Below are 72,089 nucleotides of genomic sequence, written 5' to 3' on the forward strand. Positions count from 1 at the left end.
ATGAGTACTCCTGAAAATACTAAGTTGTGTGACTTTACTAGCACAAACAACAATGATTTTATGTGTACACCTATTGCTCCACCTGCTCCCGAAGCAGCCTTCTATGAAATTAAACCTGCTTTGTTAAATCTTGTTATAAGAGAGCAATTTTCTGGTGTTAGTACTGATGATGCTGCTTCTCACCTTAATAATTTTGTTGAACTTTGTGAGATGCAAAAATATAAGGATGTAGATGGTGACATTATAAAACTGAAATTGTTTACTTTCTCTTTCAGAGGGAGAGCTAAAGATTGGTTGCTATCTTTGCCTAGAAATAGTATTGGTTCTTCGGTTAAATGCAAAGATGTTTTTATTGGAAAATATTATCCTCATGCTAAGATTATATCCTTGAGAAGGGACATAATGAAATTTAGAAAATTTGATAATGAACATGTTGCTCAAGCTTGGAAAAGAATGAATTTTTTTGGTAAAGAATTGTCTCACTCATGGACTAACTACTTGGATGATCATCCAAAAAAAATATGCATGACTGAATTTTTCTTCAAGAAACCTTCTGGATTCAGCTGCTGGAGGAGCCTTTATGTCCATTACTTTGGGGGCTGCAACAAAACTCCTTGATGATATGATGATAAATTATTTTGAATGGCACATCGAGAGGGCTCCACAAGGTAAGAAGGTAAATTTTGTTGAAGAAACCTCCTCATTGAGTGATAATATTGATACCATTATGTCTATGCTTGTTAATGGTAAAGCTCATGTTGATCCAAATAATGTTCCTTTAGCTTGTTTGGTTTTCTCAAGAAGAGCATGTTGATGTGAACTTCATTAGAAGCAATAATTTCAACAACAATGCTTATAGGAATAATATTGGTATCAACAATTATAGGTCATATCCTTCTAATAATGGTAATGCTTATGGCAATTATTATGGTAATTCCTACAACAACAATAAAAATGCACGCTCTGATCTTGAAGTCATGCTTAAAGACTTTATTAGTAAACAAACTGCTTTTAATAAACCTATTGAGGAAAAGTTTGGCAAAATTGATGTTCTTGCTTCTAAAGTTGATAGCCTTGCTCTTTCTCTTGATGTTGAACTTCTTAATTTAAAGGTTATGCCTCATGATGTTAAATAAAGCAAAACTTTGAATGACATTCAAGTTAGAATTGATAACAATGTTAGGATGTTGGCGGAATTGCATGCTAGGTGGAAAAGAGAAGATTAAATTGCTAGAAATAATAATTTGACTAAAGTTTGTATCATTATCACCAGTAGTAATACTGAAGTCTCAATTGCTAGCAAAATAATTGGTGTAGAAAAAGTTCCCACTCCTTCTACAAAATTGCCTAGAACCACTGAAACTGTTTCTGATAAAAGTGCTGAATTTTTTTGGAGTATGGGAGACAATAGTCCTTTTACCTTTGATAATAATGACTTTGATTTTGATGATTGCAATGTCTCTGAAGTAATTAAGTTCTTACAAAATCTTGCTAGAAGTCCTAATGCTAGTGCTATAAATATGGCTTTTACTAAACACTAGATGGACCTAGCGCGCTTTGCCGCGCCGTTCATTGTTGTTGTCATTTAAATAGAAGGAAAAAAAAATACATGATGTCACGCCCACTCCTTTAAAAGCTACTATAGATGAACAAATAATAGGAATGGAGAGATTTCATACTTAGAACTATTGATTTCATGTGACACATATATTAAGTTAAAATTTTGGACGTTTCCTCAAAAGAAAAAGATTGAATTCATAAATTGACCAAATTATGGCGTGCAATGCAACAGTTGATGCATCTGACACATCAGTGGTTCAAAATAGAAAATCATAGAAGTAAAGCACAAATATGTCACATCCAGCAATTTGAGGAATACCGAACACAAAACAGAGTGAAAATGAACCCTAAAAAAAATCTTAAGCTATAATCTCAACAGCTCAAAAGAACATATAATAGCCTCTAGAAAGTTTTAGAGGAAAGACACATATAGAATTCTAAAAACGGTGAAGGCGGCATTTTAATTAGGAAGACAAAATTACACTCATATATTAAGACCGGATAAGCCAGAAAGAACCAATAACCAAACACTATCCTCCTAATGACATCACAATGTGATTAATAGGTATCCATGAAAGATAAATCCAACGGTAAAGACAACAGTGTAGAGTTATCTAAATTCATCATCTGAAATCTCATTCTCATTCTCATTGAAAAACTATGATATACCAAGAGAAACAGAATATAATTAAGATGGTCAAGGATTACATGAAGGAGCAATTTAAGGTTTGGTTGGTTTAATAAGACAACAAATCCCATACAGAAGTATGATTTCACCGTCCTTGATTACATTCTAGGCCAACAGTTCATAGCGCTGTATAGATGGTGTGCTGCCTTAATAAAAAACTAAGTATTTTTCAACTTGAGCTCCCCAAGATCAGAAAACAACATAATGGAAGTAAGTATTTCGAAATGTATCTTACATACATTTTAATTTTTTTAAAAAATTGAAACTAAAAGTTCGTACATCTTCACGTGCTACATGCTCACAAAGTCGTTTCATAAAAAATAGACTTATCATGTGACGTGTGTAAAAAAGACAAAATTCAGTGCTAAAAATAATGTTTTTCACAAGATAAAATTTCTCTTTTTTATATAGACCACACAAAATATTGGTTTTTCGTGAAACTTGACGAACGCATGTATATTATGGAGATGTACATGTAGAATTTTTTTTCCAAATTTTTCGACATTTCGAAATATTTTTTTTTGGTAGAGGGAGCATACGCACCTGGGAGCCGAATTGAATTTCCGAATTGAATTTCCGAAGTAAGGGTCTGTAACCTGCGATGAACATTGTAGTGGCATTAACTGAAGAATCACGATATATATGATGCATACGAATAAACTTCTACGGCAAACTGTTTCTGTTATGGTGCTGCTAGAGGGATGGCACGAGAGGGGCGGCCGGGGGCCTTGCCCACGGCCGGTGGTAAGAGGGAAAGGATTTCCTTCTTAATTCTTACTTGATTAGATTGATACGTCTCCTCTTCTTATATAGAGAGTTAATCCTAAGACTAATGGGCTATAGCCAAGCCCATAACGTACTCTAACACTAAGCCCATTACGTACTCTAACACTACATCCCACCCGGACATGCAGCTCGTCCTCGAGCTGCAACCTAAACAAACCATGACTCGACGCAACACAAACCTAACACCTAAAAATGAGTCTTTTAGGTCTCGGCTTGTTTTATTACTCTCAACCTGAAATGGACTGGAACACTTTATTGTTGACCCGTGAACATAAAGTGGACACCATCCGCCCGTCGGACGTGCACCTGTACAGCCACCTGGATCCCATGGAAACCAGCGGGACAAAAGGAGCCCGCGCGGCGGCCGGCGGCGGAATGCAGTGGTGCTACACGGTGCGCTCCTGTCGGTGACACCATGCCTTCTCCCCGCCGGATGACTGTCGATGGCGCAAACTTTGAGATCGCTGCCTAGGGGAAAAACAGCATGTCCGCCGCCCGTGGGGGAAACCGCACGCCCAAGATCCCCGACGCAGCGGACGAGATCGAGGTCCGTTGCGCAACGAAGCGCAACTTGGAGGAGCTGCAGCTGCAGATCACGCATCTCCCACACACGCCGACGCACTAGGAGGCCGCGCGCAACAGCCTGCAGCCTCACCGCCGCTGACACGTGGCGGATAGCGATCCAAGCCGGAAGCGGTGACGGTGACGGCGACGGAGGGAAACAGGCCCGGTGGAAGGGCATCCCGGGCGGTGTCGATGTAGAGCCCGGGGCCAAGGTCGCTCCCACACCGCCGAAAGGCAGGGACGGCGTCGGTGGCGGCGGCCGTCGCGGTGTTGGTGGCGACGGTAGCAGGCCGCCGTTGCGGCAGCCCACCGAACAGCGAGGACAACGTCGGTGAGGACAACAGCAACGGCGGCGTTTGTGGCGGCGACACCGTTCTTCTTCGCGTCCGGCTGGGAAGAAGGAGGCCGATCGCTAGAGAAGAGGGACCCCGACGCGAGGTAGGGCCCGGCCGGAGATAGTGGGCGGCGCGGGCCGGGATCGCAGCGGCCGGGTCGGGTGGCGGCGACGACAAGAAGCAGCGTGGCTAGCTGCCCGACGATCGCGCCGGAGGCCGCCTGGTGTGTCGGCTGCCACGGCAGCAGCGCCGCCGGCGGCGGCGGCCCGTAGGGACCGGTCAGGAAGAGGCGGATCTCCTGGACAGCAGTGGTGAGATCGCGGAGGGCTGCGGTGACCTCCGCCGGGGAGAGAACATCGGAGTGCGGCGGCGGCGGGTGGGAAGAACTCGGTGGAGGGCTGGACATGATCGAACCCGGGAAAGCTGATACAAGTGGTATGGTGCTGCTAGAGGGATGGCGCGAGAGGGACGGCCGGGGGCCTTGCCCACGGCCGGTGGCAAGAGGGAAGGGATTTCCTTCTTAATTTTTGCTTGATTAGATTGATACGTCTCCTCTCCTTATATAGAGGCTATAGCGAAGCCCATAACGTACTCTAACACTAAGCCCATTACGTACTCTAACAGTTTCATAGTTAATATGAGCTACTTTGTAGTATTCAAGATAATGAGTTAGAATAATATAGGGAGTTGTGTTTTGGTACATGGGAGCATATTCTCCCTTTATTTTAAAATGCATTTACATTTTAAAATGTTAAAAAAATTGAAACAAAAAATTCACTGGCACATCTTCATGTGCTACGTGCCCGCAAAGTCGTTTCATGAAAAATCTACTTGCCACGTAGCGTGTGTAAAAAAGACAAAATTCAGTGCTAAATATATGGTTACACAAGATACATTTTATCTTTTATAAATAGACCACAAAAAATCGGGTTTTCACCAAACTTGACGAACGCACATATATTGTGTAGATGTACATGTAGATTTTTTTGTCAAAAATTTTCAACACATCAAAAAAGATAATTGTAGACCCGTAGCCGAATTGAATTTCTGAATAATATAAAATGACCCTATACAACAAATATATCTGAAAACACTAAAATTGCCCCACACATGCATGCGCGCACACACACACAATTAGAACACTGTGAGATACACATGTATCGGCCTTTAAAAATTTATATGAACAAGTGAGATTGTTTTTATATTTCTAGACTAATCAGACAATCTTGACATTTTAAGAACGAAGACTAAGAAACCAGACACTCTAGACATTTTAAGGATCAAGAGTAAGTTGTACCTAGATGTTGCATACCTGGAAGCACTCCACACTAATGCAATGAAATTGCATTAAAAAGAGGCATTCGTATATTATCATAGCAATCATTATAAAGAGGTTTCCTTCCTCCCGCTACTATGTCTTCTTCATCTAATCACAAATTGCTTGGAATCAACTTAATATGAGGTTGAGAAGGGAGGAAACAGATCTACTGTCGATGCTTCCTCAATACATAAGCTCTGCAACTATATGGCTGATCTCATTGAGTTGCCAAGGAATAACCTGCCATTGAACTGTGAAGATGTAACATGTATGAATCATTTGAAAGATTCAATCATCAGTTAGGGGCCAAATAGATTTTATAGCAGCAACCTAATGAAGTTCAGAATTAAGAGAAGTGATATTCTATTGACTTCTGATGTATACCAACTGAAATCCACACATGAGAACTAAGTTATTTTTGGTAAAATATATTACCAATGAGATTCAGCTTAGATAGAAAGTGAAGAGCACATTCCATGACTCCATGCATACTTCCTGGTATATCAGAAAATAAGCTGCAAAATATCAGATAATCAAGCATAGATTCAGCAGTTTGCAGCTACCTTACATAAGTTTGGAACCACCATTTAAATGAACTAATCAGTATGCTTGCATGCTGCACAAAAACAATCACTTGCCAAGTGAAAAATAACAAGTTTGCTAGACAAAAAAGACTGCTACTTCATGATGCACAAAACGTCAGCGGAGGAAAGAAGGCCAAATTAGGGACCAAGGTCATAATAGACTGGCTATCTTTCACGTATTATCTGAGTATATCAAGTTTAGGCTAAATATTTGTCGATGAATCCACGCGAACATCAACTGCATGAGAACTGGCATGTTTAATTCACTTTAACCATTGAGCAGTACATACAATTCAGATACCTAAATTTTCTTGTCATGCATGTCTTTTTGTTACTTTAATTGTTCAATAGATTATTCACTGGACAAACACAAATCAATCATGCAACTAACAGGTAAACATGAGAAACAATTTGGCGTATGTAGTTAAAGAACAAGCAATTCAAAGAATAGACTACCAAATATATTGAGATACGTTACCTGAAGAGGATTTACAACGCATGTGAGGGGAACCACTTAGCAGAGGCTGAAATTTTAAATTGGTGATGTTCTTAGAATGCACGAAGTGCCACCGACTCTGTCAATCCACCTATACGACGAACTTTCGCATGAATTATGGAGATCACAGAGGACATGCGAGCCGCTGATAAGAAAAAGGCAGGACATGCATCTCATGGAGGCATAAGCACCCTGCCGTCTCTCATGGAAAATCTCTGTCTCTCATGGTAGACCTTATTCTCTCATGGCAGATCCCAGGCAAGTTCGTGCAGAGAAGGGCGACACCGTGTACAGAAGCGCACCTGGGGTTCGCTCGTCGATGACAAACGATTGGGACCTCCGACTCGAGGCGCCCGTCCCGAACCTTCAAGGAACGCCGTCGCCGTCTCCGTCTCTTCCCCATTAGTCGCAACGCCCCTCGTCCCCGTCTGATGATTCCGGCCGCTACGGCAGGGAGGTAGCAGCGGCGGAGACGTGCCGGAGAAGGCGGCCTTGATCTGCCGGGAGGAGTGAGCCAATACGAATTTGTGTGGATAAGGAATAGATTCTGTGGAGTGGCTGGCTGAGGGAAGGGGACGAAGACGAACTGACGAATTGACTTTTTTTCATCTTTTCTTTCGCTCGCAGCATGAGTTGGCAAACCGTCTTCACACTCACACCAGAACAAACCGACCCCGCGTACGGTGTACTAGACCATTACAGCGCGCGTTGCTGCGCCCGTCTAACTTTTGATATAATTATAACAACTAGATGACCTGTTGCGCTATCGCGCAAATGGCAGAATCAAATCAAAATTCAAACCATAAGTTCAGCTTATTTAGTATAAACAACTTCTCCCTCCATCACCCCCCAAATTTGACGCCTCCTTCCACTCCTCCTATATCCTCCTCTTCCTCTTCCAACCCCTTATGAAGCTATTCTAAGTCAGATTTTGGTTAGTTTTGCAACAATTGCAATTAACCCGAGCCAATTAATTGTACCGCAATTCAGCAGAACAACTTAAGCCCCCATGTTTCTGTAGGTAAGCACGCGCCAAAAGAAACACAGGGGAAAATCAAGGGCTAGTGCCTACAAGTCTTATCCATGGTGTTATATATGCCTTTAGTTCTAAGGAAGCATTTGTGTTTCCATAGACCACTCTCTTCAATTCATATGAAGTGTCAAACAGTTTGTACAAAGCTGGAGTGAATCAGCGATATCTACTATGCATCATAGTAAGTATTTTGTAGTAAGTATTTTGAAGGTACATTGTTTACATGAATGGAAAGGAAATACCCAGAAATAATTAACCAAGCAATAGAGATATCTTAGATTATTAGTAAGCTACACGATAAAACAATTTCAGATAATCGGACACTTCATCTTCTGCTAGGCTGTCCAGAGAGCGACATCATCACCACCCTTCCAATAGAAATTCAGAACATATCATGATTGCAAAGCAACATCAGAAGTGGTCATCCGGTTCAACTACAAATAAGGATGCTTTCAGTGCCCCGGATCTTTATTTTCTTGTACTCAAAACAGCAACCAATATCATAGATAACATGGTTACACCAATCGGCAAAATTATGCATGGCGAGACATGATTTCAAGATTCATTAACTACTATCCTAGTGATACCAGCAATCATTAATCCATGAAGTAATAGAGCCTATCAGCTCCATCAACATCTCAACCTATCTGGGCATTTAGCTGCCACTGGCTAGCTTATTTAAGCTCTAATTTTACAAAAAAAAATTGCTCAGAGTAAATGCAGCATTGCTCAACATGGTGGATCACACGCTGCACACTTGGAGGGTAACTTGGAGGGGAACTGCACCTTGCTCAGGGTTCCACAGCTATGAAATAAAACATGCTTGGGTCATCATTATCTTTGTCAAATCCATTAACATAACAAAGCATAGGACATTAGATAAATTATAATCCTCAGAGCACTGCTACTATGAATTTTTCTACAGGGAACAGAATCAACTACGGATGTGAGTGTGAAGATCACCAGAAATCACATGGTAAAGTAAACAAGTGTACTGTGTTGTGAATGAGTGTAAATCAAACAAAGAAGTAGACAAATAAAGGTGCTTTATCTACGGAAAATACAACAAGTTGTGTATCATAAATGCTAGTGCTGCAAAGGCAAATATACATGCATCTATTTCTGTAGTATTTCAAACAGTGCCAGATAATTTAAGCATCACCTCAATTAAATGACAGAATGAAACAAGTACACTAATTGATCATTTTCCTTTGTAGCACTACACAACATGAAGAAACAAGCAAGCCAAGGTGTTATACTGCACACTACCCAACATGAAGAAAATAGAAATTTTTGTAATGCCAACATACCACATCCATGGCAGCTGGCCTAATGCATTCCAAACAACATGCATACTGGTTCCCCTTGCTCTCGCAGGCTCTTATGTGTTTTCTGGACTGAAAAATCTTTCATAACAACATTCGTTTTGTCTACTAAAATCTGTACGCTGGAAAAATTAGCTAATGCCGCGGAGGTACCGGTCATCGGTGAACACAAAGTTGGCCGACGGGTATAACACATGCAGAGATCAAGTATCCTAGGAAACCTCTATCGAGTGAACAAAAGGTAGATTAAAGACCTTAGCATAATCAGTCATACACAATCAAGAACTGACACCACCTACCTGAATAAAGGTGGTTTGTGGAGCTAGATGCAACAAAGAATCATGTTGAAAGCCCCACTCACTAATTCCGGCTCTGATTATTGCAGTGCAAGCACACCTATAAACATAATTAAATTGTGATATACTGACAGAGCAAATACCATGTGCTCTTGTTGTTGTCGAACTGGGTTGCAGGCACACTGAAAAACTGGGTACTTGCTGTTCATGAGTAAAAAAGAACATATTATTTGTATCTGTATTAAGCAACCTACAGCACATGTTACATCCTAAAAGCAACAAATTAGCTGGCATGCCAAGTGGTGTGCACTTGGTGTACATTGCTGGACCTGTTTTTCAATAAGAGTTTTGTAATAGTAGCTGATGCATACATAGTGGAGTGTAAATATTCTTTTCTTAATGAGAATGGATGTGCAGGGACTCATATACAGCTTCTGGCATAAATTAAACTTCTTGCACATCACCGAGAAAGTAGATTAAACACTTGTTACCCAAATCATCAAGCCCAGAGAGTAATAGATTTTTCTGAAGAAATGCAGAATAGAAAAGAAGAGCCCGAGACATACCAGGCTTGGCTTTCAAATAAGCGTAACATCAATTGGCCACTTGCACAAAAATATCTTTCAGGACCAATATATGAGAACCAAACTTCAAAAGTTGCCCAAATCAATTCCCCAGAACCGGGATCAACACTACCTGTACAAAATTCAGATTGCAAAGACATTAACACAATGAAATAACAGTGCTGAAGAAGTATTTTAGGTAGAAAAAACTGCGGTAAAATCACTGCACCTCCTCCAAACACAATGAAACCTAATGCAGCCAGGACAACTTGAACCATTGGAACCCATCCAACGGCCTCCTGTATGCCTCATTTGATGTAAATTTCAATCGTTTGAGGCAACCTATCATCATAATGGGCAGAGGCCTATCAAACTATTAGATTTGTAGATAAACCATTATCCATCGTAAAAATCCAAGATTATTTAAGCATCACCTCAATTAAAATGACAGCAAGAAACAAGTAAACTAATTGATCATTTTTTAATCTTATAGCGTGCAGGGAAGAAACTTCCCGTGAACACTTCTAAATAGGTAGTACCAAGTTAAAGGGCATCATCTACAATCAGACCAAACAAATCTATGGCATAACTAAACAAGAACATGATTTCAGTGAGCAAATTCATATCCTATCATCTTGAGCACATGGACATAGTTCTCACAAAAAGCATATCGATAGCTAATTCACCTCAAAATTGTGGAACTTTTTATATGTTCCGATTATATGAATCAAAATCTTAATACAAACAAAGGGGACTGCTAAGATAAGCATTTTTTTTTATAAAATTCAGTTTTTACACAAAATTTAGGTTCCAATTATATGCCCCGCAAAAAAGGTTCAAATTAGATGAATCACTTCAAGACAGCTAGTTAACTTCAAATCTTGAAATCAAGACTGCAGAATTTCTAAATTTTTATATTTTTTCTAAGAGAAGTGACAAAATAGAAGAAGTGCTCAACTTTTTGTAGATAGAGATGTATCTATAACTAAAACATGCCTATATACCTCCGTATCTACACAAAGTTGAGCAACTTTTTTTAGAGACAGAGAGAGTACAATAGTTAGTCATGTCACCCACAAAGGGTACAAAAAAACACAGAACTTGCCTTTTCTCTTATATCAATAGTCTGTACTAAAGCACCTGATAAAGGGGAGTGCTATATTCAACATACGAGTGCTAGTCATCATTCTAACTCATCTATACGCCCGTGAAGACAATCACTTCTTAAATGCAGAGTTATGGCTTTTCAGAATAGTAAGAGGAAAGCACCCTGTTCCATTGCAAAGAAAGAAACCAAGTTTGGAGGATACATATTGTCTAGCTGCTTGGTATAGCTGACGACACCTGGAATATAAACCAAATGCATTCTCCCTTCAACATCGTGAAATAGGGCATCCAAGAAGAAACTCGGAGATCTGAACTAAAATGCAGAGACATGTAGTTATCAGGAGAAGCCATGTTCTGGAAATATCAAAACAATACTGGAGGGAAGGAAAGCTCAGTTTAAACACTAATTAGATAATTCAGAAAAGGCACAGTTAGACGAAAAAATGATGGAAGCCATGATCACTTATTGTACTATTTTTAGTTAGAAGTTATATGAGGACACTTTAAACAAGAGGATACTGGCAGAATGTTTCTACTTTTCTTGTTTCCCAATAATTCGAGGTCATCCATGCTTCACTATAAGCTGGCATGAGTTGAATGCGAAGAATCAACAAATAGAGGAAAGAAACCTTTGAAGTTCTATTGCCATTGCAAGATAATTATCAGGAGCAAGGTTATCACATAAAGGAAAGGAACATTTTAACTTCTATTGTAAATCTATAAATTTATTGGTATTATTAAGACTGCATGACTATGGTACCACCATGCATGATTATCACAGAAGGGATAAGAACTACCTGACCATCTGGCTTATTTAGCACATAGGTACCACCACAAACAACACTTGGACGTGCAGAAGCCTGACCAATAATGTACCACGTTAGCATATATATTACAATAGAAGCACAACTATGTAGAAGAAAGCTGCAAGGTAATACAAATAATTGAGGTGCACCTTTAACTTTTAAGCATCCTTCCATTAAACAGAAGAAAAAAAATGTAGAATGGAAAAAGCTAGAAGAAGGAAATCAAACCATGCTCTCTAAGAATAAGTAGCTAGCATGCAAGGAGAAAAGAGAAGAATGGCCTTTAACTAAACAAGATGGATGTACATATGAGATACATGAATAAACATGATTTGCAAAGGAAATCAACAATGGTTAAACTCACAATTATTTTGACCCGGAGGGAGTATTATATTCATCACAAATAAATCACCGAACTGCAGAAACCTCCAAAGTTGTGCTGGAGATTCATGATACTTAAGATAAGCATGTCAAAGCCCTAAAACTAATCTTCATATATTTACAATAGCCGGTAAAATGGTCATGCATGTGCAACCATAGTTGTTAAATATGAGTATCTGAGAACCATGCTACTGAAGTCTAAGGGACCACTTGGAATTTGTTTTTAGGATGATCCGCATCTAAAATCTACATATAAGGCATCGGGAGCTAATCATTTACCTTCATATTTATGTAGAAATGCCTCAACTAAGGTTGTTCCTGGCAAATACCATCAGAATAAAATTAATAATGTGCTCACCCAACACATCAGTTAGTAACCAATCGCAGGAACACAAAACCGTAAATAAATGGTCATACATAGTTTACCTTCTAGCCTCGTGAACATCTCTGCTACAAAAATCAGTCACTTGACTTGCATGTTCTTTTCTAGCTCCTGCAATGAAACAAAAAACTAAATAGTTTACAATCAAAGTCTATTTCCTTCAATTTGGTTGCTCGCTCCTGAAGCTCCAAAAGAACCTTGTCATGCATTCCAAAATTTGCATTCAGGCATTCCACTGACCCAAAATATTTTAGTATTACTTGGTTCAATGTATATCTGAATACAAAGAAACACATATAAGTAATATATCTAAATGGTTGGGAAGCCCGCAAGAACATGACTAAGCTCACTAATTTGAAACATTTCAGCATTGTAAACAAACAATGGTTAGAAGAGGAAGGGAGACCAGACTAATGCCCTAATTTTGTTCTTTCGCATAAACAACAAGAAGCATAGCACGTAGCTAATAATCTTACTTTTGTACCTCTATTTTAAAAAAATTGATGTCTCATTGAGCTCACTTTTGAAATAAATCCCCCAACCTGATGCTACATGAGCTAAACATATATATCAAGCAAAGGAAATGGAGAATCAGGCTGGCATAACTGACTATGCAAGTGCTGGAGGGCGGGGTTGTCAAGCACACTGATTAAAAAATTATGTACAAAGATTTAAATATTGTACAATAGCTCGCATTGGGTTAAGACCATTATCAGATTGTTACAAAAAAAAACATTATCACAAGACCTAATGAGTCGGATACTACTGAGAAGATAGATCAAACATTACCCAAGGCAATCAAATTTATCTAGGTGAACAAGACATGAGCACGTGCAAGAGATACAGATCTGGAAGATTGGAAGGAATAACAGCTCGATGTGCCCTCTTTTGTGGGTGAGGTGAGGATGTATGTGATCATGAACTACTATAGTTACACATTTTTAGAAGAACAACATATCGCATCCTTCAGTTAATTCTACTACAAGCTCATAAAGTAAATTACTTGCCGAAGCATATCTAAGTTGGGAGTGATGATATCAATACGAGAAATACCATCAAACACTCCAGCACCATCTTCCGATGGCAGGTGGATAGCAATACCCCAAAGCAAACAGAGCTGCATGCTTCATCCATTGACAGACATGACCAAGACCAACTATTCACAGAATCATCATCTTCTTCAAGAAATGAATGCGGGACTGACACTGTAAGAAACGTGCATGACCAGGCAAGGCTAAAGGCTCCAAACACGTGAAAGCTGCATCACACACAAACCTGCAATGTGACATAATGTTGCTGATCTACATAAAATAGTCATATTGAAGGGATAACTGATTAGAAAACCATGCTATCCTCCTGTAATCACTATCACTACTGCTTCAGGTCAAAGCAAAAGAATTACCTCCTGAGAAGGGATAAATTGGTGAATTGCAGCTTCATAATCATAACATCAAACAGCAAGCCACCCTCTAAGTTTTTGAAATGAAATGTATATCCACATTAGCTCCTGTATATTAAAATAACAAATTAAATTTTGAGTTATCCGCACCGTGAAGTAAATAAAATAAGAGAGACAAACAATTAATAGCATTGCATCAGAAATTGTATAACCTGACTTCGGAATAAGCAGATTTTTTTAAATGTCCTCTGTAAATATGATTGTACCCAATTGCTTGTGGCAGACTAAAAAATGGCAGGATAAAAGGAGAAGAATATCCTTTAACTGAACATGTGATGGATGCACAAATGATAGAAAGAAGGAAATCAACAATGGTGAGTTTTGAAGAAAAAGTAAGGAAAACATAATAAGCGGATTCTTCACAGGCTAAGCAAGAAACCAGCCGGTAGGAGTTCACTTGGGGGTGCTAAATCAAGTAGAAACATGCAATTAGAGCTAAAAAGGAATTTCAATTGTAAAATCGAGTAGCACCATCTGTGACAAATTAAAAAGCAGATGAACGCACTAAGGAGGTGTGGCTAAAAGGAGGAAGAGTAAACTGGGTGATCTTGTATTATAATTATACCCGCAATTCTTTGATCATTTGAGTAAAAGTTCATGAAGCATGTGAAACCTCAGGTTAGGTCCTTCAGGTGACGGCAAGCGAGTGATCACCTGGAAAATTATTTTTTCATTAGTAAACACAAGGTGAGATTCCCATATATCTACAAATATATGTTGTTTTAGTTAACATACCAGGCAGCAGAATTGGCCAATGATCATACACACCAATCAGTTTCTGCTATTTATGCTTGAAATCCATACAACAAATGATGCTGACACAAAGTTGGATCCAGAATAAAATGGAGGAACTAAAACCTGTAGATAACATTTCCGGTCATATCTTTGCATGCATATGCATCAATGCACAAAGAAAACTAACTTTCTGATGCGATACTAAATAAAAGTTGGAGGATGCTGCAAGATCTCCATTGAATGAGTAAACCTCACTTCAAAAAGTAATGGCCAAAAGCATATCAACCAAGTAATACATGGAAAAAGATGGCCAAAGCAAGCAGGTCAATACTATTATTTACACTTCAATTCAATGAGAATTATAATCACATAAAAGAGGAAAGTCTACAAGAGAAAGAATCCTAATCGAAGTAAATTACCGGCAAACATGGGACTGCGACTATGGGTGAGGGTCTCCAAGATGCAGCGGCTATTCTCTTTTCCGGCGTTTCTGGCGAAGTTCCACAGGTGAAGCAACGGCAGTAAACTGCAGGGGAAGAGAGGCGGCGAATGCCTCTGGTGAGGTTGATATCAGCGCTGCAGAACCTCATCGGGAGTTTGAACCTGAACACGGTGATGAGTTATAATTGGTGGGTAATCGCAAAACAAGCAAGCACAGGGTTGCAGCCAAACTAAAAAAAAATGAGTACTTGTTCATGAGTAAAAATACTATATTATTTGTATCTGTACTAATTCACCTAGAGCACATGTTACATCATAAAAGCAACAAATAAGATGGCATGCCGAGTAGTATGCATTTGGCATACATTGCTGAACCTGTTTGGCAATAAAAGCATTGTAAATAGTATCTCATACATAGTAGATAATAAAACATTGTAAAAGCATTGCAAAATCAAAGAAGAGGGGAGCGGGGCGAGAGCTGGTATACCTAGGGAAAGAGATGGCGAGTTTGCTGGCAAGGTCGCCCTACTACAGCCGAGAACACCGCACTGACAGGAGAGCTGCTGTCGTAAGCACACCACAAGGCCCAACCATCTCCTCATTGTGCATCATTGGCATCCTTCACGAATGAAACATCACAGAAATAAACGCTATTTTCAACACCAAACTTGTTACCTACAACAACTCAATGGGTACAAAAACCTGAGATTTGATAGTGCCATAATGTAAGCATTCAAGATTCAGAGCTAGTAGGAACTTACACCATTGCACAAATCCTTCTGTTGGTGCCTAGGAATTCATTCCATAAAATTCAACGCACCTCAGCCACTAAAAAGGACAAACATGTCACAAAATCAAATCTCATAAACAAAGGTATGGGAATAGGGCTGCATCTCGTATGAGAACACATACTTTTTGAAGTACCTCACAAGGAAGATCTGAAATCACCTTCTTGAGCTGCATAAGATACGGTAGGTTTCAGAAAAAACAAAATAGTGCCTTATAAAGTAAAATATACAACTGAAATGAAATTTCAATTATATACATCCCTCTCTAGTAAGCACTCCTTGAACAAAGATACATCATAAACTGGAAGATGTAGCAATTGACAGCGGATTTACACGATAATCTAATTTTACTCTATTAGGTTTCCAATGAACATCATCTTAAGTTAGGGCCACAAGCAAATGTGGGAAGCAAACATATCAATCATACCTACTGAACAATCTGGTATACACAACACGATATCAGGTTTCTAGTGAAAATCATCTCAAATAAGGGCCACTTGCAAATGAGGGAAGCAAATATATCAATTATGTACCTACTGCAACAATCTAGTATACGCCACTCATCTAGCTGTTGTATTACTAATTTGCCTCAGCCACCTCATTGACCATGATAAGCACAACCACATGGTCCAACATTGGTCGATATATTCCTTTTCGGCTAACTGAAGCCTAAAATGGTACTGAAAACAAAACAAAAATCTGTACCTATTATTTTTCATTGGAGAAACGACTTCTCTCCGCATTATTGTTTTAGCACATCAAATATTTTACTAAAATAGTAGCTGCAAATAGGAAAAACAAACTATTAGGAGCTCTTAGCTAATACGTAACAATAACTAAATGCTACTGTATTGAGATTGGGATTTGGGAAAAGCTCTCCTGAAGCCCACCTTGGAGTCTTAAAACCAGCAGTGCTTGCCGTTGATGTCCCTGTATTGTCGAAATCCGCCGCCCGCCACGATTTGGCCGGCCCTGCCCCGGATCCTGGCCGTCCTTGACTCACACCTACTCCACCACCGTTCCCTGCAGCTGAAAAGTGAGAAACAAGAGTGAGATCTGAGAGAGATAGGTAAAGAGGAAGAGCGAGAGAGACGAGGGAGAATCCCGTACTGCGCCTGACCGCGTATCCTTGCCGCAGTTCTGCCGCGTCCAGCATCCGCCGTCGGCTCCCGCTTCCAGCGCAGGTGGCGGGCGAATCGGAGCCGGGGATGCGCCATCGCCGTTGCCGTTACACCCGCCGTGTCCATCCATCGCCGCGTCCAGCCAGCGCCGCGCGTCCGGCCGTCCGGTGAGCCTCCACCGCTGCATCCAGCCGTCGCTGCCGCGTCCAGCCGCCCTCGCTCGGGCGCGCGTTCTCTGCCGCAGCCGCTGCCGGTACAGCCCCCCCGTCCAGCCGTCGCTGCGTACAGCCGCCACGTCCGGCCAGTGCCGCGCGACCGGCCGTACGGCGAGACTCCATCGCCGCATCCAGCCGCCCTCGCTCGGGCGCGCGTTCTCTGCCGCTGTTGCGGCCGCGTCCAGGCGGAAGGTGGAGGTCGGCCAAGGAGAGGCGGCGGAGGGAAGTGGAGATGAGGGCAGAGGGGAGTGGAGATGAGGATTGGGCAGCTAGGGTTTTTACGGCACCAATCGAGACAAGGCGTTGTCCACCCACTCCCATGAGAAAACCGCCAAAGGACGCGACGCGGATGAGCAGCATCGCTCCCTCTGCTCGGTGGATCCCGCATATACTCGGCCCCATGCGTCATGGACTTGCTTGGAGGATGAACAAGTGAGGAAAAATTAACCACATCCAACGGCTGAAGTAGAAAGCGGGAGCCAACTTTTACTGTACCGGTGAAAACGTGTGGACCAGATTGATTTGCCCCTCTCAGACCCCCTGGATGGCTGGGTAGTCTAGGGACATTTATAGGAGAAATTATCGTCATATAGTGGTACAATATATATGCCTTAGAATTTCCTAACAATATACTACTACTTATTATTATGATTGGCTTATTATTATGGTTATTTTTGTCATTGTCATCCGAGACATGATAGTAGCAAGAAAAAAAAAGACCAAGTAAGCGAACATTTGATCAAGCCGACAAATCATTCAGAGCTTGTACAAGGGTAGAGAAGAACATATTTTTTTAGCCCTTCACATCATCTACAAAAGGCAATTGATAAAAGTCATATAATAGCCCTAAAAAAAAGATAAAAGTCATATAATGCTCTATCTCTTATTCTCATCTCTAACAATTAGTGATAATTGTTTTAATTTTAGTAGGATATTGTGTTGCTAAGGGAAGAAATATGACATTGCGGAGAAAATACATTCTCCTTTCTCTAACAGATCATTCCTTAATAACTAAGGAAAAAAACAAACTTCTCTTTTACATTCTCTCTAGTGTATAATAACTAAGTAAAAAATCTAACTTGGCAACTTTCGGAGAAGACTGCCGTCACCTGATTGTACATGCGCAGAGTCCATACAGCCGAAGAGGACTTTGCTTTCTTCAAGATCACGAACATTTCCTGGAAAAGGGATACTGCAATCTTATAATTAGAGTTAGAAATAAGATGGTCTACAGATAACAGGAAACCAGATGGCAATCAATTAGCTTAATTAAGGAAATTATCGCAGCATTTAGAAGCCAAATGTCGACATAACTATGTAAGGTAGAGGGTGTGATGACGATACAAGAATGGCCAGATTGCTATACTAAGAGTTCTCTATTTCTAAGACAAATATATAGAGTTCAGATTCAATTGATCCCCAAAAGAAAATTAACAAGTCTCTAATTCTCAACATAGCCTACTTCCGCTAAGTAGGAAGAGTTTCAGCCTTAAAATTTTACACTAACTAAATACATAGCTAGGAATTAACTTGACGCTTTAACATAAATAGAAAACTTATATGTACCTTAAGTCTATTTCATATGCACATGCGGAGCAGAGCAGCAAAGCTAGAAAGATGCAGCCTATAGATTTTTGTTAACTCTGGCCAACTGGATCTATAATGTTAATATGAGCTAAAATAGTGGACGGGCTTGGAATAGTTGCTTCACTGAAGTGTGAGAGCACATGAGTAGAATAAGTGTCCTTATTTGGCCAACTCTTTGATTTGAGATGCAAATTTGAGTGAAGAATAGTTGAACCGCAACTCAATATATAGATATCTAGGGCAGGCCACTGTTTGTGCAAGCATCCAAATGAAAGGAATTATCCGCACAGAGTGGACCAACAGTCAGCATTTTTATGGATATGTATATATTAAACAATTTTCTTTAATAACACACACACATTCAGCAAGTGAGCTTACGATAAACCTTATATATAGTAATCAAGTGACGAACTGGTTCCTGATGAAGGCTTTGTGGAATATTTCTGCACATGAAAATAATAAGTAGAGCCAGTGATAGAAGGTAAACAGATCCTCCCTGCCCCTGAAGGAGATAACAATATAAGAAATGCAAGAACACATCAGTAGGAATTGAAAAGAACCTTTTGTAGTGAACACAAAACAATAGTTCTTAATATCTCCATCTAAATCACAATTCAAGAGTTCGCTAGCATCAGAACAACCACCTCCATGTAAGAATTCAGGGCAGTAACAACTCAAATAAATGCAAGTGGTAATCAAAATTTTCTACAAGTAACCATATCATACAGGTTGCATCCATATTGATTCTGCAAAAAGTGTACAAACTTTACAGTAAATTGCTTGACAATGGAGGGAGGACTGCCGTTATAACAAGACATACAACCTTGAGATAAGATTCATTCAAGAGGGTACTGGAGTGTCCTAAAATATTTTTGAAGCCTCTTTCCTTTGGTACAATTTCACACTGAAGAAGAAAACCATCCATTGCTCAAGACAGATCCCAGGAGCCTAATAAGCTTATATGACAGTCGAATTATTGACAGTATCCATACAAAACATAATGTAGAATTGTCCAATAAACTTTTAGAACCAGCAATATTTACAGGAAAACCTGATTTGCATAAGAAGAATAAAATCAAAATCTTGCCTTCCTTGGAATATTCTTATAGCTGGCATCCTGAGAGGTGACAAAAGGAACAAATCATGAATGATAACTCGATGGTCTCAGTCTATTGTACTCATGGCAAAGAACAAACTTCACAATTTGTTTGCAGACAAAAAAAACATGCAGGAGAAAATTTTGTAACCATAAGTGAGGTGAATTATGGAGAACACCAGAGCAGACAGATAAAGATAGGGAGCAGCCAGGGCCAGTGAAGCAGCGTCATGTCCTGGTATTCACTTCGCCTAACCAAATTCTTCGCCACGGGTGAATCTCCCATTCTTGTGAGTAGCTGCTGGTCTGTCTGCTTATATTATGTTAACATTTACCAAATAATCAGTGGATACAATTGAAACTTTTTTTTTTTTGCGAATAGATACAATTGAAACTTATGCATACCAGATTGATTACCTGCGACTTGGACCTCAAGATCAAACGATTGGAAGAGAGCATGAGGCAATGGGGAGATAGTCCTCAGTCAGATGGTCTCCACATGGCCACATACATGGCGGTCTCCACATGGCCACATACATGGCGGATCCGCAGCAACCCCATGAGACCGGCTAAATAGGAAAAACCAATGGATGTCAGAGAGGGAAAAGGGGGAGATCCAACCTCAAAATCAAATCCATGGAAGATCTGTGGTACATAACATACCTCCTTACCGAGATGGCGAGATTGAAGTTATGGTCGTACTGTAGTCTCCAAGCGCACCTCCCCACCGGGAGCGCCTCATCCCTTCGAGCACGGGACGAGCCGGGCACACCCTCTAGCCTCTACGGCTGTCGGGATCTTCCCTCACATCCAGCTTCTCGGCCGCCTCGCCATCGGCGGTGAGTGGGAGCTAGAGTGTCGGGCGTACCGTCGGCATCACTCCTTGAGATAGAGAATTCGAGGGAAGCAGGGAGAGACAAAGATGATGAGGAGACGAAGCATGAAGCCATGAAGTATGCCGCCGGCGATATAGTAACGTACATCCATTAATTGTTGCCTGCGATTGGCGCACCGAACTTTCATGATTGCTTGAATGTTGTGTTTGTTTCAAGGGAACCACTAGGGATCGGCTCCCGATTTTTTGTTTCCCATCGGACCAGTTTCTTGCCGTAGGATTGGAAGTGGTTTGTCCGTTGGATTTCTACCAGGCCTGACGCGTGGGAATAACAAATATACGAGGATCCCTTAAATAGCGGTCTGTTCCCGTTAATCGCTCCCATAAAAATAGATTCCGTTAACCATGTTTCCTGCCCCGCTTCATCAATGGTTTCCAAAAGAAGACCCTTCCATATATGCTTCCGAAATTGACTCCAGATCCAAATAATCATGCATTATTCCATCTACGGCAGATGGTGCTTCCTTTCCATTTCAAACTTGTTTCCATCACACAATGAACATGCGTTCAAAGCTAAAAGTTATGCTTCACTAGTTAAATGCCCGTGCGTTGCTACGGAATAATAAAAATAAAAACTATAAAAATAATTATTAGATGGATTTATAATGGTGACATCATATAGATTGGAGAAAAAGCTCCAGCACTCTATCTAATCTCCATATGCACAAGCGAATCCTAAACAAAGAATTAAAACTCCACCCTAAGAATTGGAATTTAGAGTAATGAATATGTATTTAACTTGTATTGATTGATGTTTACAGGGTATAACATATAGACTGCAGTGCATCAACTAAATACAGGGCACGATCACATGCCTAATCTGCTACTAAAAACACCAAAATCTCTGGAGGCTCATGCAGCTTTACACCCAAGTATGCATGTTTTTTGTAGGCACAACAAAAGGGATTCGATCCGAGCACCACATTAGTTGCAAAGATTGAACAGTTGCAGAGAGAGAGAGGGGGGAGAGAGAGAGAGAGAGAGAGAGAGCGCTGAGCATGAGGTACAGGTCCAGATTCCGGAGCTCGTGCCTAAAACAGAAAGACAGAGAGTCCCCATGATAAATTCAGAGGTAATCACCCATAATTCACACAAAGACAGGGAATTCTGTGCACCTGCCGAAGCTGCGCCTGACGGTGACGCTCAGCAATTCGGACTGGGCCTCTAAAAGAAGCTTCTTCAGCGCCGCCAGGAGCTTGCACCCAAGGCTAAGGGAGCTAGTCCCCTGGTCTCTGATGGATGGGAGAATGGAGACGTCCTGAGTTTGTCGGGCTCTCGTTATAGGTCTTGCAATCCATGACGAGCAACGGTGGCCTCTTATCATCGTTGAAGGAGTCCAGGAACACCTCGCCCACGACCAACCGCCCATGTGCGACCTAGAAGCAGTTATCAACCTAGAAGTGGTTTTCGAGGCTTGATTTGCTCTGACCCGACAAGGAAGGCCGGGAACAAGCTAACTATACTAAATGACACAAGCACTAACTATGCTGAATGAATAAAGTTCTAGATAAGAAGTTAATATACCAAGAGATTGCAAAAGGTAATGCTGAATAAATTCCAGTAGCTCTCTCTATGATACAAATCTTTCGATGGAAATCACAGGGTTTGAACAGAGTGGCATCAATATACCTTTTAGAGCAATTTTTTTTTAGAAAATCATCCCAAACATCCAGGAAATGATGACAGTCAAGAAGAATCGAACTCCAACATACTGACAGTTGCTCTAGTATCATCAATTTTGTTTCCACGAGCAAGCGAGAAACTGAGCGATGGCGGAGCATACTTCCTAGAGACAGTAAACTGGATTCATTGTTCAGTTTGCTCAAGGTCTTGACGATTTCTTTGGTCTGCCTGAAATGCATCACAAACATGTGAGTGGCAGAAAGGTGAATATAAAGTGAGTGTGGAATTAAAACTTACTTATATTTACAGAAGTAACTTCGACTGTCGATAGTATATAGCAAAACCAACTACATGGATTTGCTCCATTTGAGTATTTGTGGCGTCCATCATCCATGTAAAAGCATTATAGTCATCCCTGATTTTAGGTACTTCGGGAATTTTATGCTTGTGAACTTAAGTAACTACAATGGTCTTGTGTAATTGTGTAAGTTCCTCGAGGAAGGAAACAAGAATATATGTGCTTATACTACTTACAAGAGACACCAGGGCCGTGAAACAAAATAGACAATTTTGTATTTAAGTGCTTGGAGTACCACATATCATCAAATTGACATCATGTGATACTAAATCAAGATTTTCATGGCTTTATCTTGTGTTCTGAAGAGGCAGCAAAGAAGATATGAAAGTTGATCTTCTTGATTTGCAGCCTATACAGTAACACAACAGCAACAAAGTAAATCCTTTAAATTTCTCTAATAATAAAAAAGTACTGCATCTAACAATGAACAACCAAAAATAAACTTATATGAGCAGTCTGTATAGAAGAATTAACCAAGATACATAGAATAGCTAAGTAGTCACCTTCAGTAAGTTGTCAAGTAAATGTCCAAGCATGTCGATCAAACAGAGTAATTTTTTAGCAACAAAACTATCCAAGCATTGCCAAATTAATGCTTTTTATGAGATAATCATCCAACATGTGATGGGCATTCCAAGTATCTGTGCGGCTAGTTAAATCTCAACGACTACAGCAAGCATGCTGTCAGTTTCTATCAACCAAAGAATAGAGAACTAAATGGACTATCGACCACTAGAAGAGCATGCATAGTCCTAAGCATAAAATGATGGGGCTGGATAGATGTTGCCACTAAACATTTAAATACAGACAATTGTATAATTTTACCGCAAGTGTTTTGCCCCATCCAAATCCATGTCAGTCTCCTCTAGTATCAAACCTCTGCACAGTTCATCTGAAGAAAGAAACAAACTATTTACATAGAATACATCAAAAGAACAAAAAAGGAGATGTTGTACACAATTATCATGAACAAAAATATTAGATGGGGTCATTTTCTGAAATGTACGCACCATTTAACTTCCCAGCATCTGGTTGTTCCATATAAGAATAGAGGCGCCCACGAGAAACTGACAAAAGAATTGATCTTGAGAATTCATAAGCAACAATTACATTTTGGATATGAAAGTTAATGGAAGAAAAGATATCAATATTTTGAGCTCCATGCCAATGTCCTACTATCCAAATGCTCTAGCCACCACTTAGGTTGACTGGACATAGATTACAACCAATTAGGATGAAAACAAGGCCGACCGGCCATGGGAGTTGAGAAAGACGGCAAGATGATTACACCCTACGCGTCCTCAGGCCCGTTCATCCTTATGCCGCCTCACGCGCCTATGAATACAAATAACACTTGGTAAGAAATCATAATGAACCATGCAGATATATCAGCCACATGTAAAATGTAGAAAAGTTTATTAAACTAAAAGGCATAAACTTTATGTGAGGAATGAAAAAATCTTATAATTGAGTTATTATTATTATATCAGAAACAGAGAGATAAAGGAAAAAAGGCACCCTACGCGTCCTCAGGCCTGTTCATCCTTATACCACCTCACGCGCCCGTGAATACAAATAAAACTTGTTAAGAAATCATAATGAACCATGCAGATATATCAGCCACATGTAAAATGTAGAAAAGTTGATTAAAAACTAAAAGGCATAAACATTATGTGAGGAATGAAAAAAATCTTGTCATTAAGATATTATTATTATATCAGGTAAACAGAGAGATAGAGGAAAAAAGGCTTTTTATACACAGGTTGAGGTACCTCTTGTTGTGCTCAACAGAATCAATCACTTCACTACCATCATAGACGTGTTTATGCTCGTGAGTAACCTAAAATAAATAATACATATCATAAAGTAAAATATATATTCATTACCATAGAGTTATTCTCTCTCTGAACATAGATTCAGAATTCAAACATATAAATTCACCATGAATGCAGCTACCCAGTCCCGTTAGAGTTAAGATGTTTGCTTCAAATTCATAGGTACCTTTAAGAACAATGTCTCCACCTCTGGCGCAATTACAGCCTCAATGCAACTCCATATCATCAGAATTCAGAATCGCCAAACTTATATCACTCTTAATTCAGGTCAGAATCAGAGAAGGCAAGACATGATTCACCTAAAATAATAACTATTAAGTCATTAAGTCATGATAATATATGTACATCTCTCTTGTATAAGTTCTGCCATTACCTCAGCTTGATACAGTCCAAAGAACAATATAAGTTGCCACCAAGCATGAAACAAACAATTGGTGAACAAGCAGCAAAGAACAAGAGTAACATGTAGAGGACAGATTCATCTATGTTTCTCAATTTAATAACATCCTAATGTACCAATACAATAAGAAGCTCAGTCTAACTCTTAACAGCAGAAGCTTGATTGAACAAAGACATTAGAAGATCATTTTGCAAGTACCATATCACTGGGGCATCGCATCAATCAAAACAACCAAACCTGCATAGTTGTACATGCAAATCGCCCGGAGCAGAGGCTATGGTTGTGCGCAGGAGGCCAAATTCGAGTGGACAGGGACCGGCTACCTGACTTCAGCCCTCCCTTCCTGATTCTCGCCGCCACACCCGCCTCGGGTTTGCACGGCCGCCTCGCCTGCGAGCCATCGCCGCCGCGCCTGCGAGCCGCCACACCAGCCACACCCGCCCCTTCCCTCGCGAGCCGCTGCACCCGCCGGGCCGCCCTGGCCTTGCTTGTTCGCCTGCGAGCCGCCGCTACTGGACCTAGTTCCCGTTGACGAGGCCTCTAAGCCTGGTACTCGTCGCTGTCGCGCCGACGATTGGAGAAACGAGGAAGATGAGAGGAGAGGAACAGAGAAATGAATGAAGCCCGAGCAGCGAGGATGACATCATTGCCATGTCTCCCGTGGAGAGTAGTTTGGAAAGATAATTAATTTGACATTAATTAATTGTGTATCAAATCCTCAACATTCCGTTCGCTTTCCCGTGATTCCAGCCATTCTTTCGTTTTTCCAAACAGTGATTGTACTAACAAAGGAAGGAGGGACCTCACGGTGAAAGTGGATCTGATGGACGGACCGATGTTGAGCGGAGGGGTTGATGTTATATTGGACGGCCCGGATGATTTTAATGATGACCGCAAAGTGCGTTGAGTGTCAAACGACCAACTCCCATTTAATAGTAAAGATAATTCTTTCACGTTTTTCTCCAAATGAAGTCATGAGTTGGTTCTACTATGAAGCCATATATTTGCATTTGGAAGCCCAGTTTTATGATTGTTGAAGAATGAAAATTGTTGTACCGAACATTGTTATGTACTGTAAGTGTAAGGAAGGAAGCATGCATATCTTGTTTGTGGTTGAAGCATGTCACATGTAATATTGTTGTTGTGGCATTGAGCCATTGGAAACACAATTTGATAGCTGTGGAAGCAGGAACGAACTATTATGGAAGCATTGCGATTGTCGTGTAAAGAACAAGCCCATAAAATAGGTACTTGGAAACATTTTGTACAAAAGTGTGAAACATGTCCAAAATAACACAGAAGCACATGGTATGTGGTACTAAACCGTAGGAAGCACATAGTACATATGAACTAGAAAACTTAAGTATTGCATATATGTAACAACGAAGCACAACACATCTTTGCTCCCAAGGAATCGATGGCATGAAGCATCAGGCACCCGCCATTCTTCTCGTTTTCAAGTCTTGGACTCCACCAACACATCTACGACAGTTAACGGTATTGCAATCGTCATTATGCTAGCTCATGCAATCGTCGCCATGTTCACCGTGGAGAGGACAACGGTCTGGTTGTTCCAGGCGGCGTTCTTGAAGTAGAGATCGATGATGTTGACAGCTGCATTTCTTGTGTTGGACACATCGCCGGCGAGCCTGCAGTGCTTCTTCACTGAAGTGTCTACATTTGCAACTTGAACTTTGAGATGTTCACCTCCTGTAGGCTGTAGCATCTTGCTCTGCATAGGGCAAGCACAACCAGGAAAGAAATAAGTAACCCGTTGAACCCCACCAAAACAAAATTTGGAGGCGATATGTGTTACTTTCTAAATCTCGGCCTTGGAGACGAAGGACTCGGAGATGTTGTCGAAGGTACTGTTGAGGACCTCGGTGGTGGATGCTTCGTCTAGACACCTTACACGTCTAGCTTCCTAGCACGCAAATCTCAGCAGTTCCTTTTGTCGAGCACCTCTCGGGCGCAAGCTCCCTGCAGGGGAGAGCCCTACAAGTCCAGCTTCATCACCTGCGATGAATGGCGCACGCATATATCACAGTTCATTTCATCGAGCACCTCTCGGGCGTAAGCTCCCAGGAGAGAGAGAGAGAGAGAGAGAGAGAGAGAGAGAGAGAGAGAGAGAGAGAGAGAGAGAGAGAGAGAGAGAGAGAGAGAGAGAGAGAGAGAGAGAGAGAGAGAGAGAGAGAGAGAGAGGTACCAGAATCAGGTATCATGAGTAGATTGATTACCAAGGCGAGCGTACGGACGAGGAAGGACGACGACCATTGGTACGAGCTACTTCGGGCAGGGCCGGGCACACCACATTTGCCACTTCTGCCGGTGGTAGTGCTGCAGCAGCAGGCCACACCTGCACGATCCAGCGGCCACTGCAGCCATCTCCTGCTCCCCACCTGAGGCGGCGACCGGCTGGAGAAGGGCGTGCTGGGCGGCGGAGGAAGGGGCCTGGGAGCAGGGCGGGGTCGGTGGAGACAAACGAGGAGGCGACCATAATTGGAGTCACCGGGCGTAGTTGACAGGTTTCTTTTATTAGCGAGAATAATAACGAGCTGCTGCGGGACACACGATGCAGATAGGAATCGACGGCTTCAGATCGGTCCGATCAGTTGTTTCCCATCGGGCTACGATACATAGTATTTACCTTGTTTCAATCGCCTGCACCGCATCACTCGGCGCCCTAGCGATTCTTCGTCTTTCCTTGCCGAGGTGCCTTCATGCTATGCATCGGCCGTGACGGGGAGGCTTCTCTAGTCTTTTTTTTAGCCTTATGTCCGGGCAATATTTTTAAGAGCGTCAAGTACGTACGGCCCGCTTGAAGGAATTTTTGGCCCGGTTAATCAGAGAATGGTCAGGTCAACCAGCGGAGTAGCGGCCCAAGTAACGTTGGGCTGCTTTTTGACGCGAGTTTATGGGAACGGGTTTCTGCAATGTTTCGGCTGGGTAGGGGACATCTGGACCGTTCAAGTGTGTGATCGGACGGTTCAGGACCCAAAAGCGCTGAGGTAGCTCCTAGGTGGTTCCATTATACTGTTAACTAATGACCAGCAGAAGCAATGACCCATTCCACGTAGGCCCGAACGAAAGCGACGTCTCGAGCAACCACAGATGTGCTAGAGCTCTTCTAAGATATTACAAATGCTCTCATGCAAATTGGAGAAGAGAAATTAAAACGTGAAGCTTTTATTCCTAGAAAGTAAGAAGATGGTTGGGATCTCATCATTAAGATGAAAGTAGATGACTTTGATTGCAATGTTTTATGTGATCTTGGTGCAAACATTTCTGTTATGCCTAGAAAAATCTATGATATGCTTGATTTGCCACCATTAGAACAATGTTATTTGGATGTTCATCTTGTTGATATTGCCAAGAAGAAACCTTTGGGGAGACTTAATAATGTTCTTATTATGGTTAATAATAGGGATTTCTATTTTCGTGCCCTCGGGTCCTTAGTTGTACTCAGTTTTCCCCAGCTCCTTAGTTTTTCCTCAGTTTTCCCCAAGCCCTTGTCTGTAACCCGCAGAAAGAGCTCGGACGGAAGGAATCCCGTTTAGTTGACGTTGGTTGGTGCTGGCAAGTGGGGCCGCTGTTGGTGCCCCGCAGTGGACACGTCTCCACTTATCCAGATCATCGTGGGACCCACAACTTGTCCACGTTAGCGCGCCGGACCCACAGCTTACCCAGGTGACCGTTGCAAAATGGGAGCCCGAGCCAGCCCCGCGCCCGTGCCAGTGCCATTGCTTCCCCTTTCTTTCTCCGCTCCCCATTGTTCTTCTTCTCCGCCAACGGCAGCCCTTCTCCGGTAGGCGGGTGATGTCTAGTTTCTCTTCGACCTCCCGTTCTTCATGGGCGCAGTATGGACCCGTGCCTTTGACAAGATGCCCTGACTGCCCACGCCAGGAGCCTCTGAAGCGGTCGATCTGTAAGACGGACGAGAACGGCAACCGTGGACGTGAGTTCGTTGCATGCGAGAGCTTGCCATATAGAGAGGGGGATAAGGTTAGATCTCGCTCCAATTTCTCTGTTTTCTCTCGATTTTCTTGTTATTCCCTCGAATTTGGGATTTAGGGTTCACGTTGTTGTTTTCAGATCTTGAAGAAATGCAGGCATTTCGAGTGGATCGATGTGTACGTTCAGAGGCTTCGATTGCGAGGAATCAATTGGCGCTATTGGGGGCGCAATTTGGGAGGGGACTTCTTTGTAGAGAATGCGGCGGAGAGAGGAGCCGTTCCGATTATGCCTAATGCTCCCAATGCGAAGCTGGTGGAAGTGAAGGGAGAACTGAAGAAAATGAACAAGCGATTAAGCAGCTGATCGAGTTGAAGAAGCAAGCTAACCTGATGGCTGGTTTTTTTTTGTTGTATAATTACGATCGGATTCTTATCATTGCTCACCCGGCGCTAGAAGTTGTTACAAGGGATACCTTACAAATCCATTATTCAGTTACATGTACTTGTAGTTGTTTTCAAAGTTAGTGTGTGCATTCACCGAAATTACCAACTATATTCCCTAAAAGAAAAGGAAAGCTAAAGATAGTTGATAATTGTTAGAGGGGTGACAAATAATGCAATCACCGAAATCCGCAAATATGTATGCCTCGTGTTTATACCAAAATTATACCACTTTTAGGCCGTTTCAAAATACCAATACCATATCCCAAACTATATTCCCTAAAAGAAAAGGACAGCTAAAGATAGTTGATAATTGTTAGAGGGGTGACAAATAATGCAATCACCGAAATCCGCAAATATGTATGCCTCATGTTTATAACAAAATTATACCACTTTTAGGCCGTTTCAAAATGGGATCCCTTTCAAAATAGGGTCCCTTCAAAATACCAATACAATATCCCAAACTATATTCCCTAAAAGAAAAGGACAGCTAAAGATAGTTGATAATTGTTAGAGGGGTGACAAATAATGCAATCACCGAAATCCGCAAATATGTATGCCTCATGTTTATAACAAAATTATACCACTTTTAGGCCGTTTCAAAATACCAATACTATATCCCAAACTATATTCCCTAAAAGAAAAGGACAGCTAAAGATAGTTGATAGCAATCACCGAAATCCGCAAATATGTATGCCTCATGTTTATAACAAAATTATACCACTTTTAGGCCGTTTCAAAATACCAATACTATATCCCAAACTATATTCCCTAAAAGAAAAGGACAGCTGAAGATAGTTGATAATTGTTAGAGGGGTGATAAATAATGCAATCACCGAAATCCGCAAATATGTATGCCTCATGTTTATACCAATACTATATCCCAAACTATATTAAGTGGCAAACTCGTTATTGCACATAAATAGAGGGGTGGGCATTTTGCTCCGACAGAGAGAGAGAGGGGTGGCCACGAAGAGAGAGAGAGAGAGAGAGAGGCTGCCACGAAGAGACGGATAGGGGTATACTGCCCGTTAGATCAGTGGATCAACGGTTCGTGGATTCGATCCGTGTGACAACGGCTCAACCAATCAGGATAAGTTTGGGCTTCTCAGAGCATTTGTGACAGTACTTGAGGGCAAAACTGAGTAGTACTAAGAATCCAAGGGCACATAAATAGTAAATAGACTAAGGGATTCAAACAAAAGAATTACAAAATGAAAAATGTGTGTTTTGTACAATATAATTCATATTGGGCTACATCAAATTATTTGCAATTCAAATATACATGAGTGTGACAATTATGGCATCATTTAGACAAACTATGTTTTGGGAAAGATGTTTTGCAAAGGGGTTTGGGTGGAAAACCAATCATCTTCATAGCTACACTAGTGATTCTGAGAAGTGGCAATTTGTGGTAAAACTTGATTTATATATGTTTGTTAAGGTTTTCTAGGTGGCAGGTTGCGTAGGAAGACTCCATGAGTAGTTGCCACTATGTTTTTATTTTTTTGGATTTTTTTTGCGCATGAAATGACTCAATTAGCTATGTTAATCTCATTTGTTGACTCTCTGTTGACCAGCTACTTGAGGGTAAAACTGAGTATATTGCACTTGCCGGTCTAAGTCCTCGAGGGGAAAACTGAGTACAAATAAAATTTCTGTATAAGGCCTGAGGTTATAACTGAGTACACCAAACGTCCCAGGGTTAGACTCGTGTAGCGGTGCACGCTGCAGCCGTGCATAGCGGACGCGTGTTGCGGTACACGCCACCTTCGTCTTTATAGAGCCCCTCTTTCTCTCCCTCGACGCACGTTCTCCTTTGGCTCACTGCAACCGCCTCTCCTGTCCCATCATCTTCTCCACAACCGAAGAAAAAACCCCGAAGAAAACCGCCGGCGATGGAGAAGAATGAGATGCCCATTGTCGGCACATCAGCCGCCGCCCCCGTCCAGGCCCCTGTCGCTGCTTCCAACGTAGCAGCCGGCGCATCGGCCGCCGCCCCGTCCAGGCCCCCGTCGCTGCTTCCAACGTAGCAGCGGCGGATCGGCCGCCGCCCCGTCCAGGCCATCGTCCCTGCTTCCAACGTAGCAGCCGGCGGATCGGCCGCCGCCCCGTCCGAGCCCCTGTCGCTGCTTCCAACGTAGCAGCCGGCGCATCGGCCGCCGCCACCGTCCAGTCCCCCGTCGCTTGGGACCCGTACGAACCAGTGCAATACGACGCGCCGGAGAACCCCTACGACACCAGCATCATCGACAACGAGCCGGAGGTAACCCTTTGTTCCCTTGTTCTTATCTCATTTCAATCATTTTGTGTTAGATCTAGCGTTATTACGGTTCGTCTGTTCCTAGTTCAATCCTTTTGTGTTAGATCTTGCGTTATTACTGTTCATCTGTTACTCGTTCGATCCTTTTGTGTTAGATCTTGCGTTATTAGTGTTTGTGATTTGCTTTTGTTTAAGATTTGTGCCGATGATGATGAATATTTGGGCATAAATTGATTCAGGGTTTGGTCAGTAAACAATTGGTGTGTACAAATTTGTTGTGCATGATCTTTGGTTTGCTGACTCAAATCCTGGATATAAGTGTGTCCAATGTAACTGAGGCTACCTCTTTTTTTCGAGCCCATATTATCATGCATGATTTTTTGTTCACTCTCTGTTCCATCATCGTTGCAATTGACTCTGTTTTTTTGCACAATCTTTGGTGCTACGTGACAGGTGCAGAGCAGCGACGTCGACAGCGACGACGAGTCCTTCCACACCAAGACTCGTCACGTCCTCAGGAGGCTGCAGTCCGGCCATTACGATGGCCCCTTTGCTCGAGGCATTTACAAGTGCCCCTTCTACAACAGGAAGCTCCGCGCCACCGACTTCAACTCCCTGGTGAACCATGCTGAATCCATTGGCAGATGTGGCGCTAGAGTTGGAAGGACCGTGAACGTGCATGCGTACATGGCCAAACACAAAGCACTTGGGATTCACCTGCGCAACCTCCAAGCGAGTCACACGCGCTACCTGGAGGCGTTGAACGTGCCTACTGCACTCTACGTATGTATTGCTCTATACGTAGAGCAGCTTAAATTCATGTAAAATGTAGCTTATGTTGGATCTATCGGTACTACTTTTGGATCTGTCCTGAATATATCTATGCTATGTTGGTTGCTGTATGCAGCTTATCCTATATTTTCTCTCTGGATTTGTGCCCTAGATTTCCTACCTGATTGGGTAAAAACGAAGGCATAAAGAAATGAATGGCGTTAAAAAACAGAAGGACAAGCTGCTCTAGATTTGCTACCAATTTGGGCTATCAAATATGAATGAGATCGAGCGAGAGAGAGGAAAAAAGTACATTGAATACTGCTAATCTGGGCGAAAGAGACAGAAACCACTCGTGCTCCCGTCCCGGACCCACACGGCTCCACACGCTACGGCCCCACAAACATGGTCTCGTCCTGTCCCACGCGGTCCCTTCCTACCAGCCCCACACGACGCGGTCCCACACGACGTGACCCCACAAACGACACGACCCCACTCGTCAGCACGGAACGGTCAACTTAACGGATTCCTTCCGTCTGAGCTCCTTCTGCGGGTTCAGACAAGGGCTTGGTGAAAACTGAGGAAAAACTAAGGAGCTGGGGAAAACTGAGTACAACTAAGGACCCGAGGGCACGAAAATAGAAATCCCTTAATAATAACTTTGTCCCCATTGATTTTTTTTGTTTTGGATATTGAATGCAATGCTTCTTGTCCAATTATTTTGGGAAAATCGTTTCTTAGAACTGTTGGTGTTGCTATTGGTATGAGAGATGGATTATTAAATATCAATTCCCACTCAAGAAAGGTATGGAACATGTCGAGGGTATTCCTCGGCAATGCCCTCCGCTTGGAGCTTAGGGTTGATGGAATCCTGTAGGCTGACACGAGACATCGGTTAACAGACAAGCGGGGAGAGCGATTTACCCAGGTTCGGGGCCCTCGATGAGGTAAAACCCTTACGTCCTGCCTGTCTGGTCTTGATTATGAAAATATCGGGTTACAATGGGGTGCCGAAGGTTTCGCCTGTGATCTTGTCGAGAGGCTAAGTGCTATGATGACCTAGCTCTGGACTTATGGTGGCTAAAGTTGCTAAGATTGGTTGTGTCCCTCGGCAGCCCCTCTCCTGGCCCTTATATAGGAGGCCACGTCTCAAGAGATCTGTCCGAGTACGGCTAGGTTTACAAAAGACCTAGCTCTAAACTTTCCTTGTTTGGCTCCTCTACGTCTTGTCCTCCAAGGAATCTTCTCCGGCACCGCCCTGGTGGCCCAGCTTGCCATCGGGTGTCTTCATGGGCCTCCAGTTAGGCCGTACAGGATAGGGCAATGACAGTTACCCGAAGGGTAATGCCCACGTCAGTAGTCCCCGAGTGTCTAGCCGAAGATATTTCGGGTAGAGACTAAAGCATGCCTCCACTGAATGTTCTTCTCCCTTGATTGTTCTTGTCCATCTTGTAACAATATTATCTTCTTCTATTGGGTGCGCATCCAGTGCTCCCGATGGGAGTAGCCCCCGAGTCTAGGTACGGATGCTTGCGATCCGTGCGTAGACTCAAGTTGTGGTACTCGAACATTTTCTTCTGCCCAAGTTTCCTACAGGTCTTCATAGGTCATCTGACATATTTGCATCGGGGTTTGTATTTTCTCAGTGAGGTTTTAACGCGTAAAGGATACTGAGTAACATGCCCAGCTTTGCTGGTAAACTGCCGATGGCAAAACAACGTTACCTTACATAGAATCAAGTCCCCGGGCATGATCCTGGAGTGCAAAATAGTTTTATCGGGTGCACGTCCAGTGCTCCCGATGGGAGTAGCCCCCGAGTCTGGGCACGGGCGCTTGTGACCGGGTGCAGACTCGAGCTGATCATTCCGTCTTTTTCTTCAAATATTTCTTCACACTTTTCTTCGTAATCAAATCTTCGAGTCCATGTTTATCGGGTGCGCGTCCTGCACTCCCGATGGGAGTAGCCCCCGAGTCTAAGTGCGGATGCTCGCAATCCGTGCGTAGACTCAAATTTGACCACCCAATGATTCTTGTTTTTCTTCGGATGCTTCCGGCGGGCTTCACGACGTCACTGATGACGTAATTACTGTTGCAATTCTGACTTGACAGGACACGACCTGTTGGGCCCATCCCACTACTGCATGGTTCTGTTTTAAGAAGTGACCGCTACTTGCGTGCGGTTACCAAGGTGTCTCCTCGATTCCCGCAATCAATGATGAAAAGAGGTTCTCTTTAATAAATTGGACACAGCGACACGTGCCCACTGAATCCTCAGGTTTCCTTGTGCTTTATAATCTTTCGAGGCGAACTCTCTCTTTTCCATACTCCATCCCTGCGTCCTTTCCTCCCTCATTCATCTTCTTCTCCTAGAACCGCTGCGCCGCCGCCGTTTCCAGATCTTCCCCAGATCCGAAAATGGTGAAGAAGAAGAACTCCACCGTCGCCACCAGTGCCGCGAGCAGCGGCGCCGCCGCCAAGACTTCCCCAAATCCTCCAAAAAGAGGCGCTCCAAATGCTCCTCTTCCAGCTCCGGCGCCGCCAGCGCCATCAAGCTCCACTGCTGGGCCCAATCCCGGTGATTGGCCGGCATCTACCACCACAAAATGCGATTAAAAGAAGGCTCGAAGCCTTGGATTGATTTCTTCCGACGAGGGGAATGTCATTCTCCCAGGTGCGATTTCACGGCCCAATCCCCCCGCTGGTTTTACCGTGATGTTCTTGTCTTTCTTGTATCGGGGTCTCTCACTCCCTGCTCACAAATTCCTTCACCACCTCCTTCGAGTTTACGAGATCCAACTATGGCAGCTGACTCCCAATTCAGTCCTTCACCTTGCTATTTTTATTACCCTTTGCGAAGCGTTTTTGGGCATTGAGCCACACTTTGGTTTGTGGAAGAAAATTTTCTTCGTCAAGAGGTACAACAGCAGTGGCGGATCTTTTGTCATTGGCGGAGTTGGGTTTGTTGCCCGCAAAGAAGTCAACTGTTTCAACTTTCCGATGAGGGAGTCTGTGCAAGGGTGGAGGCTAAAATGGTTCTATATTAGGGACTCTTCAACAATTGAATCCCAGCTCCCTCGCTTCTCCGATTTTCTTGAAGCCAAGCCTAAACAGTCTTGGAAAAATATACTCTCTCCCGACGAAAAGCCAGCAGTCGACGAATTATTTGATAGATTTCTTCGGATCAAAGAAACCGACGGTCAGACCATGATAGGCACGGAGGTAGCCGCCGTGTTCTTGAAGCGTCGAGTTCAGCCGATCATGGTTAGGGCTCATCCGATGTGGCTATATTTGGGTCCCAAGGACGAGACTCGGATAAACATCGCCGAATTATCCAGAAAGGAATTGCTTGATGAAGTTCGGCGTCTCACTCTCTTCAGCCAGGAAGATTAAATCCTCTGACATCTTCCCATCCACCATTCGATGTTGATCATCCGCCAATGGAGGTAAATTTTCCCCTCCATACTCCTATTGCGTTGTTTCCCTTTTTCAATGTAGCTGTCGTTGTCCTTACTTTTTTACTTCGACAGATCCCCATAGCTCTCAAAAACTTGCGAGACCTACCAAACGATACTTCTAAAGGAAGAGATTCCTCGGCCCCTGTAGGATTTCATGCTGAAGAAGACGCAAGCCCAAAGAATGAACGCGATGACCCAATGAATTCCGGGGCTGACTTTATCAATCCCCCACCTCCAGCCAATGACATTAGCGACACAGCGGGGTCAATGCATGATGACGATGCTGATCGTGCTGCCTTTATTGATGCAGCTGCGGAGGAGGCCGAAGCATCGCCTTTGAAGAGACCGTCCGGCGGCTTTGCCGACGAAGATGATCTCTTCGACCTGTAAATTCTTGCTTCCTTTCCCAGAATTTGTGTTCTGTCCTTGCCATTCACATTCTCTTGTTGACTTTGCCAATTTTCTTTTTCGCAGTGACGAAGATTTCATCGAGCCTCCGTCCAAGAAGGCCAAATCTGGCGCTGTTCTGCCGAATCCTGCAGCTTCCGAGGCTTCGACCCCTACTGCAGCCCCCGCGGCCCAGATACCGACTGCTTCCTCCCTTTCCGAGGGGAAGGATACTCCTTCGACTGTCGTTGCCGCAACTCCTTCTTCAGGGAAACCTGTAAGTCTTTTTCTGTCGCAACGCAAGCTTTCCTGAATGGACCCTTCATCAAATATCTGTTTTTCCTTTTTTCTTAAGGATTTGCGAGCTGTAATATCTTCTTTAGAGACTTTTGCCTCCCAATACACTTCCCTGGAAGCTGACAAGGCCCAACTGCCAAAGGAGGTCAAGTCTTCTTCCTCGAAGTTGGAGGGCGCAATAAAAATAGCTGCCGAAGCTCGCCAGGAAGTCGGCTCCCTGAAGGAGGAGTGATACGTCTCCGACGTATCGATAATTTCTTATGTTCCATGCCACATTATTGATGTTATCTACATGTTTTATGCACACTTTATGTCATATTCGTGCATTTTCTGGAACTAACCTATTAACAAGATGCCGAAGTGCCGATTCTTTGTTTCTGCTGTTTTTGGTTTCAGAAATCCTAGTAAGGAAATATTCTCGGAATTGGACGAAATCAAAGCCCAGGGGCCTATTTTTCCACGAAGCTTCCAGAAGTCCGAAGACGAAACGAAGAGGGGCCACGGGGTGGCCAAACCCTAGGGCGGCGCGGCCCCACCCCTGGCCGCGCCGGCCTATGGTCTGGGCCCCCCGTGCCGCCTCTTGACTTGCCCTTCCGCCTACTTAAAGCCTCCGTGACGAAACCCCCAGTACCGAGAGCCACGATACAGAAAACCTTCCAGAGACACCGCCAACGCCGATCCCATCTCGGGGGATCCAGGAGATCGCCTCCGGCACCCTGCCGGAGAGGGGAATCATCTCCCGGAGGACTCTACGCCGCCATGGTCGCCTCCGGAGTGATGTGTGAGTAGTCTACCCCTGGACTATGGGTCCATAGCAGTAGCTAGATGGTTGTCTTCTCCCCATTGCGCTATCATTGTCGGATCTTGTGAGCTGCCTAACATGATCAAGATCATCTATCTGTAATTCTATATGTTGCGTTTGTTGGGATCCGATGAATAGAGAATACTTGTTATGTTGATTATCAAAGCTATGTCTATGTGTTGTTTATGATCTTGCATGCTCTCCGTTATTAGTAGATGCTCTGGCCAAGTTGATGCTAGTAACTCCAAGAGGGAGTATTTATGCTCGATAATGGGTTCATGTCTCCGTGAATCTGGAGGGGTGACAAGAACCTCTAAGGTTATGGATGTGCTGTTGCCACTAGGGATAAAACATTGGTGCTATTTTCAAGGATGTAGTCACTAGTTACATTACGCGCAATACTTAATGCAATTGTCTGTTGTTAGCAACTTAATACTGGAGGGGGTTCGGATGATAACCTGAAGGTGGACTTTTTAGGCATAGATGCATGCTGGATGGCGGTCTATGTACTTTGTCGTAATGCCCAATTAAATCTCACTATACTCATCATGATATGTATGTGCATGGTCATGCTCTCTTTATTTGTCAATTGCCCAACTGTAATTTGTTCACCCAACATGCTGTTTATCTTATGGGAGAGACACCTCTAGTGAACTGTGGACCCCGGTCCAATTCTCTTTACTGAAATACAATCTACTGCAATACTTGTTCTACTGTTTTCTGCAAACAATCATCTTCCACACAATACGGTTAATCCTTTGTTACAGCAAGCCGGTGAGATTGACAACCTCACTGTTTCGTTGGGGCAAAGTACTTTGGTTGTGTTGTGCAGGTTCAACGTTGGCGCCGGAATCCCTGGTGTTGCGCCGCACTACATCCCGCCGCCATCAACCTTCAACGTGCTTCTTGGCTCCTCCTGGTTCGATAAACCTTGGTTTCTTTCTGAGGGAAAACTTGCTGCTGTGCGCATCATACCTTCCTCTTGGGGTTCCCAACGAACGTGGGCGTTGCACGCCATGAAGGTCTTTTTAAGCGCCGTTGCCGGGGAGATCAAGACACGCTGCAAGGGAAGTCTCCACTTCTCAATCTCTTTACTTTGTTTTTGTCTTGCTTAGTTTTATTTACTACTTTGTTTGCTGCACTAAATCAAAATACAAAAAAATTAGTTGCTAGTTTTACTTTACTTGCTATCTTGTTTGCTATATCAAAAACACAAAAAAATTAGTTTACTTGCATTTACCTTACTTGATTCATCATGTTTCCTCCTAAGTTTGTTCTTAAAGATGTACCGGTAGGTCGAGGGTCTATCCTTGGGAAAGACAATATAGAAGATTTTTTCACTCATATTAGTACGGTCGAAGATTTTGAAGATAGACACTTGGCAGAACTCGCCCCCACTTATGAAATTGCTGTTGCTTCTTTAGTACACGCATTAGAAGCTAGATTTGTTAATCTTAATCCTGTGATTCAACATATGTTTCTTACACTCAGTGATATGGAAGAAGGAGAAAAGAAAGATTTTGTATTAGAAACTCTTCTTAAAGAATTTGGGGGAATAGCGAGAGAAGCTAGAAAAGTTTTCACTAAATATAATATGCTAGGCTCTTATACCAACTTTGCTAGTACCCTTGAGAAGATGGAAAAGGATAGACAAAAGTACACTAATGAAGTTAATTATGAGGGGGATATTAAAACATCAATACCTTGCAAGCTCTTGGGAATGTGTGAGGCACTAGAAAAGAATTTTAATTGGATTGTTCCTGAAGATTTGTTTGATGAGAGTAGCAAGCCCAAGACTAATGAAAAGGGAGCCTCAGAAACTCATATAGAAAATATAGTATGCATAGTTGAGAAAACTCCACACCCCGCTGAGAATGCACCACCCTTCGATAATACTTGATACACACTTTCTGCGCCTAGCTGAAAGGCGTTAAAGAAAAGCGCTTATGGGAGACAACCCATGTTTTTACCTACAGTACTTTGTTTTTATTTTGTGTCTTGGAAGTTGTTTACTACTGTAGCAACCTCTCCTTATCTTAGTTTTGTGTTTTGTTGTGCCAAGTTAAGCCGTTGATAGAAAAGTAAGTACTAGATTTGGATTACTGCGCAGTTCCAGATTTCTTTGCTGTCACGAATATGGGTCCACCTCCCTGTAGGTAGCTCAGAAAATTAAGCCAATTTACGTGCATGATCCTCAGATATGTACGCAACTTTCATTCAATTTGAGCATTTTCATTTGAGCAAGTCTGGTGCCATTTTAAAATTCGTCAATACGAACTGTTCTGTTTTGACAGATTCTGCCTTTTATTTCGCATTGCCTCTTTTGCTATGTTGGATGAATTTCTTTGATCCACTAATGTCCAGTAGCATTATGCAATGTCCAGAAGTGTTAAGAATGATTGTGTCACCTCTGAATATGTTAATTTTTATTGTGCACTAACCCTCTAATGAGTTGTTTCGAGTTTGGTGTGGAGGAAGTTTTCAAGGATCAAGAGAGGGGTATGATGCAACATGATCAAGGAGAGTGAAAGCTCTAAGCTTGGGGATGCCCCGGTGGTTCACCCCTGCATATATTAAGAAGACTCAAGCGTCTAAGCTTGGGGATGCCCAAGGCATCCCCTTCTTCATCGACAACATTATCAGGTTCCTCCCCTGAAACTATATTTTTATTCCATCACATCTTATGTGCTTTTTCTTGGAGCGTCGGTTTGTTTTTGTTTTTTGTTTTGTTTGAATAAAATGGATCCTAGCATTCACTTTATGGGAGAGAGACACGCTCCGCTGTAGCATATGGACAAGTATGTCCTTGGTTTCTACTCATAGTATTCATGGCGAAGTTTCTCCTTCGTTAAATTGTTATATGGTTGGAATTGGAAAATGATACATGTAGTAATTGCTATTAATGTCTTGGGTAATGTGATACTTGGCAATTGTTGTGCTCATGTTTAAGCTCTTGCATCATATGCTTTGCACCCATTAATGAAGAAATACATAGAGCATGCTAAATTTGGGTTGCATATTTGGTTTCTCTAAGGTCTAGATAATTTCTAGTATTAAGTTTGAACAACAAGGAAGACGGTGTAGAGTCTTATAATGTTTTCAATATGTCTTTTATGTGAGTTTTGCTGCACCGGTTCATCCTTGTGTTTGTTTCAAATAAGCCTTGCTAGCCTAAACCTTGTATCGAGAGGGAATACTTCTCATGCATCCAAAATACTTGAGCCAACCACTATGCCATTTGTGTCCACCATACCTACCTACTACATGGTATTTTCCGCCATTCCAAAGTAAATTGCTTGAGTGCTACCTTTAAAATTCCATCATTCACCTTTGCAATATATAGCTCATGGGACAAATAGCTTAAAAACTATTGTGGTATTGAATATGTAATTATGCACTTTATCTCTTATTAAGTTGCTTGTTGTGCGATAACCATGTTCACTGGGGACGCCATCAACTTTTCATTGTTGAATTTCATGTGAGTTTCTATGCATGTTCGTCTTGTCTGAAGTAAGGGCGATCTACACTGAGTTGAATGGTTTGAGCATGCATATTGTTAGAGAAGAACATTGGGCCGCTAACTAAAGCCATGATCCATGGTGGAAGTTTCAGTTTTGGACAAACATCCTCAAATCTCTAATGAGAAAAGAATTAATTATTGTTGAATGCTTAAAGCATTAAAAGAGGAGTCCATTATCTGTTGTCTATGTTGTCCCGGTATGGATGTCTAAGTTGAGAATAATCAAAAGCGAGAAATCCAAATGCGAGCTTTCTCCTTAGACCTTTGTACAGGCGGCATAGAGGTACCCCTTTGTGATACTTGGTTAAAGCATATGTATTGCGGTGATAATCCAGGTAGTCCAAGCTAATTAGGACAAGGTGCGGGCACTATTAGTACACTATGCATGAGGCTTGCAACTTATAAGATATAATTTACATGATGCATATGCTTTATTACTACCGTTGACAAAATTGTTTCATGTTTTCAAAATCAAAGCTCTAGCACAAATATAGCAATCGATGCTTTTCCTCTATGGAGGACCATTCTTTTACTTTCAATGTTGAGTCAGTTCACCTATTTCTCTCCACCTCAAGAAGCAAACACTTGTGTGAACTGTGCATTGATTCCTACATACTTGCTTATTGCACTTATTATATTACTCTATGTTGACAATATCCATGAGATATACATGTTACAAGTTGAAAGCAACCGCTGAAACTTAATCTTCTTTTGTGTTGCTTCAATGTCTTTACTTTGAATTATTGCTTTATGAGTTAACTCTTATGCAAGACTAATTGATGCTTGTCTTGAAGTGCTATTCATGAAAAGTCTTTGCTTTATGCTTCACTTGTTTACTCATGTCATATACATTGTTTTGATCACTGCATTCACTACATATGCTTTACAAATAGTATGATCAAGATTATGATGGCATGTCACTCCAGAAATTATCTGTGTTATCGTTTTACCTCGGACGACGAGCAGAACTAAGCTTGGGGATGCTGATACGTCTCCGACGTATCGATAATTTCTTATGTTCCATGCCACATTATTGATGTTATCTACATGTTTTATGCACACTTTATGTCATATTCGTGCATTTTACGGAACTAACCTATTAACAAGATGCCGAAGTGCCGATTCTTTGTTTTCTGCTGTTTTTGGTTTCAGAAATCCTAGTAAGGAAATATTCTCGGAATTGGACGAAATCAAAGCCCGGGGGCCTATTTTTCCACGAAGCTTCCCGGAAGTCCGAAGACGAAACGAAGAGGGGCCACGGGGTGGCCAAACCCTAGGGCGGCGCGGCCCCACCCCTAGCCGCGCCGGCCTATGGTCTGGGCCCCCCGTGCCGCCTCTTGACTTGCCCTTCCGCCTACTTAAAGCCTCCGTGACGAAACCCCCGGTGCGAGAGCCACGATACGGAAAACCTTCCAGAGACGCCGCCAACGCCGATCCCATCTCGGGGATCCAGGAGATCGCCTCCGGCACCCTGCCGGAGAGGGGAATCATCTCCCGGAGGACTCTACGCCGCCATGGTCGCCTCCGGAGTGATGTGTGAGTAGTCTACCCCTGGACTATGGGTCCATAGCAGTAGCTAGATGGTTGTCTTCTCCCCATTGCGCTATCATTGTCGGATCTTGTGAGCTGCCTAACATGATCATGATCATCTATCGGTAATTCTATATGTTGCGTTTGTTGGGATCCGATGAATAGAGAATACTTGTTATGTTGATTATCAAAGCTATGTCTATGTGTTGTTTATGATCTTGCATGCTCTCCGTTATTAGTAGATGCTCTGGCCAAGTTGATGCTAGTAACTCCAAGAGGGAGTATTTATGCTCGATAGTGGGTTCATGTCTCCGTGAATCTGGAGGGGTGACAAGAACCTCTAAGGTTATGGATGTCTGTTGCCACTAGGGATAAAACATTGGTGCTATGTTCAAGGATGTAGTCACTAGTTACATTACGCGCAATACTTAATGCAATTGTCTCATTGTTAGCAACTTAATACCGGAGGGGGTTCGGATGATAACCTGAAGGTGGACTTTTTAGGCATAGATGCATGCTGGATGGCGGTCTATGTACTTTGTCGTAATGCCCAATTAAATCTCACTATACTCATCATGATATGTATGTGCATGGTCATGCTCTCTTTATTTGTCAATTGCCCAACTGTAATTTGTTCACCCAACATGCTGTTTATCTTATGGGAGAGACACCTCTAGTGAACTGTGGACCCCGGTCCAATTCTCTTTACTGAAATACAATCTACTGCAATACTTGTTCTACTGTTTTCTGCAAACAATCATCTTCCACACAATACGGTTAATCCTTTGTTACAGCAAGCCGGTGAGATTGACAACCTCACTGTTTCGTTGGGGCAAAGTACTTTGGTTGTGTTGTGCGGGTTCACGTTGGCGCGGAATCCCTGGTGTTGCGCCGCACTACATCCCGCCGCCATCAACCTTCAACGTGCTTCTTGGCTCCTCCTGGTTCGATAAACCTTGGTTTCTTTACGAGGAAAACTTGCTGCGTGCGCATCATACCTTCCTCTTGGGGTTCCCAACGAACGTGTGAGTTACACGCCATCAAGCTCTTTTTACGGCGCCGTTGCCGGGAGATCAAGACACGCTGCAAGGGGAGTCTCCACTTCTCAATCTCTTTACTTTGTTTTTGTCTTGCTTAGTTTTATTTACTACTTTGTTTGCTGCACTAAATCAAAATACAAAAAATTAGTTGCTAGTTTTACTTTACTTGCTATCTTGTTTGCTATATCAAAAACACAAAAAAATTAGTTTACTTGCATTTACCTTACTTGATTCATCATGTTTCCTCCTAAGTTTGTTCTTAAAGATGTACCGGTAGGTCGAGGGTCTATCCTTGGGAAAGACAATATAGAAGATTTTTTCACTCATATTAGTACGGTCGAAGATTTTGAAGATAGACACTTGGCAGAACTCGCCCCCACTTATGAAATTGCTGTTGCTTCTTTAGTACACGCATTAGAAGCTAGATTTGTTAATCTTAATCCTGTGATTCAACATATGTTTCTTACACTCAGTGATATGGAAGAAGGAGAAAAGAAAGATTTTGTATTAGAAACTCTTCTTAAAGAATTTGGGGGAATAGCGAGAGAAGCTAGAAAAGTTTTCACTAAATATAATATGCTAGGCTCTTATACCAACTTTGCTAGTACCCTTGAGAAGATGGAAAAGGATAGACAAAAGTACACTAATGAAGTTAATTATGAGGGGGATATTAAAACATCAATACCTTGCAAGCTCTTGGGAATGTGTGAGGCACTAGAAAAGAATTTTAATTGGATTGTTCCTGAAGATTTGTTTGATGAGAGTAGCAAGCCCAAGACTAATGAAAAGGGAGCCTCAGAAACTCATATAGAAAAGATAGTATGCATAGTTGAGAAAACTCCACACCCCGCTGAGAATGCACCACCCTTCGATAATACTTGATACACACTTTACGCGCCTAGCTGAAAGGCGTTAAGAAAAGCGCTTATGGGAGACAACCCATGTTTTTACCTACAGTACTTTGTTTTTATTTTGTGTCTTGGAAGTTGTTTACTACTGTAGCAACCTCTCCTTATCTTAGTTTTGTGTTTTGTTGTGCCAAGTTAAGCCGTTGATAGAAAAGTAAGTACTAGATTTGGATTACTGCGCAGTTCCAGATTTCTTTGCTGTCACGAATCTGGGTCCACCTCCCTGTAGGTAACTCAGAAAATTAAGCCAATTTACGTGCATGATCCTCAGATATGTACGCAACTTTCATTCTATTTGAGCATTTTCATTTGAGCAAGTCTGGTGCCATTTTAAAATTCGTCAATACGAACTGTTCTGTTTTGACAGATTCTGCCTTTTATTTCGCATTGCCTCTTTTGCTATGTTGGATGAATTTCTTTGATCCACTAATGTCCAGTAGCATTATGCAATGTCCAGAAGTGTTAAGAATGATTGTGTCACCTCTGAATATGTTAATTTTTATTGTGCACTAACCCTCTAATGAGTTGTTTCGAGTTTGGTGTGGAGGAAGTTTTCAAGGATCAAGAGAGGAGTATGATGCAACATGATCAAGGAGAGTGAAAGCTCTAAGCTTGGGGATGCCCCGGTGGTTCACCCCTGCATATATTAAGAAGACTCAAGCATCTAAGCTTGGGGATGCCCAAGGCATCCCCTTCTTCATCGACAACATTATCAGGTTCCTCCCCTGAAATTATATTTTTATTCCATCACATCTTATGTGCTTTTTCTTGGAGCGTCGGTTTGTTTTTGTTTTTTGTTTTGTTTGAATAAAATGGATCCTAGCATTCACTTTATGGGAGAGAGACACGCTCCGCTGTAGCATATGGACAAGTATGTCCTTGGTTTCTACTCATAGTATTCATGGCGAAGTTTCTCCTTCGTTAAATTGTTATATGGTTGGAATTGGAAAATGATACATGTAGTAATTGCTATTAATGTCTTGGGTAATGTGATACTTGGCAATTGTTGTGCTCATGTTTAAGCTCTTGCATCATATGCTTTGCACCCATTAATGAAGAAATACATAGAGCATGCTAAATTTGGGTTGCATATTTGGTTTCTCTAAGGTCTAGATAATTTCTAGTATTAAGTTTGAACAACAAGGAAGACGGTGTAGAGTCTTATAATGTTTTCAATATGTCTTTTATGTGAGTTTTGCTGCACCGGTTCATCCTTGTGTTTGTTTCAAATAAGCCTTGCTAGCCTAAACCTTGTATCGAGAGGGAATACTTCTCATGCATCCAAAATACTTGAGCCAACCACTATGCCATTTGTGTCCACCATACCTACCTACTACATGGTATTTTCCGCCATTCCAAAGTAAATTGCTTGAGTGCTACCTTTAAAATTCCATCATTCACCTTTGCAATATATAGCTCATGGGACAAATAGCTTAAAAACTATTGTGGTATTGAATATGTAATTATGCACTTTATCTCTTATTAAGTTGCTTGTTGTGCGATAACCATGTTCACTGGGGACGCCATCAACTTTTCATTGTTGAATTTCATGTGAGTTGCTATGCATGTTCGTCTTGTCTGAAGTAAGGGCGATCTACACTGAGTTGAATGGTTTGAGCATGCATATTGTTAGAGAAGAACATTGGGCCGCTAACTAAAGCCATGATCCATGGTGGAAGTTTCAGTTTTGGACAAACATCCTCAAATCTCTAATGAGAAAAGAATTGATTATTGTTGAATGCTTAAAGCATTAAAGGAGGAGTCCATTATCTGTTGTCTATGTTGTCCCGGTATGGATGTCTAAGTTGAGAATAATCAAAAGCGAGAAATCCAAATGCGAGCTTTCTCCTTAGACCTTTGTACAGGCGGCATAGAGGTACCCCTTTGTGATACTTGGTTAAAGCATATGTATTGCGGTGATAATCCAGGTAGTCCAAGCTAATTAGGACAAGGTGCGGGCACTATTAGTACACTATGCATGAGGCTTGCAACTTATAAGATATAATTTACATGATGCATATGCTTTATTACTACCGTTGACAAAATTGTTTCATGTTTTCAAAATCAAAGCTCTAGCACAAATATAGCAATCGATGCTTTTCCTCTATGGAGGACCATTCTTTTACTTTCAATGTTGAGTCAGTTCACCTATTTCTCTCCACCTCAAGAAGCAAACACTTGTGTGAACTGTGCATTGATTCCTACATACTTGCTTATTGCACTTATTATATTACTCTATGTTGACAATATCCATGAGATATACATGTTACAAGTTGAAAGCAACCGCTGAAACTTAATCTTCTTTTGTGTTGCTTCAATGCCTTTACTTTGAATTATTGCTTTATGAGTTAACTCTTATGCAAGACTAATTGATGCTTGTCTTGAAGTGCTATTCATGAAAAGTCTTTGCTTTATGATTCACTTGTTTACTCATGTCATATACATTGTTTTGATCACTGCATTCACTACATATGCTTTACAAATAGTATGATCAAGATTATGATGGCATGTCACTCCAGAAATTATACGTGTTATCGTTTTACACTGCTCGGGACGAAGCAGAACTAAACTTGGGGATGCTGATACGTCTCCAGACGTATCGATAATTTCTTATGTTCCATGCCACATTATTGATGTTATCTACATGTTTTATGCACACTTTATGTCATATTCGTGCATTTTACGGAACTAACCTATTAACAAGATGCCGAAGTGCCGATTCTTTGTTTTACTGCTGTTTTTGGTTTCAGAAATCCTAGTAAGGAAATATTCTCGGAATTGGACGAAATCAAAGCCCAGGGGCCTATTTTTCCACGAAGCTTCCAGAAGTCCGAAAACGAAGAGGGGCCACGGGGTGGCCAAACCCTAGGGCGGCGCGGCCCCACCCCTGGCCGCGCCGGCCTATGGTCTGGGCCCCCGTGCCGCCTCTTGACTTGCCCTTCCGCCTACTTAAAGCCTCCGTGACGAAACCCCCAGTACCGAGAGCCACGATACGGAAAACCTTCCAGAGACGCCGCCAACGCCGATCCCATCTCGGGGGATCCAGGAGATCGCCTCCGGCACCCTGCCGGAGAGGGGAATCATCTCCCGGAGGACTCTACGCCGCCATGGTCGCCTCCGGAGTGATGTGTGAGTAGTCTACCCCTGGACTATGGGTCCATAGCAGTAGCTAGATGGTTGTCTTCTCCCCATTGCGCTATCATTGTCGGATCTTGTGAGCTGCCTAACATGATCAAGATCATCTATCTGTAATTCTATATGTTGCGTTTGTTGGGATCCGATGAATAGAGAATACTTGTTATGTTGATTATCAAAGCTATGTCTATGTGTTGTTTATGATCTTGCATGCTCTCCGTTATTAGTAGATGCTCTGGCCAAGTTGATGCTAGTAACTCCAAGAGGGAGTATTTATGCTCGATAGTGGGTTCATGTCTCCGTGAATGCGGAGGGTGACAAGAACCTCTAAGGTTATGGATGTCTTTGTGCCACTAGGGATAAAACATTGGTGCTATGTTCAAGGATGTAGTCACTAGTTACATTACGCGCAATACTTAATGCAATTGTCTATTGTTAGCAACTTAATCTTTGGAGGGGGTTCGGATGATAACTTTGAAGGTGGACTTTTTAGGCATAGATGCATGCTTTGGATGGCGGTCTATGTACTTTGTCGTAATGCCCAATTAAATCTCACTATACTCATCATGATATGTATGTGCATGGTCATGCTCTCTTTATTTGTCAATTGCCCAAGCGTAATTTGTTCACCCAACATCTTGTTTATCTTATGGGAGAGACACCTCTAGTGAGCTGTGGACCCCGGTCCAATTCTCTTTCTTGAAATACAATCTACTGCAATACTTGTTCTACTGTTTTCTGCAAACAATCATCTTCCACACAATACGGTTAATCCTTTGTTACAGCAAGCCGGTGAGATTGACAACCTCACTGTTTCGTTGGGGCAAAGTACTTTGGTTGTGTTGTGCAGGTTCCACGTTGGCGCCAGAATCCCTGGTGTTGCGCCGCACTACATCCCGCCGCCATCAACCTTCAACGTGCTTCTTGGCTCCTCCTGGTTCGATAAACCTTGGTTTCTTTCTGAGGGAAAACTTGCGGCTGTGCGCATCATACCTTCCTCTTGGGGTTCCCAACGAACGTGTGAGTTACACGCCATCAAGGAGCTCGAGGGGATGAAGAAGAGGTTAAAAGACGAAGAGGCATCTAGGCTAGCCGCTGAAGCTTGGGAGATTGAGAAGGATGACCTTCTTCGCCAATCTTCCTTGGCTTTGCTCAGTAATTCCCTTTCTGCTTTCCTGTAGATTATTGCTTTGCGAATTCAATTCTTTTTTAATGAACTCCTCTTATTTCGTTTTTCACAGAGGCTGCCGATATCCCTGTCGAAGCTCTGGATAAGCTTCCGGACAATTCCCCGGCGAACGCTCTGTCGATGACTCTTGCTTCTCACCGGCTCACGCAGGACCTCCTCCAGAAGGGCAAGGGAGCCATGACGCGGATGCACTCGATGTTCTTCCCCAAGATTAATCAAGACAAGACTTTGGGGCAGCTGATCGACGCTTTCGCCGTCAACACCAAGGAGGTTATCGAGGTATTCAAACGTACTTCACGTACCTATGGCGCCCTCCTAGCCTTTCAACTCATGATGGGTCATGGCTTCAAAGCCAATATTGAAGAGATGTCCAAAGAGTTGCCGAAAGAGCAAGACGGGCAATTTTTCGACCTGGGTGTCTTTAAAACCTCGGCTCTCAAGTGTGCTCGCTAGCTTCTTGAGCTAGTTTCAGCAAAGAAATCATCAGCTGGTCCAAGTTTATCAAACCAGACCCAGGCCCCCTGATTCTTTTAACTTAGTTTGATTAAAACAATGTCCTGCCATAAGACTTGTGTGGTTATAATAAATTCCATGCTGGCAATGTTGCCAGTGCACTCTTATAATGACACTTTTACTTGCATGCTCCCGATGGGAGTAATTTACAATGCTGAATCCATACGATCCATCATGTCCTTTAACAATGTTTTGCAGGTTTTTCCTGTGCCTGCATTTGTCGATGACTCTTCGGGTGCTTCCTCTGAAAGTGATCGACTCTAGCGTATGAAGGATCGGATCGCGCAGATGGAAAAGGATATGCGCAGTACTTATGCCTTGGCTGTTATTATCAAAAAGAAGAGCGAGCTTGCGGCTGACACGAAACGATATGCTCTTACTGAATTGCATAAAGCTATAGAAAGCTTGAACTGTAAGCGCCCTTGTCTTCTTGCTCCTTGTTTTCCACGAAGTACATCTTCTTATCTTCCCTTATTTTTCTTAGTCATAGCTCTGAACCCTGCTGAGGAAAACAAGCGAATCTATGAGCGTGTAAACGCATTGACCCAGCTATCATCATCAGATGAAGTTTTCTGGAAGGAGCACTCGAAGGCTTCTGCTGTCGCGAAGTTCCAGGATCGGGTCCAACAAGTGCATCGTTTCTTTGACAAGTTCTATAAAGGGCTGAGAGTAATATGGAAGACGATGTTCCCTTTGAACGCGGTGCCTCCCACGCTATTGACTTTGATGTCTGAATTCAGCAATGCCAAGAAGTTCCGGAGCTTGGTTCGAGCACAGCTTCTTGCAGGAGCTAGGGCTACACTTGCACTCGTGCTTAAACGTTATCCATCAGCAAACCTGCTGTCGATTGCCAATGCGGCAGGCCATTTGGAGCTGCTTTACCCGAAGGTTGGTCTTCCTGCCGCCATTATTGTCGACAGGCTTGAAGAAACCTCGAAGGCATCTGAAGTAAAGGAAACTCCACAAGAGTAATTCAGAGTCGTGTCCCTATTGTAAAATAGAAGACATGGTCACTTACTACATCCGAGTGTTTGGATGATTAGATGTAAACTATTTTTGTCGGTAGGTGCATATATATGCACTTTTACCATGTTAATGTCGTTGGCAAATTTTAAAGGAGCAAATCTTAATTACTCGTTTGACTGTATGTGTGTTCGTTGGTCAGCAAATTGTTTGAGTGATCAGCTCGTGTTGCGGGTCTTGCTAAACCCGTTGTATGTGCAACTTTGTTTTCAACCGATGTATGTCTTGACAGCAGCTCCCGAATACATCAGTAGCACTAGCTCTGCCGATGACTCCGTCGCTCTTTGATACTTGCATAAGCAAAGTACCGAACGTGGGTCGTGAATATACGTGTTTCATAATCCTTGCTATTTGCGGCGCTCTTTGAGGCATCTATAGCAATGAAAAAGAGCAGGGTCCCCGTTGATTTTGCATCTTAGCACTCGTAATTTCAGAGCCTTTTTCTTAGAGTGCAATCTCTGGGCGTATATGTCGTGGCACCGATGTTCGCCGAAATATGCAAACAAGGTTCATGGTGATATGGTTCGGGTGTCCCGAATTACTGCAATGCTTCAAAGAAACAGAACTTAAGTTTCCATTAATAAAGTAAGCAAAAAACTAAGGGGCGAAAAAGAGCCCTGCCAAAAAGAGAAAAAACTAAATGTTGTGTATCCTCCTAAGTAAGAGGAGGGTTCTTCTTATCTTCGAGCTTGTCCGTCGCGTCAGCGATTTTGGAAGCGTCGTTGGTTGCGCCAGGAGTCCTAACGGTGATTGCCAGGGTTTTGTCTTCTTCTATGACTGTCGTGCCATCAGCTGCCGAAATTTTTACTGCTGAAGCTTCTAAAGCAAGATCGGCTGGCTTCTTCTTTGTCTTCCTGACGCGTACATCTTCCTTACTATCGTGTGTGAATGATTTTGAGGGAAGATCAACGGCTTCTTGCATGAGCCCAAACTTTGCAGCAATCCTCTGAAAATCGCGATCACAATTATCCGAGCGTGAGAAACTTCCATAGACTGTGATGTTTGTCCCGTTGTTCCCAGGCATTTTCAGCTTTAGGTACGCGTAGTGCGGCACAACCATGAACTTGGCATAAGCTGATTTGCCGAGTATAGCGTGGTACTGTGATTCCCAATTTACCACCTCGAACTCGATCTTTTCCTTCCCGAAGTTGCCGGGTTTACGAAAGACAACATTCGAATAAACTTTACCAATAGAGTACGCCGTTGAGGTGGGGAGGATCCCATGGAAATAGGTATCTGTCTCTTCTAGCATCCTCATTGTAATTCCCATACTTTTGATCGTGTCGAGGAATATCAGGTTTAGTCCGCTTCCACCGTCCATGAAAACTTTGCTCATCTTAAATCCTCCGATTTGCGCCTAAGCTACTAACGCAGCATGTCCTGGCTTTGGAATTGTCATCCGGTGATCGACTCTGCTAAACATAATGCTCTGAGATGACCAGTCGATATATTCAGGGATATTAGCCATGATACTTTCCGCCAGGTTTATTTCTTGGGTGAGCTTCTTCATCTCCCTTCTCGAAACACCAGTCGTATGGATCATGCTCATCTACCCACGTGGTGGCGGGAAGGACTCATTGTTGTTGTGAGACTGAACTTGCTGGACCTGGTGCTGAGGTGGGGCGGTGGCTGCTGCTGCTGCTGAATGAGCTTCTGCAACTCGATGAACTGTCGACAATTTCTGAGCAGGTGACTTGACTTCTTCTTATTGTCTTTAGAATCGATGTACGCGTGCAGGTAGCAAGGAGCGTTTATCTGCTTAGCGAAGGGTAACTCGGGGGTCCTCTGAGGTCGTGGTTTGTAGTTGCCTCGGTTCCCAGAGTTGTTCTGATTACCGTCCTGTCGATCATCTCGCCTGTCATCATACCGATCATCTAGTCGATCGGAATATCCGGCGGCTACCAGGCTGTTGTCGTCATAACTGCGGTCCTTCCTTTTCTTGCGGCGATCCCTGCGACCACCCGAATCATTCTTCGGCTGATCGTCGTCACTGCGTTGTCGTGGTCTCCGTACGTTGTCTTCGCCATCAGCCCAACTGTTGGCGATTTCCATTAACTTGGTTATGGTCTTCGGCTTCTTGCGCCCGAGCTCCTCTATGTAGGTTTCACGTCAGATGTCGTCGCTGAAGGCATCAATTGCTCTGTTGACGGAAACATCTTCGGCAGCGTTCAGGAGTTTGGTGAATCTTCCGATGTACGCGCGCATCGACTCCTTCTGCTTCTGCTGGCAATGCCGTAGTTCTTCGATCCCAGCAGGCCTCTTGTATGTTGCTTGAAAATTCGTGGCAAAAGCGTCCACCAGGTCGTCCCATGATTTGATAGATCCCTTCGACAGGCCTCTCAACCAGGCCCATGCCGAATCTTTCAGGTAAAGCTGCAAGCACTGCATTGCTGCTATTTGATTTCCGTTGTGTAGGATCACAGTTTGTAGGTAATCGTCTATCCATGACCTTGGCTCCTGCTATCCATCATACTTGGCAGCGTCAGTAGGGGTAGGTTTGAACTTCTTGGGTGGCATTGTCTCGCGGATCTTGTAACTCAAGCAGTCAGCCCCCCTTAGCGCGCCGTCGTACTCCTGGCTTTCTTTTGAGGCGTCGCTATCGTCTTCCCCCCTCGCGGCTCGCCGTCGCCTGGCCTTGTCGATTCTGCTCTGGGTAATCTCGTCTCGGGCATCCCTTGAGCGATGCTTTGAGCCACTAGCTTGAAGCGTGGTCTTTTCCTTTCGTGGAACCAGGTTGTCTCCCAGGATCGCGAGGCTTTCCAGGGCGCCCCGATGGGCTTGAGCCATAGAACCTTCGGGTCGTTGGTTGATGAGGTACGCCGCGAGGTTGATAGTTGCTCCCTCGACGGTTTTTGGCCTCAGCATCCCTGCAGTGTCCGTGGTCATGAAAGACTTGGATAGGTTTGACGTTATTTCCCTGGCGTCGTCTTCCGAAAGTCTGGATAGCCTTGATCGGTGCTTCCCCGCGCCTTGGCTGCTTCGAGAAGCGCTTCCTCGTGAGCCCCTTCGTCGTTCGCTGGATTGTTCTACCGCGAGCAAACGTCTCTCGAGGGTGGCTTGCTCATTTGATAGCCGCTCCCGATTCTTTTCCAGTATTGAGCAATAGGCATTGAGGGTTCCAACCGAAGTTCCAGCGGGGAGCGGTGTGTTGTTAAGCACGGCTGCTCTGGCGGCTACCCATTCTTCCTCCGCGATGGTGTAATCGCTATTATTGTTACTGGCACTATTTTCAAAGCTACGTCGCCTGCTAGAGCGAGGGGTGTGATCTCCACCTTCCCCGTTCCTCGCGTTTCCTGTGTTGTTGGCAGCATAGACTTGGTGCCGCGCTGTTTTCCAGGCAACTTCCTTGATAATGCTGTCGACGCTGTCCTCTCCCGACGAATATTGGGCGCTGCAGATGAACGGTGTGTCACTCGATCCTAACCCGTGCCTGGTATCGCAGTTCAAGCAGTAGTACGAAGTCATCTCTGACGGTACGGGGTTATCAGATCCAACCGACATTGAGGGACGTCGATCGAGGAGTTGACGGCGAAGTTGAATTCGTCGAGTCTGTCAGGCCAGCCGAAAGGTCGACCGATGATGACATGTTTGGCTTCGCTGCTGATGGTGGTGATTTCCTCGCTGATCTGGAGGCGTACGGTTCTAGCAGTCGAAGGACTCCTTCCGCGTTGACGTTGCAGTGGATGCTGCCGAACGTCATCTCCATGTTTCCTTGTAGATCTAGAAAGGTCGAGCGAGAGGAGTCGTTCTGCGGGGTGAACTCTTAGGAGCCGAATCGAATCGGACTTCCTAAGATTGGCGATGATGACGATGATGGTGTCGACGAAGCTGCCGACGACATGGCTGGATCTGTCGATGACGGATCTTGTGCCGACAAGGTTCCCACAGACGGCGCCAATTGTCGAGGGTATTCCTCGGCAATGCCCTCCGATTGGGGCTTAGGGTTGATGGAATCCTGTAGGCTGACACGAGACATCGGTTAACAGACAAGCGGGGAGAGCGATTTACCCAGGTTCGGGGCCCTCGATGAGGTAAAACCCTTACGTCCTGCCTGTCTGATCTTGATTATGAAAATATCGGGTTACAATGGGGTGCCGAAGGTTTCGGCTGTGATCTTGTCGAGAGGCTAAGTGCTATGATGACCCAGCTCTGGACTTATGGCGGCTAAAGTTGCTAAGATTGGTTGTGTCCCTCGGCAGCCCCTCTCGTGGACCTTATATAGGAGGCCAGGTCTCAAGAGATCTGTCCGGGTATGACTAGGTTTACAAAAGACCTAGCTCTAAACTTTCCTTGTTCGGTTCCTCTACGTCTTGTCCTCCAAGGAATCTTCTCCGGCACCGCCCTGGTGGCCCAGCTTGCCATCGGGTGTCTTCATGGGCCTCAAGTTGGGCCGTACATGATACGGCAATGACAGTTACCCGAAGGGTAATGCCCACGTCAGAACACTTCCCTAAAAAAATAAAGAAGTCACCTTTTGATTCTATTATTAGGACAAGTTATGATGTTGATGCTTCTTCACTTGAAAATACTTGATGCCAACTCTTTTTTCGCGTCTAGCTGAAAGGCGTTAAAGAAAAGCATTCTTAGGAGATAACCCGTGTTTTATTTCTGTAATTTTTCTTTTGTTGAGTCTTGGAAGTTAATACCTCTGTAAAAAACTCTCCTTATCATTTTTATTTCGTTTTTGTGCCAAGAATAGCTTCTAATAGGAAGAATGTAAGATTTGTGGAAGTTGCTGTCCTGAAACAGATTCTGTGTTGTCACCATAAAAATTCGTATTCTCAGCCAGAACGTAATTTGGAGCTGACTATTTTGGAGCATATGCCCCAGATTATTATCTAACTTTCGTTAGTTTAGCACTTTTATATTTGAGCAACAGAAGATTTTTGAAAAAAATCGATATTTACCTGTTGTTCTGTTTTGACAGATTTCTGCCACTATTTGCATTTGCCTCTTAATCTCTTTTTTTTGAGTTCTTTTGAGGGAAGAGATGATAAGGGGTGGCCCAATCTTCTCAGTAAGCAACGGTGGTGATGATGATCACGGGATGAGCACAGCGGAGATACACGACGATGTAGTGGAAGATAACTTGTATGACGCAATGAGATCTCTCGATTGGTCCCTGTCGCCAATGAAACAGCTCTCAACCCTGCAAGATATTCGCAACTCCACACACTTGTGCACGTAGCCGCCGACCACGAAGTGGTAAGTTGCAACCGTCTAATTCCCAATGGAACAACAGATCACACAAGACTTTTTCAGGATCTACACCAAATTAATGCAATATGGTGTAGGGATTCAATAGAGTTGCAAAGCAATCAACTATGAACTAGGGCTTATCTTAAACGTGGTCTAAACCTAAATTGGGGGTGTACTGGGCACTTATATAGGGGTCCAGGACGACCTCAGGTCGAAAAGATACAAAAATAACCGACCGAGAATAGATCTGGTAGAGACAGACTCGGACTCAGCCAGCCTAGGGGCCGGTCGACCGGGCCTGGGACCGGGCCAGCCGGCTCAAACCGGGCCTGGCGCCGGGTGGTGACCGGGCGATGGTGCCGGGCATACTGGATAGTGCCCGGCTGGCACAAGCGTCAGGTCCGGTTTGGACCGGACGGATCCGGCGTGGAAGCCGGTCGGACCGGGGCTGGGACCGGGTGGTACGGCGGCACGGCCGGTCGGACCGGGCCTGACGCCGGCCTGGACTGCATCTCCTCCTCTCGCGCATGCCTCCCGCTCCTCCCTCGCGTGTCCATGGGATGTCTTCATGTCCAGCTCCATGTCCAGTTTCACGTCCATCTTCTGTCCAGTTGCTCCTCTCCTCCTCGTGCGATGCTTGGTTCCTCTTCATACCTGATCATACATAAGTAATACGACTTATGCAGTATAAAGTTCTCATCGATCAAAGTATCACTTAGGAACAAGTTCACCTGTTGTTTAAGTAGCTTCGCACGAGCTCGTGTCATTGGTCCAATCCTGACTTCATTGGACTTGAGCTTCACAGCAGCATTGTCTTCATCTTGCAATGACGGAGGTAGTCGTGCGGTAGGGATCTCCTCATCATCTCCCCCCCCCCTTCAAAAGGCATCGACCTCGACGCTCCAAGGTCTTCTCCGTTATATGGTGTCAAATCAGCCACATTGAAAGAATTGCTGACACCAAACTCATCAATCGGAAGATCTGTAGAGTATGCATTACCATTGATCTTGGCAAGCACTTTGTAAGGACCAGCACCACGAGGAAGCAACTTGGACTTCCGTAGCTTGGGGAACCTATCCTTGGGAAAATGTACCCAGACCATATCACCAGGCTTGAACAAAATCTCCTTGCGCTTCTTGTTCATTCTTGTAGCATTGCTCTTGCCTTTCTTCTCTATCAACTCTTTAGTTTTCACATGAATCTTTCGCACAAAATCTGCCCTCTTGGATGCCTTCATATTGACTCTCTCATGTGTAGGTAGAGGCAACAAATCAAGCGGAGTAATGGGTTTCAAAGCATACACCACCTCAAAGGGACACAGCTCTGTGGTAAAATGTACCGCCCTGTTATAAGCAAACTCCACATGCGGCAAACAATCTTCCCACTCCTTCAGGTTCTTCTTGATCATGGATCTCAACAGTTGTGACAATGTTCTATTCACCACTTCAGTTTGACCATCAGTTTGAGGATGACAAGTGAAACTAAAAAGTAGCTTCATCCCCAGCTTTCTCCAAAGCGTCTTCCAGAAGTAGCTCATAAACTTCACGTCACGATCAGAAACAATAGTCTTCGGGACTCCATGTAGATGTACAATCTCCCCGAAAAACAGGTTAGCAATATGCGACGCATCGTCGCTCTTGTGGGAGGCAATAAAATGTGACATCTTAGAGAATCTATCTACTACCACAAATATATAATCATGGCCTCTTTTAGTACGCGGCAAACCCAACACAAAATCCATACTAATGTCTTCCCAAGGTGTAGTAGGTGCCGGTAAAGGAGTATACAAACCGTGAGACTTCAGCTTGGACTTGGACTTGTTGCAAGTAATGCACCTTGATACGTCCCAAACGTATCTAAAATTTCTTATGTTCCATGCTACTTTTATGATGATACTCACATGTTTTGTACACATTATATGTCATTATTATGCATTTTCCGGCACTAACCTATTGACGAGATGCCGAAGAGCCGATTCTTTGTTTCTGCTGTTTTTGGTTTCAGAAATCCTAGTAAGGAAATATTCTCGGAATTGGACGAAATCAACGCCCAGGGGCCTATTTTTCCACGAAGCTTCCAGAAGACCGGAGGAGATACGAAGTGGGGCCACGAGGTGGCCACACACTAGGGCGGCGCGGCCCAAGCCCTGGCCGCGCCGGCCTGTTGTGTGGGCCCCTCGTGACACCCCCTGACCTGCCCTTCCGCCTACATATAGTCTTCGTCTCGAAACCCCCAGTACCGAGAGCCACGATACGGAAAACCTTCCAGAGACGCCGCCGCCGCCAATCCCATCTCGGGGGATTCAGGAGATCGCCTCCGGCACCCTGCCGGAGAGGGGAATCATCTCCCGGAGGTCTCTTCATCGCCATGATCGCCTCCGGATTGATGTGTGAGTAGTCCACCCCTGGACTATGGGTCCATAGCAGTAGCTAGATGGTTGTCTTCTCCTCATTGTGCTATCATGTTAGATCTTGTGAGCTGCCTATCATGATCAAGATCATCTATCTGTAATGCTACATGTTGTGTTTGTTGGGATCCGATGAATATTGAATACTATGTCAAGTTGATTATCAATCTATCATATATGTTGTTTATGTTCTTGCATGCTCTCCGTTGCTAGTAGAGCTCTGGCCAAGTTGATACTTGTGACTCCAAGAGGGAGTATTTATGCTCGATAGTGGGTTCATGCCTCCATTAAATGCAGGGACGATGTGAGAAAGTTCTAAGGTTGTGGATGTGCTGCTGCCACTAGGGATAAAACATCGATGCTTTGTCTAAGGATATTTGTGTTGATTACATTACGCACCATACTTAATGCAATTGTCTGTTGCTTGCAACTTAATACCGGAAGGGGTTCAGATGATAACACGAAAGTGGACTTTTTAGGCATAGATGCATCTTTGGATAGCGGTCTATGTACTTTGTCGTAATGCCCTGATTAAATCTCATAGTACTCATCATGATATATGTATGTGCATTGTTATGCCTTCTTTATTTGTCAATTGCCCAACTGTAATTTGTTCACCCAACATCTGTTTATCTTATGGGAGAGACACCACTAGTGAACTGTGGACCCCGGTCCTATTGTTTACATCTGAAATACAATCTACTGCAATTGTTCTTTACTGTTCTTCGCAAACAAACATCATCATCCACACTATACATCTAATCCTTTGTTTACAGCAAGCCGGTGAGATTGACAACCTCACAGTTACGTTGGGGCAAAGTACTGTGATTGTGTTGTGCAGGTTCCACGTTGGCGCCGGAATCCCTGGTGTTGCGCCGCACTACACTCCGCCACCAACAACCTTCAACGTGCTTCTTGGCTCCTACTGGTTCGATAAACCTTGGTTTCTTTCTGAGGGAGAACTTACTGCTGTGCACATCACACCTTCCTCTTGGGGTTCCCAACGGACGTGTGTCTCACGTGCATCAAGACTGTTTTTAAAGGCGCGAGATTCTTGCAGGAGATCAAGACACGCTGCAAGGGGAGTCTCCACTTCCAATCTCTTTACTTTGTTTTTGTCTTGCTTTACTTTATTTACTACTTTTTTTGCTGCACTAAAACAAAAACACAAAAAAATTAGTTGCTAGTTTTACTTTATTTACTGTCTTGTCCTCCATATCAAAAACACAAAAAAATTAGTTACTTTCATTTACTTTATCTAGTTTGCTTTATTTACTATTGCTAAAATGAATAATCCTGAAAACACTAAGTTGTGTGACTTCACAAACACTAATAATAATGATTTCTTATGCACACCTATTGCTCCACCTGCTACTACAGCAGAATTCTTTGAAATTAAACCTGCTTTACTTAATCTTGTCATGAGAGAGCAATTTTCTGGTGTTAGTTCTGATGATGCTGCTGCCCATCTTAATAATTTTGTTGAACTTTGTGAAATGCAAAAGTATAAGGATGTAGATGGTGATATTATAAAATTGAAATTGTTTCCTTTCTCCTTAAGAGGAAGAGCTAAAGATTGGTTGCTATCTTTGCCTAAGAATAGTATTGATTCATGGACTAAATGTAAGGATGCTTTTATTGGTAGATATTATCCTCCCGCTAAAATTATATCTTTGAGAAGTAGCATAATGAACTTCAAGCAATTAGATAATGAACATGTTGCTCAAGCATGGGAGAGAATGAAATCTTTGGTAAAGAATTGCCCAACCCATGGACTAACTACGTGGATGATCATCCAAACCTTTTATGCAGGATTGAATTTTTCTTCGCAGAACCTATTGGATTCAGCTACTGGAGGTACCTTTATGTCCATCACCTTGGGGGCGGCGACAAAGCTTCTTGATAATATGATGATAAATTACTCTGAATGGCACACTGAAAGGGCTCCACAAGGTAAGAAGGTAAATTCTGTTGAAGAAACCTCCTCCTTGAGTGATAAGATTGATGTGATTATGTCTATGCTTGTGAATGGTAGATCTAATGTTGATCCTAATAATGTTCCTTTAGCTTCATTGGTTGCCCAAGAAGAACATGTTGATGTGAACTTCATTAAAAATAATAATTTCAACAACAATGCTTATAGGAATAATTCTGGTAACAACTATAGGCCATATCATTCTGCTAGTGGTAATGGTTATGGTAATTCTTATGGGAATTCTTACAACAATAATAGGAGTGTACCCCCTGGTCTTGAAGCCATGCTTAAATAATTTATTAGTACACAAGCTGCTTTTAACAAATCTGTTGAGGAAAAGCTTGATAAAATTGATATTCTTGCTTCTAAGGTTGATAGACTTGCTTCTGATGTTGATCTTTTAAAATTGAAAGTTATGCCTAATAAGGATAATGAAAATAAGATTGTTACTACATCAAATGCCATCCAAGTTAGAATTAATGAGAATATAAGATTGATGGCTGAATTGCATGCTAGGTGGGAAAGAGAAGAAAATGAAAAACTTGCTAAAGAGAATAATGTAGCTAAAGTTTGGACTATTACCACCACTAGTAATGATAATGCTTCACATGTTGCTACACCTCCTACTATCAATGGTAAAATAATTGGTGTTGACAATGTTTCTACTCCTAGTGCAAAGCGTGCAAAATTACACGAAGCGCTAAAGCTGCTTTGAAACTGATAAAACTGCTGAAATTTTTCAAAACGTTGGGGACAATGATTCCATTGCTGTTGGTCATAATGATTTAGACTTTGATGATTGTCACATCTCTGAAGTTATAAAGTTCTTACAAAAACTTGCTAAAAGTCCCAATGCTAGTGCTATAAATTTGGCCTTTACAAAACATATTACAAATGCTCTCATAAAAGCTAGAGAAGATAAACTAAAACTTGAAACTTCTATTCCTAGGAAGTTAGAAGATGGTTGGGAGCCCATTATTAAGATGAGGGTCAATGATTTTGATTGTAATGCTTTATGTGATCTTGGTGCAAGTATTTCTGCTATGCCTAAGAAAATATATGATATGCTTGACTTGCCACCATTGAAAAATTGTTATTTGGATGTTAATCTTGCTGATAATGCTATAAAGAAACCTTTGGGGAGGATTGATAATGTTCGTATTATGGTTAACAATAACCTTGTCCCCGTTGATTTTGTTGTCTTGGATATTGAATGCAATGCATCTTGTCCCATTATATTGGGAAGACCTTTTCTTCGAACTGTTGGTGCCACCATTGATATGAAGGAAGGTAATATTAAATATCAATTTCCTCTCAAGAAAGGTATGGAACACTTCCCTAGAAAGAAAATGAAGTTAACTTATGATTCTATTATTAGAACAAATTATGATGTCAATGCTTCGTCTCTTGATGTTACTTGATTCACACTTTCTGCGCCTAGCTGAAAGGCGTTAAAAAAAGCACTTATGGGAGACAACCCATTATTTTACTTCTGCACTTTTGTTTTATATTTGAGTCTTGGAAGTTGTTATTACTGTAGCAACCTCTCCTTATCTTTATTTTATTGCATTGTTGTGCCAAGTAAAGTCTTTTATAGTAAAGTCAATACTAGATTTGGATTACTGCGCAGAAACATATTTCTTGCTGTCACGAATTTGGGTATGGTTCTCTGTAGGTAACTCAGAAAAATCTGCCAATTTACATGCGTGATCCTTAGATATGTACGCAACTTTCATTCAATTTGGGCATTTTCATCTGAGCAAGTTTGGTGCCTCTAAAAAAATTCGTATTTACGGACTGTTCTGTTTTGACAGATTCTGCCTTTTATTTCGCATTGCCTGTTTTGCTATGTTTGATGGATTTCTTTGTTCCATTAACTTTCAGTAGCTGTGTGCAATGTCCAGAAGTGTTAAGAATGATTATGTCACCTCTGAATATATGAATTATGCACTGACCCTCTAATGAGTTTGTTTTAAATTTGGTGTGGAGGAAGTTTTCAAGGGTCAAGAGAGGAGGATGATACAATATGATCAAGAAGAGTGAAGAGTTTAAGCTTGGGGATGCCCCCGTGGTTCCTCCCTGCATATTTTAAGAAGACCCAAGCGTCTAAGCTTGGGGATGCCCAAGGCATCCCTTCTTCATCGACAACTTATCAGGTCACCTCTAGTGAAACTATATTTTTATTCCGTCACATCTTATGTGCTTTACTTGGAGCGTCTGTTTGTTTTTGTTTTTGTTTTGTTTGAATAAGATCGGATCCTAGCATTCTTTGTTTGGGAGAGAGACACGCTCCGTTGTTTCGTATGAACACATATGTTCTTAGCTTTATCTTTAATGTTCATTGCGAAAGTTGGACTATTTCATTCATTGCTATATGGTTGGAAACAGAAAATGCCGCATGTGGTAAATGGTATAATGTCTTGAATAATGTGATACTTGGCAATTGTTGTGCTCATATAGATCATGTTTAAGCTCTTGCATCATGTACCTTGTACCTATTAATGAATAACTACATAGAGCTTGTTAAAATTTGGTTTGCATGATTGATCTCTAGAGTCTAGATATTTTCTGGTTAAGGTGTTTGAACAACAAAGAGACAATGTAAAGTCTTATAATAGTTACAATATGTTCATATGTGAGCTTTGTGCACCTTTTACACTTGAGTTTGCTTCAAACAACCTTGCTAGCCTAGCCTTGTATTGAGAGGAATTCTTCTCGTGCATCCAAATCCTTGAGCCAAATACTATGCCATTTGTGTCCACCATACCTACCTACCACATGGTATTTCTCCGCCATTCCAAAGTACATTACTTGAGTGCTACCTTTAAACTTCTATTCTTTGCCTTTACAATATATAGCTCATGGGAAAAGTAGCCTTAAAAACTATTGTGGTGAAGAATATGTACTTATGTGTCTTATTTCTTAATAAGTTGCTTGTTGAGCGGTAACCATGCTTCTGGGGACGCCATTGATGGCGTGTAACACACACGTTCGTTGGGAACCCCAAGAGGAAGGTATGATGCACACAGTAGCAAGTTTTCCCTCAGAAAGAAACCAAGGTTTATCGAACCAGGAGGAGCCAAGAAGCACGTTGAAGGTTGATGGCGGCGAAGTATAGTGCGGCGCAACACCAGGGATTCCGGCGCCAACGTGGAACCTGCACAACACAACCAAAGTACTTTGCCCCAACGAAACAGTGAGGTTGTCAATCTCACCGGCTTGCTGTAACAAAGGATTAGATGTATAGTGTGGATGATGATTGTTTGCAGAAAACAGTAGAACAAGTATTGCAGTAGATTGTATTTAATGTAAAAGAATGGACCGGGGTCCACAGTTCACTAGAGGTGTCTCTCCCATAAGATAAATAGCATGTTGGGTGAACAAATTACAGTCGGGCAATTGACAAATAGAGAGGGCATGACAATGCACATACATGATATGATAAGTATAGTGAGATTTAATTGGGCATTACGACAAAGTACATAGACCGCTATCCAGCATGCATCTATGCCTAAAAAGTCCACCTTCAGGTTATCATCCGAACCCCTTCCAGTATTAAGTTGCAAACAACAGACAATTGCATTAAGTATGGTGCGTAATGTAATCAATAACTACATCCTCGGACATAGCATCAATGTTTTATCCCTAGTGGCAACAGCACATCCACAACCTTAGAACTTTCTGTCACTGTCCCAGATTTAATGGAGGCATGAACCCACTATCGAGCATAAATACTCCCTCTTGGAGTTAAGAGTAAAAACTTGGCCAGAGCCTCTACTAATAACGGAGAGCATGCAAGATCATAAACAACACATAGGTAATAGATTAATAATCAACATAACATAGTATTCTCTATCCATCGGATCCCGACAAACACAACATATAGCATTACAGATAGATGATCTTGATCATGTTAGGCAGCTCACAAGATTCAACAATGAAGCACATAAGGAGAAGACGACCATCTAGCTACTGCTATGGACCCATAGTCCAGGGGTGAACTACTCACTCATCACTCCGGAGGCGACCATGGCGGTGAAGAGTCCTCCGGGAGATGATTCCCCTCTCCGGCAAGGTGCCGGAGGCGATCTCCTGAATCCCCCGAGATGGGATTGGCGGCGGCGGCGTCTCAGTAAGGTTTTCCGTATCGTGGCTCTCGGTACTGGGGGTTTCGCGACGGAGGCTTTAAGTAGGCGGAAGGGCAGGTCAGGGGGCCACACGAGGGCCCCACACACCAGGGCCGCACGGCCAAGGCCCAGGCCGCGCCGCCCTGTTGTGGCGGCGCCTCGTGGCCCCACTTCGTCTCCTCTTCGGTCTTCTGGAAGCTTCGTGGCAAAATAGGCCCCTGGGCGTTGATTTCGTCCAATTCCGAGAATATTTCCTTTGTAGGATTTCTGAAACCAAAAACAGCAGAAAACAAAGAATCGGCTCTTCGGCATCTCGTTAATAGGTTAGTGCCGGAAAATGCATAAATACGACATAAAGTATGCATAAAACATGTAGATATCATCAATAATGTGGCATGGAACATAAGAAATTATCGATACGTCGGAGACGTATCAGCATCCCCAAGCTTAGTCCCTACTCGTCCCGAGCAGGTAAACGATAACAAAGATAATTTTTGGAGTGACATGCCATCATAACCTTGATCATACTATTGTAAGCATATGTAATGAATGCAGCGATCAAAACAATGGTAATGACATGAGTAAACAAATGAATCATAAAGCAAAGACTTTTCATGAATAGTACTTCAAGACAAGCATCAATAAGTCTTGCATAAGAGTTAACTCATAAAGCAATAAATCAAAGTAAAGGTATTGAAGCAACACAAAGGAAGATTAAGTTTCAGCGGTTGCTTTCAACTTATAACATGTATATCTCATGGATATTGTCAATGTAAAGTAATATAACAAGTGCAATATGCAAGTATGTAGGAATCAATGCACAGTTCACACAAGTGTTTGCTTCTTGAGGTGGAGAGAAATAGGTGAACTGACTCAACATAAAAGTAAAAGAAAGGTCCTTCGAAGAGGAAAGCATCGATTGCTATATTTGTGCTAGAGCTTTTGTTTTGAAAACATGAAACAATTTTGTCAACGGTAGTAATAAAGCATATGTATCATGTAAATTATATCTTACAAGTTGCAAGCCTCATGCATAGTGTACTAATAGTGCCCGCACCTTGTCCTAATTAGCTTGGATTAACACGGATTATCATTGCATGACATATGTTTCAACCAAGTGTCACAAAGGGGTACCTCTATGCACTTTGTACAAGGGTCTAAGGAGAAAGTTCGCATTGGATTTCTCGCTTTTGATCATTCTTCAACTTAGACACCCATACCGGGACAACATAGACAACAGATAATGGACTCCTCTTTTAATGCTTAAGCATTCAACAACAGTTAATATTCTCATAAGAGATTGAGGTTTTATGTCCAAACTGAAACTTCCACCATGATTCATGGCTTTAGTTAGCGGCCCAATGTTCTTCTCTAACAGTATGCATACTCAAACCATTTGATTGTGAAAACCGCCCTTACTTCAGACAAGACGAACATGCATAGCAACTCACATGATATTCAACAAAGAGTTGATGGCGTCCCCAGGAACATGGTTATCGCACAACAAGCAACTTAATAAGAGATAAAGTGCATAAGTACATATTCAATACCACAATAGTTTTTAAGCTATTTTGTCCCATGAGCTATATATTGCAAAGGCGAATGACGGAAATTTAAAGGTAGCACTCAAGCAATTTACTTTGGAATGGCGGAGAAATACCATGTAGTAGGTAGGTATGGTGGACACAAATGGCATAGTGGCTGGCTCAAGGATTTTGGATGCATGAGAAGTATTCCCTCTCGATACAAGGTTTAGGCTAGAAAGGTTATTTGAAACAAACACAAGGATGAACTGGTGCAGCAAAACTTACATAAAAGACATATTGTAAACATTATAAGACTCTACACCGTCTTCCTTGTTGTTCAAAACTCAATACTAGAAATTATCTAGACTTTAGAGAGACCAAATATGCAAACCAAATTTTAGCAAGCTCTATGTATTTCTTCATTAATGGGTGCAAAGTATATGATGCAAGAGCTTAAACATGAGCACAACAATTGCCAAGTATCAAATTATTCAAGACATTTTAGAATTACTACATGTAGCATTTCCCGATTCCAACCATATAACAATTTAACGAAAAAGATTCAACCTTCGCCATGAATACTATGAGTAAAGCCTAAGGACATATTTGTCCATATGCAACAGCGGAGCGTGTCTCTCTCCCACACAATGAATGCTAGGATCCATTTTATTCAAACAAAAACAAAAACAAACCGACGCTCCAAGCAAAGCACATAAGATGTGATGGAATAAAAATATAGTTTCAGGGGAGGAACCTGATAATGTTGTCGATGAAGAAGGGGATGCCTTGGGCATCCCCAAGCTTAGACGCTTGAGTCTTCTTAAAATATGCAGGGGTGAACCACCGGGGCATCCCCAAGCTTAGAGCTTTCACTCTTCTTGATCATATTGCATAATTTCCCTCTCTTGATCCTTGAAAACTTCCTCCACACCAAACTCGAAACAACTCATTAGAGGGTTAGTGCACAATAAAAGTTTACATGTTTAGAGGTGACATAATCATTCTTAACACTTCTGGACATTGCACAAAGCTACTGGACATTAATGGATCAAAGAAATTCATCCAACATAGCAAAAGAGGCAATGCGAAATAAAAGGCAGAATCTGTCAAAACAGAACAGTTCGTAAAGACGAATTTTAAAGTGGCACCAGACTTGCTCAGATGAAAATTCCCAAATTGAATGAAAGTTGCGTACATATCTGAGGATGACTCACGTAAATTGGCATAATTTTCTGAGTTACCTACAGAGAATTAGGCCCAGATTCGTGACAGCAAAGAAATCTGTTTCTGCGCAGTAATCCAAATCTAGTATGAACCTTACTATCAATGACTTTACTTGGCACAACAATGCACAAAACTAAGATAAGGAGAGGTTGCTACAGTAGTAAACAACTTCCAAGACTCAAATATAAAATAAAGGTACTGTAGTAAAATGATGGGTTGTCTCCCATAAGCGCTTTTCTTTAACGCCTTTCAGCTAGGCGCAGAAAGTGTGAATCAAGTAACATCAAGAGATGAAGCATCAACACTAGTACCAGGGGTGTTAGGAGGTTCCTCAACAAAGCATGTTATCTTATCTATGTAAGTTTCAGAGACTCCCTTTTCATTATTCTTAGGCTTGCTATTCTCATTAAACAAATTTTCAGGAACAAGCCAACCATAGTTATTTTCTAGAGCTTCATGCATTCCTAGGAGCTTACTAGGTATCGGTACTTTAATCTCCCCTCCATCATTAACATTATTAGTGTACCTTATTCTATCCATGTCCATTTTTCAAGTGTTCTTGCAACATCAGGATAAAAGCCAAGCCTCTTATGCTTAATAAAAACTTTTCTCGCTTCTTTAGCTATATCATCAAATTCTCTAAGAAGGACTTCTAAAACAAAATCTCTCTTTTCTCCCCTTTCCATATCAGAGAGTGTAAGAAACATATGTTGAATTATAGGATTAAGATTAACAAACCTAGTTTCCAACATGCGTACTAAAGAGGCAGTAGCACCATCATAAGTAGGAATAACTTTTGCCAAGGATCTATCTTCAAAATCTTCAACTTTACTAACATGAGTGAAAAATGCTTCTATATTATCTCTTCCAATGATAGATCCACGTCCTACCGGTATATCTTTTAGAGTGTACTTAGGAGGAAACATGATGAAATAAACAAGAGGTAAATAAAGTAAATGCAAGTAACTAATTTTTTTGTGTTTTTGATATGGAGAACAAGACAGTAAATAAAGAAAAACTAGCAACTAATTTTTTTGTGTTTTGTTTAAGTGCAGCAAACAAAGTAGTAAATAAAGCAAGACAAAAACAAAGTAAAGAGATTGGATTGTGGAGACTCCCCTTGCAGCGTGTCTTGATCTCCCCGGCAACGGCGCCAGAAAATATGCTTGATGGCGTGTAACACACACGTTCGTTGGGAACCCCAAGAGGAAGGTATGATGCACACAGTAGCAAGTTTTCCCTCAGAAAGAAACCAAGGTTTATCGAACCAGGAGGAGCCAAGAAGCACGTTGAAGGTTGATGGCGGCGAAGTATAGTACGGCGCAACACCAGGGATTCCGGCGCCAACGTGGAACCTGCACAACACAACCAAAGTACTTTGCCCCAACGAAACAGTGAGGTTGTCAATCGCACCGGCTTGCTGTAACAAAGGATTAGATGTATAGTGTGGATGATGATTGTTTGCAGAAAATAGTAGAACAAGTATTGCAGTAGATTGTATTTAATGTAAAAGAATGGACCGGGGTCCACAGTTCACTAGAGGTGTCTCTCCCATAAGATAAATAGCATGTTGGGTGAACAAATTACAATCGGGCAATTGACAAATAGAGAGGGCATGACAATGCACATACATGATATGATAAGTATAGTGAGATTTAATTGGGCATTACGACAAAGTACATAGACCGCTATCCAACATGCATCTATGCCTAAAAATTCCACCTTCAGGTTATCATCCGAACCCCTTCCAGTATTAAGTTGCAAACAACAGACAATTGCATTAAGTATGGTGCGTAATGTAATCAATAACTACATCCTCGGACATAGCATCAATGTTTTATCCCTAGTGGCAACAGCACATCCACAACCTTAGAACTTTCTGTCACTGTCCCAGATTTAATGGAGGCATGAACCCACTATCGAGCATAAATACTCCCTCTTGGAGTTAAGAGTAAAAACTTGGCCAGAGCCTCTACTAATAACGGAGAGCATGCAAGATCATAAACAACACATAGGTAATAGATTAATAATCAACATAACATAGTATTCTCTATCCATCGGATCCCGACAAACACAATATATAGCATTACAGATAGATGATCTTGATCATGTTAGGCAGCTCACAAGATCCAACAATGAAGCACATAAGGAGAAGACGACCATCTAGCTACTGCTATGGACCCATAGTCCAGGGGTGAACTACTCACTCATCACTCCGGAGGCGACCATGGCGGTGAAGAGTCCTCCGGGAGATGATTCCCCTCTCCGGCAGGGTGCCGGAGGCGATCTCCTGAATCCCCCGAGATGGGATTGGCGGCGGCGGCGTCTCAGTAAGGTTTTCTGTATCGTGGCTCTCGGTACTGGGGGTTTCGCGACGGAGGCTTTAAGTAGGCGGAAGGTCAGGTCAGGGGGCCACACGAGGGCCCCACACACCAGGGCCGCGCGGCCAAGGCCCAGGCCACGCCGCCCTGTTGTGGCGGCGCCTCGTGGCCCCATGATACGTCTCCAACGTATCGATAATTTCTTATGTTCCATGCCACATTATTGATGATATCTACATGTTTTATGCACACTTTATGTCATATTCGTGCATTTTCTGGAACTAACCTATTAACAAGATGCCGAAGTGCCGATTCTTTGTTTCTGCTGTTTTTGGTTTCAGAAATCCTAGTAACGAAATATTCTCGGAATTGGACGAAATCAACGCCCAGGGTCCTATTTTGCCACGAAGCTTCCAGAAGACCGAAGAGGAGACGAAGTGGGGCAACGAGGTGGCCACACCCTAGGGCGGCGCGGCCCCCCCTTGGCCGCGCGGCCCTGTGGTGTGGGCCCCTCGTGCCGCCTCCTGACCTGCCCTTCCGCCTACTTAAAGCCTCCGTCGCGAAACCCCCAGTACCGAGAGCCACGATACGGAAAACCTTGCGAGACGCCGCCACCGCCAATCCCATCTCGGGGATTCAGGAGATCGCCTCCGGCACCTGCCGAGAGGGGATTCATCTCCCGGAGGACTCTACGCCGCCATGGTCGCCTCCGGAGTGATGTGTGAGTAGTCTACCCCTGGACTATGGGTCCATAGCAGTAGCTAGATGGTTGTCTTCTCCCCATTGTGCTTCATTGTCGGATCTTGTGAGCTGCCTAACATGATCAAGATCATCTATCTGTAATTCTATATGTTGCGTTTGTTGGGATCCGATGAATAGAGAATACTTGTTATGTTGATTATCAAAGTTATGTCTATGTGTTGTTTATGATCTTGCATGCTCTCCGTTACTAATAGATGCTCTGGCCAAGTAGATGCTTGTAACTCCAAGAGGGAGTATTTATGCTCGATAGTGGGTTCATGTCTCCGTGAATCTAGGGGAGTGACAGAAACCTCTAAGATTATGGATGTGCTGTTGCCACTAGGGATAAAACATTGGTGCTATGTTCAAGGATGTAGTTACTGATTACATTGCGCGCAATACTTAATGCAATTGTCTGTTGTTAGCAACTTAATACTGGAGGGGGTTCGGATGATAACCTGAAGGTGGACTTTTTAGGCAGAGATGCATGCTGGATAGTGGTCTATGTACTTTGTCGTAATGCCCAATTAAATCTCACTATACTCATCATAATATGTATGTGCATGGTCATGCCCTCTTTATTTGTCAATTGCCCAACTGTAATTTGTTCACCCAACATGCTGTTTATCTTATGGGAGAGACACCTCTAGTGAACTGTGGACCCCGGTCCAATCCTCTATACTGAAATACAATCTACTGCAATACTTGTTCTACTGTTTTCTGCAAACAATCATCTTCCACACAATACGGTTAATCCTTTGTTACAGCAAGCCGGTGAGATTGACAACCTCACTGTTTCGTTGGGGCAAAGTACTTTGGTTGTGTTGTGCAGGTTCCACGTTGGCGCCGGAATCTCTGGTGTTGCGCCGCACTACATCCCGCCGCCATCAACCTTCAACGTGCTTCTTGACTCCTACTGGTTCGATTAAACCTTGGTTTCTTACTGAGGGAAACTTGCCGCTGTGCGCATCACACCTTCCTCTTGGGGTTCCCAACGGACGTGTCAACTACACGCATCAAGCAAATTTCTGGCGCCGTTGCCGGGGAGATCAAGACACGCTGCAAGGGGAGTCTCCACTTCCCAATCTCTTTACTTTGTTTTTGTCTTGCTTAGTTTTATTTACTACTTTGTTTGCTGCACTAAATCAAAATACAAAAAAATTAGTTGCTAGTTTTACTTTATTTGCTATCTTGTTTGCTATATCAAAAACACAAAAAAATTAGTTACTTGCATTTACTTTACTTATTTCATCATGTTTCCTTTTAATTTTACCACGAAAGATATACCGGTAGGACGTGGGTCTATAGTTGGGAGAAATAATATAGAGGAATTTTTCAACCATGTTAGTACCATTGACGATTTTGAGGATAGACACTTGGTAGACCTTGCTCCTACTTATGAAATTGCTGCTACTGCTTTAGTTCGCATGTTGGAAACTAAATTTGTTAATCTCAATCCTATAATCCAACACATGTTTCTCACACTTGGTGATATGGAAGAAGGGGAAAAGAAAGATTTTGTTTTAGAAACCCTTCTTAGAGAATTTGGTGGTATAGCAAGAGAGGCTAGGAAGGTCTTTGCTAAATACGATATGCTTGGTTCTTATACCAATTTTGTTAGTCTCCTTGAAAAAATGGATATGGATAGAATAAAGTACACTAATAATATTAATGATGGTGGGGAGATCAAAGCACCAATACCATGTAAGCTCCTAGCGATGAATGATGCACTAGAAAATAACTATGCTTGGCTTGTTCCTGAAAATTTGTTTGATGAGAGTAGCAAGCCTAAGACTAATGAAAAGGGAGATGCTAAAACTTATGTATCCAATATACTATGCCTGGTTGAGAAAACTCCACACCCCGCTGTAGAAGTACCACCCTTCGATAATACTTGATACACACTTTCTGCGCCTAGCTGAAAGGCGTTAAATAAAAGCGCTTATGGGAGACAACCCATGTTTTTACCTACAGTACTTTGTTTTTATTTTGTGTCTTGGAAGTTGTTTACTACTGTAGAAACCTCTCCTTATCTTAGTTTAGTGTTTTATTGTGCCAAGTAAAGTCGTTGATAGAAAAGTTCATAATAGATTTGGATTACTGCGCAGAAACAGATTTCTTTGCTGTCACGAATCTGGGCTGTTTTCTCTGTAGGTAACTCAGAAAATTATTCCAATTTACGTGAGTGATCCTCAGATATGTACGCAACTTTCATTCAATTTGAGCATTTTCATTTGAGCAAGTTTGGTGCCTCGATAAAATTCGTCAATACGAACTGTTCTGTTTTGACAGATTCTGCCTTTTATTTCGCATTGCCTCTTTTGCTATGTTGGATGAATTTCTTTGATACATTAATGTCCAGTAGCTTTATACAATGTCCAGAAGTGTTAAGAATGATTGTGTCACCTCTGAACATGATAATTTTTATTGTCGCTAACCCTCTAATGAGTTGTTCTAAGTTTGGTGTGGAGGAAGTTTTCAAGGATCAAGAGAGGAGTATGATGCAACATGATCAAGGAGAGTGAAAGCTCTAGGCTTGGGGATGCCCCGGTGGTTCACCCCTGC

General features: G+C 42.6%; 1 protein-coding gene and 2 long non-coding RNA genes across 45 annotated transcripts; all 3 read right to left on the reverse strand.

The window, feature by feature from the left end:
- Window positions 1-7,793: 7,793 nt before the first annotated feature.
- Window positions 7,794-20,889, reverse strand: LOC127292809 (uncharacterized). 42 transcript variants are annotated; one of them, XR_011742513.1, is made up of 25 exons: window positions 20,648-20,887; window positions 20,330-20,548; window positions 20,084-20,235; window positions 19,394-19,976; window positions 18,956-19,072; window positions 18,093-18,161; window positions 17,479-17,540; window positions 16,768-17,399; window positions 16,538-16,676; window positions 16,353-16,429; window positions 15,772-15,816; window positions 15,621-15,687; window positions 15,347-15,478; window positions 14,838-15,021; window positions 14,419-14,541; window positions 14,249-14,337; window positions 13,627-13,731; window positions 13,278-13,499; window positions 12,269-12,335; window positions 12,122-12,160; window positions 11,453-11,515; window positions 9,778-10,963; window positions 9,552-9,681; window positions 8,989-9,085; window positions 7,794-8,169 (listed from the first exon to the last, which is right to left on the reverse strand). XR_011742513.1 is itself a non-coding variant. In XM_071818644.1 (20 exons), exons 15-20 carry the CDS (start codon window positions 12,125-12,127, stop codon window positions 8,107-8,109), a joined length of 396 nt encoding a protein of 131 aa, XP_071674745.1. In that variant the 5' UTR covers window positions 12,128-12,160; window positions 12,269-12,335; window positions 13,278-13,499; window positions 13,627-13,731; window positions 14,249-14,337; window positions 14,419-14,541; window positions 14,838-15,021; window positions 15,347-15,478; window positions 15,621-15,687; window positions 15,772-15,816; window positions 16,353-16,429; window positions 16,538-16,676; window positions 16,758-19,976; window positions 20,084-20,235; window positions 20,330-20,875; the 3' UTR covers window positions 7,794-8,106. The 42 variants fall into 42 exon arrangements, 3 of the variants coding, with proteins under 3 accessions (XP_071674745.1, XP_071674744.1, XP_051178270.1); XR_011742521.1 differs by having other exon boundaries at window positions 9,778-9,890; window positions 10,893-10,963; window positions 20,330-20,886; XR_011742525.1 differs by having other exon boundaries at window positions 9,778-9,913; window positions 10,893-10,963; window positions 20,330-20,886.
- Window positions 20,890-21,530: 641 nt separating this feature from the next.
- Window positions 21,531-22,794, reverse strand: LOC139830852 (uncharacterized). The gene is made up of 3 exons (XR_011744345.1): window positions 22,482-22,794; window positions 21,677-22,412; window positions 21,531-21,592 (listed from the first exon to the last, which is right to left on the reverse strand). It is a non-coding gene; the product is annotated as an uncharacterized lncRNA (long non-coding RNA).
- On the reverse strand, window positions 22,794-24,879 carry LOC127348405 (uncharacterized). 2 transcript variants are annotated; one of them, XR_007879769.2, is made up of 4 exons: window positions 24,544-24,879; window positions 23,553-23,877; window positions 23,368-23,434; window positions 22,794-22,841 (listed from the first exon to the last, which is right to left on the reverse strand). It is a non-coding gene; the product is annotated as an uncharacterized lncRNA (long non-coding RNA). The 2 variants fall into 2 exon arrangements; XR_007879768.2 differs by having other exon boundaries at window positions 22,800-22,891.
- Between the last annotated feature and the right edge of the window lie 47,210 nt (window positions 24,880-72,089).

The sequence above is a fragment of the Lolium perenne genome, chromosome 4, assembly GCF_019359855.2.
Source record: "Lolium perenne isolate Kyuss_39 chromosome 4, Kyuss_2.0, whole genome shotgun sequence".
NCBI lineage: Eukaryota > Viridiplantae > Streptophyta > Magnoliopsida > Poales > Poaceae > Lolium > Lolium perenne.

Excerpts from the sequence above, each read along its gene's own strand:
- LOC127292809 (XM_071818643.1), bottom strand. Across the intron at positions 9,682-10,892 it reads GCATTTGGTTTATATTCCAG|GTAGTGTTGATCCCGGTTCT; the intron begins GTGTCGTCAGCT and ends AATTTTGTACAG. Across the intron at positions 9,086-9,551 it reads TTATTTGAAAGCCAAGCCTG|GTGTGCTTGCACTGCAATAA; the intron begins GTATGTCTCGGG and ends TTATGTTTATAG.